Raw genomic sequence first — 60,948 nt, 5'->3', positions numbered from 1 at the left:
TATATAAATGACAATGCTCATGGGATTATGCCAACAAAATTAAGCTTCATCCTCTTTTATGTCCTAAATCCTAAGTCCTCCCTCAGTACCTAAAGATAATCAATATTATCTAAAGATTAAACACTGCCATTATTTGCGTTTAGTTTTTACATTAATTATTATCATACATATATCATGTCTTCTCTGAAATCAGTTGTCTCTTGACTCAAAGTATAACTTTGATGAGCTCCAATGGGTCATCCAAATCCGTAGAACCCTTGAAGAAGAGCTTGACGAAGATGGTGAATTCCCCGTATCCATCTTCAGCGTCCCAAAGCTCCTTAGGGCTTGTGATCCCGCTTCTTATATTCCTCAACAAGTTGCACTTGGCCCTTAATTACCATTATTGGCGTCCAGAACTGTATGAGATGCAGAGGTACAAGCTTGCAGCAGCAAAAAGATTCCAGAAACAGTTGCAAAGCCTCAAGTTAGACAATCTCGTTGACCAATTGACCAAGTTGGAGCAAAGGGTTCGAGCATGCTACCACAAGTTCTTGGATTTCAACGGGGAAACGTTGGTGTGGATGATGGCAATTGATGCCTCATTCTTGCTTGAGTTTCTCGAAGTTTGTACCATTCAAGATGTAACAAAAGTACCTGAAGGGAAATCTTATCAAAATGCAATTTTGAGGGATATTGTAATGCTTGAGAATCAAATACCAATGTTTGTGTTGAGAAAGATGATGGAGTTCAATTTCTCATCATTAGAAGCTTCAGATTAGATGCTGAATTTGAAGTTTATAGGGCTGTTCAAAGAGATTTCTCCTTTCAAGATGATGGAGGAATATCCAACCATTCAAGTCTCAAAGAGTGCACATCTGCTAGATTTCCTATATCACATGATTGTCCCCAATATATTAGAAGGCCAAGATACAATTGAAGTTGAGTTTAAACAAGGAGAAGAAGAAGAGGAAGGAAATGAAGAATCAAATGCTGACTTCAGCCAAGTTAAGCAACTCTATAGTGAACTATGGAAGAGGCTTTCAAAACTAAACAAAGGGCCAGTGAAGTTAATAATTGTATCTAGACGTATGAAAGTCTTAATTTGCTAAGCTACCTTGGAAAACCGTGTCCAACCTTCCAGGATTTAAGGTTCTGAAGCAACCTCTTGAGTACCTTTTCTCTCAAAATGGAGGAGAAAGTGAGAATTCAAGCTCAAATAGTAGTCTCAAGAACAAGCCACCCTCGGTGGAGGAAATCACTGTTCCTTCTGTTACAGAACTCTTGAATTCGGGGGTTCGTTTTTTACCTACTAACGGAAGCATATTAAACATTACTTTTGATGCGAAAACATGCACGTTTTACCTCCCCACAATAGGTTTGGATGCTAATACTGAAGTTTTCCTGAAAAATTTGGTTGCATATGAAGCATCAGTTGCATCAGGTCCCTTGGTTGTAACCCGTTACACGGAGTTGATGAACGGGATTATAGACTCGGATGAAGATGCAAAGATTCTCAGAGAAAAAGGGATTATTCTGAACCACTTGAAGAGTGATAAAGAGGTGGCTAACCTGTGGAGTGGGATGAGCAAGTTGTTGAGATTGTCAAGGGAACCATTGCTGGATAAGGTTATTGAAGATGTTAACAAGTATTATAACGGTAGAATGAAGGTTTAAGTTGTGAAGTTCATCAAGGCTTATGTGCTTGGTTCATGGCAGATTTTAACGTTCCTTACTACCATCATGCTCTTGCTCTTGATGACCTTGCAAGCCTGCTGCTCTGTCTATACTAGTAATTATACTTTTAGTGATACATCCGAATGATTACGTCGATTTGTACATTATTTCATTTTATTTGACTTTTTCTTCTTCTTTATATCACGTATCACGTCAGTTATTTCTCTGCACTTGTTATATGTCTCTCTGTTGTCAAGTATATATCCATGGAGTGTGTTATATATAATCCAAACTCAGATTCTGGTTTCGATCGGATCGGCCGATTGCTTGAATGTGTTTTTATAGGATTTGTCGTGCTTATAGTTTAAAAGGTGACAAGTCATACTATTTAAAAAATATTTTTTAATAATATTTTTCATAGATGATTTTTTTCTGTTTTATTATACCATTTATCTTATATATATATATATATATATATATATATATATATATATATATATATATATATATATATTTCTTTTTCTATTTACGATTGTTTGTTGTAAAACAAATTTAAAGAAAAAAGTTTCAAATATTTTTTTATTTTTACAATTTAGTCACATTTCATCTTTCGATGTCCCATTTTCTTTTCATAACATCTTTTCTTATTTAATATGTCTTATAATTTGTTCGATTATATTTATAATTATATATTTTAGATTATAAAATTTAACCTTAAAAATTTAACATATTGATCTATGGTAAATGATCTATTGGAAGGATAGAGAACCTTCAAAGAAAAAAAATTTCCTTCTCAAATATTTATAAGATTATGGTTGCTGAAACAAGTGCATAATTCACTGTCAACAATTAGTAAAGGACAAAAATGTGATGTGATGAGAAAGAAAAATAAAATGAAAAAAAATTTTAAGAAATAAAATTGCATAAAAAATTTATATATTTGTATTATTCTTTTATATATGATCTTATATATAAATATTTGTGTGTGTGTGTAAATTTTTGAGTGGCGTTAATTGAATGAAAGTTGTGATATATCTTTTTACTTATTGAGATTTGTTAAAACCATATTCTCTTCTTAATGTAATAAAACAATATCATTTTTAATAAAATTATGTGTCTATTTATATGCAAAAAATGTTTATATTTTCAAATACTTGTAAATTAAGAAAGATGCATTAAATGATAGTTAATGCATTAATTGTCCCCTAATTTATTATTTTGGTTTGATATAATCTTTTATTTTTTTGTTCAATTTAATCTTCTAATTTTTAAAAATGATTCAATTTAGTCCTTATCATTCATTTTTGTCAACATTGTTAATGGTGGAATTTACATGGCAGATGGTGTCCCTCCCTTAAGTGGACATATGGGCACAAACTTGATGATGCTAGATGGAATAGGTGACGATAAGGATTAAATTGAATCCTTTTTAAAAATTAGAGGACCCTATTGAGTTCAAAAAAATTTGATAACCAAATCAAACCAAAATAATAAATTAAGAGATAAAAAACCAATTTAACCATTTTCTAAATTCTATTGGTTGTTGAAGATGGGATCGTTTAACCCATTTTTTTTATTGGAATTAAGTAGAACTAGATTTATTAGTCTTGAGTCTTTAGATGAAAGAAACATGATTTATACAACTCCTCACTTATATATTATTTAATTTATTCATTTCTTCTCAATTTGAGAGTTTAGTTTCACATGCTCCCACTACTAGAAATCGGATTTTCAACATCGGTCAAAAATGGGATTCAACAACAGTGGCTAACCGTTATTGTATGTAACGTTGTTGGAACTATAAATTTTCAACAACGGTCCAAAATTGACCATTGTAGAATTACATTCATTTCTATAGGTGTCTACGCTAGTACCGATGTAATAACCTGCACTTTCAACATCGTTTCTTGTTAGTACCGATGTAGTAACCTGTGCTTTCAACATCGTTTCTCTCCAATACCGATGTAATAGCCTGTGCTTTCAACATCGTTTCTAGCCAGCACAGATGTAGTAACATGTGCTTTCAACATCGTTTCTCTCCAGTACCGATGTAATAGCATGTGCTTTCAACATCGTTTCTAGCCAGCACCGATGTAGTAACCTGTGCTTTCAACATCGTTTCTAGCCCGCACTAATGTAGTAACCGGTGCTTTCAACATTGGTTCTCTTCAGCATCAATCTAGCCAGCACCATTTTATTTGATTTTTTTTTTCTTTTTATCACACATCACGTCATTTCTCTTCACTTGTTATGCATCTCTCTCAGGAGTCAAGTATCCATGGAGTGTATCATATATAATCCAAACTCAAATTCTGGTTTCGGCCAATTTGTTTGAATGCGTTTCTATAGGATTTTCCGTGCTAATTGTAGTTTAAAAGTCGACAAGTCACACTATTTATAAAATATTTTTTTTAATAATCCTTTTCATATATGATTTTTTTTATTATACCATTATCTTATTATATATGTATTTTCTTTTTTTTTTATTTTTTAGTTTGTTGTAAAATATTTTTCTTTTTGTTAGAGGAAATTTTTTGGTGAGTAAGATTCCAAAGGCTCACTGAAATCAGAATATGCTTATTGTAAAATAATTTATACATTCTTATTGGACAAAAATATTTTTTCTAATTCGTTTACCTACGGGATTTGGCTGATTTCAATTTTGTCGTGTCTATGTAGGATCAGTTTTAAATACAAATGATTATATAGGAATCAATATCTAAAAGTAAAATAAAAATCATTGCTAAAACATAAATGAGTAAAATTATGGAAAGATTGAATCTTATCTAAAATTTTCATTTTTAAGTTTTAACATTTTAAACCTGGTCGAATGCACAGGAATAGTTAATTTTATATTCAAATTTTATCTAGAAAAGCTGAAAACGTATTACGGGTTGCGGAATTGGAATCCTCTAAAGTTAGTTAATGTTGCACTTTCAACGAATAAAATATATACAAAATTGATAGCCATGCAATAACACAAAAAACGTAGTCATGACCGGTTAATTTATAAGAAGTGTATGAAATTAGAAAGCATTTCTTAGGTTGATACTGAAAAAAAAAACAAATATTGAATAACCTCAGATATAGTTATAAATGGTCAAGATTAATTAGAAAATAACACACAGAGTAATGTGACTTTTTCTAAATGATAAGAAGTTTTAAATTTTTGTGATTCATATACATATAGTTCTAAGTCTAGATGTACTTATATTGTGTGATAAAAATTTAAAACAGAAACAAAAAAAGGGTCAATAAAATATTTATACTATAACAAATATTGGCATATCATTATTATAAAAAAGAGACAAATAAAAATAATGTGCAAATCGACATAATCACTCTGAAGTAGCACTAAAAGTATGATTACAGGTATAAACAGAGCAGAAGGCTTGCAAGGTCGTCAAGAGTAAGAGCATGATGGTAGCTAGGAATGTGAAAATCTGCCATGAACTAAACACGTAAGCCTTCATGAACTTGACAACTTTAACCTTCATTCTACCGTTATAATATTTGTTAACATCTTCAATGACTTTATCCAACAATGGTTCCCTTGACAATCTCAACGACTTGCTCATCCCATTCCACAGATTAGCCACTTCTTTATCACTCTTCAAGTGGTTCAGAATGATCCCTTTTTCTCTCAGAGCCTTTGCATCCTCCTCTGAGTCTATAATCCCGTTCATCAACTCAGTGTAACGGGTTATAACCAAGGGCCCTAATGCAACTGATGCTTCATATGCAACCAAATTTTTCAAGAAAACTTTAGTATTAACATCCAAACCTATTGCGGGAAGGTAAAACGTGCATGTTTTCGCATTAAAACTAATGTTTGATATGCTTCCAATAGTGGGTAAGAAACGAACCCCAGCATTCAAGAGTTCTGTAACGGAAGGAATAGTGATTTCCTCCACCGAGGGTGGCTTGTTGATCATGAGAGTATTCGACCATCTAATTGAACTCTCATTTTCTCCTTCATTTTGAGAGCAAAAGAAGTACTCAAGAGGTTGTTTCAGAATTTTAATACCTGGAAGGTTGATTATGATTTTCCATGGCAGCTTAACAAAGACTTTCATAGGTCTAGATACAAGTAACTTTTTTATTATATTCACTGGTCCTTTGTTTAATTTAGAAAGCAACTTCCATAGTTCACTAAAGAGTTGCTTAACTTGGCTGGAGTCAGCGTTTGATTCTTCATTTCCTTCCTTTTCTTCATCTCCTTGTTGAGTCTCAACTTCAATTGTATCTTGGCGTTCTAATATATTGGGGACAATTATGTGATATAGGAAATCTAGCAGATGTGCACTCTTTGAAACTTGAATGGTTGGATATTCCTCCATCATCTTGAAAGGAGAAATCTCTTTGAACAGCCCTATAAACTTCAATTTCAGCATCTGATCTGAAGCTTCTAGTGATGAGAATTTGAACTCCATCATCTTTCTCAACACAAACATTGGTATTTGATTCTCAAGCATTACAATATCCCTCAAAATTGCATTATGATATGATTTCCCTTTAGGTACTTTTGTTCCATCTTGAATGGCACAATCAAAGACTTGGAGGAACTCAAGCAAGAATGAGGCATCAACTGCCATCATCCACACCAACGTTTCCCCGTTGAAATCCAAGAACTTGTGGTGGCATGCTCGAATCCTTTGCTCCAACTTGGTCAATTGGTCAATGATATTATCAAACTTGAGGCTTTGCAATTGTTTCTGGAATCTTTTTGCTGCTGCAAGCTTGTACCTCTGCATCTCATACAGTTCTGGACGCCAATAATGGTAAGGGCCAAGTGCAACTTGTTGAGGAATATAAGAAGCTGGATCACAAGCCCTAAGGAGCTTTGGGACGCTGAAGATGGATACGGGGAATTCATCATCTTCACCAAGCTCTTCTTCAAGGGTTCTACGGATTTGGATGACCCATTGGAGCTCATCAAAGTTATACTTAGAGTCAAGAGACACAACTGATTTCAGAGAAGACATGTACGTATGATAACAATGTAAAACCTAAATGCAAATAATGGCAGTGTTTAATCTTTAGATAATATTAATTATCTTTAGGTACTGAAGGAGGACTTAGGACATAAGAAGATGAAGCTTTAATATTTTGTTGGCATAATAACATGAAATTGTTATTTATATACAAGAACCATGCGAATTATATTTGATCACTTGATTCACTTATTCCCCTCAAACAATTGTTTTTCTCGTGCTTAATCTTGAAAGTCATTGCCCTTCACCGGCAAGTTGCACTAGCATTGATCTTTGAAATTTTAAGTCGCTTTAACTTAGAAATGTGGATCTCTTAAGTGTTACGTAGGTTTAATTTACCTTACTTTTTGTACAATATATAATATATAGTATGGCCAATGAATGAGAAAAACGAGCAAAGTACAATCACTTCATCAGGAATGAAACAGTATGTGGAATGAAGGGAAAAAGTGAAGTTTGGTTTGCACGTTGAGCTTTACTTTCGTTTTAATAGTTTTATTAATTGAAAGATTCCTTTGATGACATGAAGAAAAGGTGAAATATGTAACCTCCCACTTGCCTTTTTATTTTTTTGGTAAAATATGTAACCAGCCACTTGCTTTTAGATAAAGTTTAAGTATTGGCTTGTTGTCGATATATATAATTCTCGTAATTAATGGGTCCATTTCATGACATAACCCATAATGAGCATTCCAACTTTCATGTTATTTCTTTCTTTTAAAAAAGTATTGAACATTTCAACTATATCTGCTTTTCCCTTGGTCTGGGTTACGTTTTGTATAAGGGCAAGATATATATTTAGTTTTAAATAATGGTAATTAAAATGTCAACGATCACAACCATTTGGCTAGGAGCAAAATTGTATAATTGGCTGAGCAAATTAATAAGGATGTTTTATTGGAAGACATGTTGTGATTGATATATCATGCCGTTTGCTACTTGAGCGATGATATCAACACTAATATCTCTCATTCTTTGATCATATCGAACGGGATAAGGTATGTTTTTTAAGTGATACAAAAGATTATATTAATATGAGTGATTGATCATAGTATTATTTAAAGCTAAAATGTTAAAGTTTAAATAAAATGGCATGGGGAATATAGATAGATAGAGTAGAGTAGAGTAGAAAGAGGGAATTAATAGTTCTTATTATTTGTGTCAATGTACAATATTTTTTTGTGTGCAATAGCAACAACAGAATTAACATTTTTTGTTAGATTAAGTCAATACCTATAAAGACAAAACTTAATGTTTGATTTTTTATTAGTATATATGGATTTTTTTTAAGAAAATGAAAAAAATAGTACTAGGTTTGGTTGATGTGTGTCATGACTTTTTTTTTCAACAAATGTGCATCTTAGTTTCTCACCATCAAAAAACTTTTTGTTTTAGGTCAAGGAAAGTTTGGTTGAGTTAAATATTTGGAACTTTTTAAGATTAGAACAAGTTTTAAGATTCAAAAGAATATTTAAAGAAATATTTATCAATTATTTATTAATAAATTTCTCACATAAATAACAAACAGTCTTATAAAATACGAGTTTTATTCTAACTAGATTAATTTTTATTATCTTAAAAAAGTAATTAAATAGTGCGGTGAATGAATTATGTGGTGAGAAACTTAGAGTGAAGTATTCACTATTTAATTAGTTAATCATCTAAGCATCAAGATATAGCTTTTTCATTAAATAGTCACAACTTCACCTTTATTCCATTTTTCTTTTGAAAAGCGCGGCTTACATGATTAATTGATGTGCACATCTACAGGTATTCAATCATCACTAATTATTAAACTTATTTTGCAATCTTATCAAACAAATCGATAAAGAGATTTTATTTTCTTAGTTTTTCTTTCATACAATTTTGAGTAAACGATATATTGTGGGGTCAAATAATTAACTTTATGGCTGTCATGAATATATATACTAGAGGAGAGACAGATATGTTCGCATTTAATTTTTTATTCTTTAGAATTGGGTTTGTTACATATATTTTTGAAGTGCGATATTTCGTTCACGAAGAAATGGCAAAAAGCCTTACACTATCTGTAGCTCTATTTAGTTTTTACACTCAAAAGCAAAATGAGACAAAAAATGTGCAGCTCTATTAGCTAATCTATGAGCAAAGGCTAGAGAGTTGGTGGAGCTGAGATTCACAATTCTTGAGCAGACCTAGATAACACCATCAAAGTAACTGTTACCAGCATTATCTTTCTTCTTCCAAGCGTTGACCGACCTTTGACAATCGCGGTTCATAACCATTGGAAAGCAAAACTGATCCAGCAGCCAGAACTTCTCCACAATGTTACATATATAGTTGGTGGAGTTTCTTTATTAATGTAACTGTACGTTACGAGAGGTTGATATAAAATAGCAGTGGTTTGTAATACTAGCAATTAAATTAAGGATAAAAATGTCTAAATAAAGTAGAGACCAAATAAGGATCATATCTTTTTATTATTGCTATAAATTATAGATTATAGGTATACAACACAAAAAGTGTTGTTTCAAAAAAAAAAAAAAAGAAACTGAGTGCGATCAGTTCAGCTCTAGCTCTAGCTATTGATGCCTGTGTGAAATTTAATCGATAACTATTTACAAGTACTATTTTAATTCAATTGACCATTTAATTCATGTTCAGGTATTTGTAGACTAAAGTGACTACAAATAACTGTTATAAACTATTCTTCAGTATTAGGTTATAAATTTATTAGTTCAGTATTAGGTTATAAATTTACAAATTGTATGATTCGAAAATTAAACTAATTAATTGCACCTCAAATCTCTACAATTTGATAAGAAAAGTCGCTAACACAACGTCATAATAGTTTGTGGCCTGTAATAACTTTTTTTACTCAACCAAAACAAGGTTTATTATCATGAGGAAGGAAAAATGGATTATCTTTTTTTTTTTTTAATTAAACCATCTTAATCATGGTATAACTTTCTGATAAAATTCTGAAATATTCACGTAAAACTTTAATTTAAATTGACTATAAGATTAATTTATTATTCAGAATTTATTTACACTTAAATTAGATTATCTTAACTTGATAGAGAGAAGCATACAAAATAGTTTCTATTTTAGTCTGTGCACATAAAATGATTGTAGTAAAATATTTCTCAAATCCGACAAATAGGCAGCCACATATTGATCACAAGCACTTAACCAGTGGGAATAATCTATATTAATTACTCATTATGCTTCCCCACATTAATGCATGTGGGTAAAAAACCATTAACTTATGTCATTATCGTTGCTCGCTTACGCATCAGTACTGTTTGATGTAGAAATTTAATTTAGAAAAATGATAAACTTATCAATCTAACATTAATTTTAATTTGGGTTCGGGATTTTTAGGTAATAAAAGGAATATTCCTTCATTGCAAACGCCATAAGTAAATAACTGAAGTCTAACTTGGGTAGTGGTTGGCCAAGTTTATTAAACAGATCAAGTTGTCAATTACAACAAGAACATACATATAAAAAATTCTGCAGATCAGAAAGATATACAAAATACAGAATTTAAAAAACAAGATAACATAATCATAAACTTGAGATAACTTTAAATATTGAAACAAGACGAATCAGCTTCATCATCACAAAAGATACGTTTCAGTAGCAACCAACACCGCATCGTGAATTTGGGTTATCACATACAAAATAGACTCCATTTATGAATACTTGACATCATGCATATCAATCACTGGGAATCTAGTGCAGATCGGAAAAAGCGACTACAAGTGTAGACAGAGCAGAAAGCTTGCAAAGCCATCAAGAGCAAGAGGCATATGGCAGCTAGGAATGTCAAAAACTGCCAAGAACTGAACACATAAACCTTCATGAATTTCCAAATTTTGACCTTCGTTCTACCATTGTAATACTTGTTAACATCTTCAATGACCTTATCCAATAATGGCACCCTTGATAATCTCAAGGACTTGCTCATCCCATTCCACAGGTTAGCCACTTCTTTATCACTCTTCAAGTGGTTCAGAATGATCCCTTTTTCTCTGAGAACCTTTGCATCTTCCTCCGAGTCTATAATCCCGTTCATCAACTCAGTGTAACGGGTTATAACCAATGGCCCCGATGCAACTGATGCTTCATATGCAACCAAATTTCTCAGGAAAACTTCAGTGTTAACATCCAAACCAATTGTGGGAAGGTAAACCGTGCTTGTTTTCACGTCAAAACTGATGTTTGATATGCTTCCCTTAGTAGGTACCAAACGAATACCACAATTCAAGAGTTCTGTGACAGAAGGAATAGTGATTTCCTCCACTGAGGGTGGTTTTTTCATGAGAGTATTAGAGCTTGAATTCACACTTTCTCCCTTTTCATCTGCTTTTTCTTGAGAGAATAAGAAATGTTCAAGAGGTTGCTTCAGAACCTTAAGTCCTGGAAGGTTGGACACGATTTTCCAAGGCAACTGAACAAAGACTTTGAGAGGTTTAGACACAATTACCTTTTTGACCATCTTCACTGGTCCTTTGTTTAGTTTTGAAAGCAGCTTCCATACTTCACATAAGAATTGCTTAACATGGCTGGAGTCTGAGGTTGCTTCTTCATTATTTCCTTCCTTTTGTTCTTCTTGTTGAAGCTCAACTTCAATTGTGTCTGGCTGTTGTTCTAATTTGGGTACTATCAGATCATACAAGAAATCTAGCAAATGCACACTCTCCGAGACATCAATGTTTGGATACTCCTCCATCATCTTGAAAGGAGAAATCTCTTTGAACAGCCCTATGAACATCAAGCTGAGCATGTCATCTGCAGCTTCAAGTGATGAGAATTTGAGGTCCAGCATCTTTCTCAGCACAAACAATGGGATTTGATTCTCAAGCATTACAATGTCCCTCAAAATTGCATTATGAGCTGATTTCTTCCCAGCATAGTCCACCAAATGAGACATGCTGGAGGAAACCCTTTGTACCTTTGCTCCTTCTTGCATGGCAAAAACTTGAAGGAACTCAAGCAAGAATGCGGCATCAACTGTCATCATCCACACCAACGTTTCCCCGTTGAAGTCCAAGAACTTGTGGTAGCATGCTCGAACCCTTTGCTCCAACTTGTTCAACTGGTCAACTAGATTCTCTAACTTGCAGCTTTGTTGGTGTTTCTGGAATCTTTTTGCTGCAGCAATCTTGTACCTTTGCATCTCATATAGCTCTGGACGCCAATAATGGTAGGGACCAATTGCAACCTGTTGAGGGACATAAGAGTCTGGATCACTTGCCATAAGGAGCTTTGGCACGCTGAAGATGGACACAGCAAATTCACCATCCTCCTCAACCTCTTCTTCAAGAGTTTTGCGGATGTTAATCACCCATCTGAGCTCATCAAAGGTTAATTTAGAATGATCATTTGACATGGTGGATCTTAGAAAAGACATATGTATGATGTTTTTGGAAATGCTTAGTGCAAAATATATGATTTTGCAGTTTTAAATGTTTGATGTTATGTTTATACTGAAAGGCGAGTTAATTAGGTGGATGAAGCTTTCATTAGAAGTAAAACCACCGTGATCACTTTTCATTAAACAATTAGGAATGCATTGCTCATGCATAATATAATTTATTAAGTACTTAATTACTAACCCTTGGCAACCAATGGTTGAAAGTGACATTCTTTGAATTTCGAGTCATCTTAATTAACTGAGAAGTGGGAACATAGGTTAAACGTGCGTGCTTTACCTACCGTATTCTAATTATTAAGATTGAGAATTATTAATCCTCTCGTACGTGTTAAATGTTGACCACGTAATAAATCATATATATGTTGTGTTAAATTCTAGGTGAAACGTTAAATTTAATAGGTTGCAAAAAAAGTGTCTTTTGTTACACATTGATATATATTAGTTTTAATTTATTAATTTAATTTTTGTTCAGTATGTGTTTATCTGTCTACGATTTTATTTTCATTTTTGTGAGATATTAAAGTTGATGTACAATGTAACAGTGTCTCTTTTATACATTGATGTTAGTTTTAGTTTATGAATTTATTTTTTGCTCAATATGTGTGAGTTTACATATATATTTTTATTTTGGTATAATTAATTAAGATGAGAAAAATATGAGCAATTAATTTATAACATAATACTACTTCAATGAGAAAACTCATCAATTTGGAGAGTGTTCTTTGATTAATTTAATTTTTCATGTTTTCTGTCTTCCATGCACTTTTGATTGATTTATCTATCTATCAAAGGTTTAATTTTATTATTAGTGCATAATATTTATGTTAATCTTACATTTTTTCAGGTTTTCAATAATCTGCAGTTTAGCATCCTGCAATTCAAGTCATAATATCCTCTTTAGACTAGAGTGCCTGGTTAAGTCTAGAATCGATCCTTTTGATTAAATTGAGAGCATTTTGTTTTGTTTTTTTTTTTTTAAATTATATGATGTTATTGACCCAAAATATCTAATGATTTTATTGTTGGTTAAATTTCGCTAAAAAACTTAGCTTACTATTTTTAATAGGATCTCTATTTCTAATATTTTTTTATATTTATAAGTCTCAAATTTAAAATCTCACTTAAAAAATTTAAGCTCATCTTTAGTTAGACCAACGAGACTGTTAAAATTTATTAAAAATTATATAATTTTAAGTATCATTTTATTTAACGAATCATATTTAAAATATTATAATTATTGATAAATTTTAACTAACATGTTAAAAGAAGTATATATTAAGTAGTATATTGGTATTACCCTAGACAATTATTGATATCAACTTGTGAAATAAAATATAGAATATAATTTGTGGAATAAGTTTTTAATTTTTTTTATCTCTTCCTTACCTCATCACATATAATTTTTGAAAAATTAATTTATAAATAACATTAATTTTAACCAAAAAGTTTAACTCAATTGGTAGGTTGAATAAATGCCTACTAGTTTCTGAATTTGACTGTGCTAATAAAAAAAATAACATTAATTATATATTAATTTGGAATATAAGATTTGAAACAGGAGTTAAGTGCGCTGTTTATTCCAAATGCTAAAGGACGACGAACAGGAGTTAAGTGCGCAAGTTTTGTTTAGTGGGGTGTAAACGTATCAGTTTAGTTAAATCCATCATCTTAATCTAATTAAATTTGAATGGATTAATTTTGTAAGAAGAAAAATGAACTCAATTAAATAGTTTGGATTAGATTGGTCAACGATTAAAATATTTAATTTTGTCTTTTTTTTAAATATAATATTTTTTATAAGCTAAATTTTTTATTAAATGAATCAAATATAACTGTTTTTTATATATTTTTTTATATGTTATTTCATCTTACTCCATTTTATTAATTTCTATTTATTTATCTATTTATATAGGATGAAAAATTAAGTATATCATATTTGAGAGAAGAATTTCAATAAACATAATGAGAATGAATTTTAAATATTTTTTTTCTATCAAAACTAATGGACATTACCAAGCCTACTCTTTATAAATAGTTTCAAAATATTTTTAAAAATCTATCTAAAGTTGTTTTAATCAATAAAATTATTGTCGCGTTAATCCTGAAGATTAAAGATGCATTGATGTTTATTCAACTCAGGTTGATAAGTTTATATAATCAATAGTCAATAATATTTAATTTTTAAAAAAAACATATATTATATAATACATATATTAATACAAATTAATGGGTTAGCGGATTTAGATATTAAAATCCATGATCCAACTCAAAATTCAACAAATTTAATTTGTTCAGTTTGGATCTAATCCCAAAATAAGATTATCCAACCTAAATTATTTAGATTAATTTGGGTCAATTCAAATTCTTGAGGGACTCCCAATCAACTACGCCCCACTAATTTTGTTTTTCTCCTTTGTAGACACATAATTAAATTCCCTCTCTACTTATAACTATTTATTTTTATAATGAGTACGTTAGCAAAAATTACACCGACATATATTTTAAAATTAATTATAATTTTAATTTACTAACCTATTTTTTTTAAAAAAAATAAGTAAATGTATATTAACAAACCACATACACCCATAGAGCACTACTTAATACACTAATCCAAGCTAAAAGAACATAATTTTATATATATATATATATATAGATTGAGTACATCACATAAATCTCTTAAAGTTTGCCCTTATAACATTTAATATTTTTCTATTTTTGAATCCTATAAAAAAAAATTCTTAATTTTTTGGCTTGAACTCTTCTCATGTAGGAGTAAATCATTACATTGATCTCTCCTCTGCCATAAAAGATGTTGTTCCGATCTTCCCTTTGAAGGCTCAAAATAATGTAAAAAAATAGAAGAATATCAAATGCAATAACAACAAATTAACTTCAGAAAAAATACTATATGGGCTTAGCCTTCCATTCCTCCACTTTCTTAGGTTATTTCTTTGTCTAAAAAATGATTGGCAGCTGGCCACTTGCAATTTTTTTCTTCTAACTCTGGCGAACATTGAAAATATGGGATAAACAGAGAATTTAAAAGCATGGTAGAAAGTAAACAGATGCCACCTTCGGTTAGAAAATAGGAGAAAACTAGCTGACCAAATAAATTAAGATGATTTATTGGGAGACAGTGGCCGGTAGTTCACACTTCATTGTAATAATTATATCACTATCCTATCCTCTAAAGTCATTTTTAGTATACAAAATTGAATAAAACTGAACCAATACATCTATTATACATCTATTCTATTATATTATATATAAGTGCAATCTCATACATCTTTCGAAGGAATATTCTGTTTTGTGGGAGATGACTGATATATATAACAGGAAGGAGGTGAAGTTAGTCTACAATCAAATAACAGGGAGGGCTACTGTAAATAAAACTGGTAAATGGTATATAAAGGGACGGTTTAAAGTGTAGATTATGGAAGGACCAGGGAAACGATCTTCAGGGTGGGTAGCTTTTTGGAACTATGTACATAGAAAAAGGTCCTAATAATTAATTTTATGGATGTATAAAATCTGCTCTATTTTCTACTCATGTCTGCAAGACTGGAACTGCTTGCACTTCTTGTGACTCAGTTTCAGACATAATTTATAATACATATTATTTGTTTCCATGGAAAAAAAAATACAATCTCGTACATATATTTTTAACCAATATAATTAAGATTTAATTTATGAGAAAAAACAAACAATTTATTTTATCTTCTTATCTTATTCTCTTATTAAATGAGTGTTAACAACATATTTTTTAACTCATTGAATATGAAGTGAAATTCACAAATTTGTGATTTTTTCAATAAATTTTAATTAATGCTAATTAATATAAATAATCTCTTAAAAATATTATTAATATTTCTCATAAGTATTTATAAATTTTTTTAAAACCCAAGACATTTTTTAGAGAAAACTAAAGACTAATTTTTTAAAATATTAAGATTCATATATATAAGACGATCACATCTCTTCCGTACGTACATTTGTAAATCATTATTTTAGAGAGAAAGATTGGGGGAATAAGAAGTATGAGAGAGAATGAAGTTTTATATTATTTGAAAAAGGAGAAAAGTGAGAGAAGAGAGAAATGCGTGGTGAAACCTACACACAATAAAAAATCTTCACTAGAGTGACGAGATTTTTTAGAGAAAAGAGCAAAAACTTTGTAAGACCCATCAAGAAAATTAAAATGATATCTTTATCTTTTTGTTTTGAATCATGTAAAAATATTAATAGGGATAAATATGTCTATATAATACACATTTAGTGTTCGTTCTATTTTTTTTTCTCAATTCAAACAATTTTAAAATATACGCATCCTCTTTTTTCAAAATCTTTCATCGTCTAGATAAAATATTAATCTTGTAATAGAAATATTTTTCCACACACAAGAAATATATATACCTAGGCCTTGTTTGATAGTAGGGAAATAGGAGGGAAAGAGTGTAAACAATATCGGTTTTAGTTGAATGAAAATAAAGAAGAAATAGATTGTAATTCACTAGTACTTTTTTATTCCATTTTACACTTATTTTTATTTATTTTTCTCCTTATTTTTTTTTTCAATTCAACTAATTTCTCACTTATTTTTATGTATGCCTTTCTCTTTTTCATGCTTAATAGCTTGCACAAGTATTGATGGATAAGTCATAACTACTCTTGGTACGACTCTTTCTAGAGTCGCACGAAAAATAAGTAATATAAATAAATAAAATGAAAGAAGATAAAGTAAATGTTCATAAAAGCATTATGTGGCTCAGATTTCAAACATAAGTGCCTTTAATTCGTGTAAGTGGTACAGTACTACAATTTGCAAAGTGAGGGAAGAGAACTTTCCAAGTTTTAATATAATTTTTATTAGTTAAAATTTAGGTCAAAGTTAATCAGTGATACTTAATTATTTGATAATTTTTAATTAAGTTTTTGAGTTATTTTTTAAAATAGACCTCTGAATTAGTGAACTTATATGTATTTTTCAATTAGGTTTTCATGATTAAAGGAGTTAACAATAAAGACCAATTAAAAGTAAATACAAATCAGATAGAGACTTAATTGAAATAATTGTTTAGGAACCTAATTAAAAATTTCAAGTAGTTCAATGACTTGCAAAATAATTTTCAAATTCTACCCAGATTTTTATAGTATTGTTCTCAAGTCTCTGTGGAATACTTCTACATCTAGCTAGTATGTTCAACTTGATAGGTCTTCAATGAGTGTTATTAGTTCTCCAAGTCAGTATTCTCACTTCTCTCGGCTAATATTCTCACAATTACGAGTTCTGCTCAATATTATCAACCTCTACAGGTTGTCCAAAAGCATTAATTTTCCAGTTTTTCCTTACATGCTCTACTTCGACAGACCTAATGCACTTGTTTTTAATATATTCTTTAATTAAGTGATATTTTCTTATGATTTTTAATTTACTTTTAAATTATTCAGCAACTTCCTGAACTATTTGAAAACTTTTAATTAGGTTCTTGAATTTTTTTTTCAATTAGGTCATTGAAACTTATATTTTTTTTTTTAATTTGGTCTCTGTCATTAAAACAAATTAAAAGCTTAGGGATCCAATTAAAAAAATTAGTTCAATAACCTAATTAAATTTTGTGAAATAGTTTAGGAACCCGCAGATTAATATAACCTAAATTTATTAATATATAAAACAATATATTTGAGGTTTATTAAATAAAGAGTGAGATTTATATAATATTATAATTTTTAATAAATTTTGGTTAACAAAAAAGAATGTAATAGTATGTTACTGACATTTATTTTAATTCTTTTCTTAAAAATGGTTAAACCGAATATATTTTACTTTTAAATATAAATAACTTATTTTTAGTAATATAGGAGAGAAAAATAATTTAATAAAACAACTAAAATACTTTTTAAAAATAAGTTGCATGCAATATCGTTCATCTCTATCTCATTGTGAACTAATTAATGTATTGAAATAAAAAAAATTAGTTTAAAAGAAGTTTTAGGATAAAATTATTTAATAACTTATATTTTATTTTTAATGATTCTATTTTGAGTTTTATTTTTTTTTAAAAAAATTATAAATTAAAAAAACCCATATGTATTTTTTAGAAGAAAAAAAAAATCAAAACACATTGTTAATTAATAAATTAATAATTGATATTATAATGAAAATATAGTAATAAGCTGTAAAATTACTTTTTATATGAATAGTTATAATTATAATTGAAAATTAAGGAGACGAAAACTATAAAATAAGTATATGATAGTTAGAGACTAGAAATATATCTAAGCATTTATTTTTATTTAGTAATATAACATATTTAGCATTAACAACAACTAATAAAGACATCTTTTGTTATTTTTTTAATATTTTTTAGTTTGATTTATATTTAAAATACTTATTCAATGCATAAAAATGTATTTATACATTAAAACTTATTTTATTTTACCCCTATAGCTCTTATTTAATTTATGAATTTTTGCGCTGATGGATTGTAGCCCGAGCTGTCAGACAATGCATGAGCCTTTAGCCTTCTTTCATTTCTTTGCAACTATCATAAGCAAGCATCTATAATTGGACGATTAGTTATTATGCCAACGACTTTTCTTTATAACTAATTAATCGGTTGTCCAATGTTTGTCGTAAAAAATACAAGTCTCGCGATAAAGTGAAAATTACGAAAGAGCTTAGCCAGCCTATTTTATCTTTATTTCAAATCTTATCCTTATTCTAGTGCATAAAATAATATTGTTTTTCTGTAAATTTTTCGTCAGACATCATCTTGATTTTTATCATTTGTTATATTAGTAAGTATTAAAGATTTACACAATTCTACTCAATCAATTCAACTAAAACTCCTCAGTTTTATATATCATTTTTAAGTATCAGTTTCTTTTATAGGGTAGGTCATAATTAATATATCTCTCCATATTTAATTGGATTATAATTAGCACTTTTTTCAATGGTAACAACGTGGTTTGCCAATAATTTTAAAAAATTAACTCAAACTTCTCAGCAGTCTTGCTGGATGGAGGATTACATTATTTTTAACACCTTTACTTAGATACAAATTTTTAATGATATATTTCTTTGACGCATGTATTTATCAATGTTACATTTAAATTAAATTTTTAAATTGAAAATGTAAATGATTATAGTTATTGTTTTCTTAGCGCAACAATTTTCAAGACTGGTTGATTTTAGAAACTATTTATTTATTAAAATGTGTCTGTTAGTTTTAAAATATATTATCAAAGTGATATCATCTTATTTTATATAAATAAAGAAAAATCAATTAATAAATAACTTTTTTACTAATTAACTTTATATTATTATATGTTAATTTATTAATAAATTTTATTATTAATTATTAATATTATAAAAGATATAAGTAAAAAATAATTAATATTACATTAAAAATTAAAATAATAATTATTTTTAATTTTTTTTCTTTTATATGATAATTATAATAGAGCAGACAAGTATTACTTATTATACTAATCTAACTAACAAAATTTAATGATGGTAACTGATATGCATGTTCCCCACTTAAAATAGAAGAAACATTATACATGGAGATACACATGTTTATGCTTTTATATGTCTTAACAATTCGACAAATAACAACTGATCGAGCACATACAGAACAACTGACTTTGACACTTATTTTAGCTTAATCAAATGTTTTGAGTTTAAATTTTAGGTATAAAGTTATATTAAATAATTGAAAGAAATCTTATCATCAATAATAATTCTATCCAATTAAAATAAAATTGTTTTCAATTGAAAGTATTTGTGATCTATAAAAAAAATCAAATATTGAGTCGAACTATTTACACATGTTTATACTTATATATACATTAACAAAGACGTCGAGACTTGAGAGACTTCTTTATATAAATTGTTTGGCTAAACATGCATGCTAGCAGTAGCGTCGTGTTCAAGTCTGGCACTACGACTATATGAAAACATCATTAACAATACTCACTCTATAATTATATATAAAAAATAACTAATTTTATACTAAATAAAAAAGTTAGTTTGTATTATTTAATTTTATTAATCTCAAGTAAAAAAAATATTTCTAAAATGTTTTTTATTACAACTTGTTATCGTAAATAAAAAATGCCATTAAAAATAAAATTAGAATTAAATAAATAATATTTTTACAAATGATAATATTAAATAAAATAAAATTAGTTATATTTATTTATATTTAAATTCAACCTACAATATCACTTTTTTATTTACATACAAGTTAGAGAGTACTATTTTGACTTGATAATTAATATTTTGTATATGCTTATATATTTAATTATCTTAAAGTCTATATTATAAAATATATTTTAATTTTATATTTATTTAATTTTACAATATTACAAATAATATATATATATATTGAGTCAATAAATCGATTTAGTCGGGTTTTATTTTATACATTATCATGTTCATCAGATGTTCCACGAATGCCATGCGAATAGGCTCCACAATGCTATGCTATACTGTTTCACTGAATGTATTTTGCCAAATGTGCATTCAAACCGAATACAAAGTTTGTTGCTGAATGTTGATGTTGGTTTAAAAAATTGACGCTACAACGTTATTCTCCAAACAAGACTTTTGTACTTACTTAATAGAGTAATTTGTCAGGTTTACTTGGCAAGGACCCAGGCATATATGTGACATATGGCCAACTGTCATTCTAGTTTGTGTTTGTTGTATCATTTTGGTCTGGCCAGTGCTTTTGATCAGTAGCCCTGCTTGTTGGTGTTCATCGATCTGTCTGATAGATCTACATGCAGCATCATTAGTTTGTTGAGTACTCTCCCTACTTCCCATTTTGATGAGAATAAATTATTTTTAGACACTTTTTTTAATGTTTATATTTTTTTATGAGTTAACCTTGGTTGTTAATTTTTGTTAAAGTTATTTAAATTTATGACCTTTTTTCTTTTTCATTCAATTCTTAAATTTTCTTTTCCACCACTAAATCAACCTTATAATTTCTAAATATTTATGTCTTAATATTTCATTTGAGAAATAATGATGAAACAAGATCATTAATGTGAAACAATATCTTTTTTTTTTATAGAAAAGTGTTTCTTAATCATCGTAAACGTAAGAAAATAGAAAGAATAATTAACAAAATAAAATTTTATTTTTTCCTTTTTTCAAGAAATCAAAATGTATCATAGAGATTCTTTCTATTGAAAAAGATACATAATATTTATCAGAATAATATATTTTAAGATTTTATTGATTTTTTTATAATTATTAATGTCCGCGACCTTAAAATTTTACATCGATTTGATGTTTGTAAATTATAAATTGATGACCCGATTGATAAATGGCAACAAACCTTCAAAGCTTTTTCATTTTCATGCATAATACTCTGGCCACGGTATATACATATAGATGGATACTCGTACATATATGACCGGTAGGTGATGATGTCAAAGTGGCGAAACTAGCCCTAAGTGTCTTTTTCTTTAATAATAAAAATAGAAGTATTGTCCTAACATGGAACACGCGAACCACGCTCTCAGTCTCAGCACGTGGCTGGATGGTCGACACGTGTAAAATGGAAAGATTGAACCGTGAAGATGCATATAGCATGTTTGGCGAGTATTAGATAGATAAATATAACACCTTATCATGGTCATGGATCACTCTTATGTTATTCTTTGCCATTTTTTTTATATATTATGTTTAGGTTCGATTCATTCACCGCACTGCTTCACTCCTGAGCACTGGATCGATCGAGTTTCAATTTCCTCTATTATCTTTGTTGCTTTCCATGTAACCCCACCTCTTATCCATATATATCCATTCTTCTTCCTCACACTTGTTTAATTTGCACAAATATATTATACTCCAAATAAACCGTCTCATAATGGAGGAGTCAGGGGAAAATTGGCCTTCCGATAATTCTTATCTGGTAATTGAATCCAACACTACATTATATTATATGATCATAGTATATATAGCATATATATATATATATCTAATTAACTCTCTCTTGTTCTTGTACATAGGATGAGGTCAACGATGAATTTGGTAGTGAAGATGAAGAGGGAGGTTCATTTTCTGGAATGGGCGAGACCGACAGAAAGAAGAGAAAGCGAGAACTCGCAGAGAGGTTCCTTGCACTTTCAGCCACCATACCTGGCTTCACCAAGGTCGGTACCAAATTTTTTTAACCAATTACGTTTATTATATCTTCCTAGCTAATACTTTATAAATCTTTTGAATATTTTGGGATGAAAATATTTAATTAAAATAAATATAGTTAATGTCATAAAAACAGAAAAATAATTTTGTTTATTTTATAATAACTATATTAAACATATTTTTTAATTAACTAATATTACAAGACTTCTATATTCACATAATTATTCACCTTAAAAAAGTTTAATACTTGTTCTGTAAAAAAGTAAAAAAATATTCATACTTAATTATCTATTAATACAACATTATATGGAGATTAATAATTATAGTTAAAATACGTTTTTATTTTTTTAGTCTTTAAAGTATGTCTCTTAGATTAAGTAAGTCTTTTCTACATTAACTTAATACATGTGATAAATGGTAAAAAAATGTCAAGTCAATAGCTGTTTGTTACACAACCAAAATTAATACTATTTTTGTATTAAAAATTATAAAAACGAATATAATCAAAGAGATATACTTTAAAAGGTGGTTTGGTTGAATACTGTAAGAGGTGGTTTGGTTGAAGAAAAAAAATATTATTTAATAATATTTTTTTAAAAAATAACATTAATTTCACATTTCTTTCTCTTTATTTTAATCCAAATATTTTTTTTTTATTATTTTCTCTTCTAAAAAAACACACACTAAATGATAGATTTCTTTGCATGCCCTAAAAAGTAATTCAGCTAGACCTATGCAAGCATGCATCCGTTTCTCAAGCCCACATTGCAGAGTTGTACATGTACTCCTCTTTTATTTTTTATTTTTTTTTTCTAAAATGTCGTTGTATTAATTCTTGTAAGGAATTAATAAAGTAATGACGAGAATTTTGTTTTTTTAAAGAATTACTTTGATAAAAGAATAATTTTTTTTTATAAAACTAGCCTAATGAGTAATTTGTCCAGATAGAGAAAAGACAAACTAGGAAAGGAAAAAAAATGAAAATCTATAATTAATTTTGAATAAAACCAATTTGATTAAATTAAAATTAATTTTGAAGTAAATAATTAATGTTAAGTTTTTTTGTACTTTTAAAGTATATTTAATGTGAAAATTTTAACCAACATAAAAAATCATTTTTATTACTTATAATCAACTTGAGACTTGAAAACAAAATCAATTCTACCTGACTATAATTAAACATATATACTTTTACCAGAATCAGGTTTGGCATCAGCATCAATTTTTACAGTAAAATTAAACACACACTAACACTTTGTTTGTTTGAAAAGAATCGAAAAGGCACTATACCATTTTATTTTACTTTGAAAAGGAATGAAATTAGTGGATTGGTCACTGAGTCATTGGTGACAAAAATGTCTCACTTTCGCCATTTTGGAAATGGTTGAAAGACAAAAATGGCAAAGGAGAGTGGGCCTCACTATTGAGAGGATAATCATGGTGCTGCATTTGATATTTCCGCTCACGATTAACACATTGCTGTAGTACAGTTCTTGCATTTATTTGGCACAAGTGGATTATATTCAACAACCTTCTTCCTTTTTTCTAAAATCAAGCATTTTTTTTTAATATGAACTTTGCTTCTTTTAATTATCGGTGCCGCCCTTGAATCTTGCATTCAGTGGGTTTTTTTTTTCTTAATGGTGATTGTCAATGTCCTAAACTCATGTTAATCTTATTTAAGTAGAAAATAATAATTTGAAAGCTCGAATTCAATATATCTTTTGAGTTTGAAGAGTTTAGAAAGCTTACCGTGAAGACTTTATTTGTGTAATCTCCCTTCTATGCAATTGAGGTAACGGCGTTATTTTTCGATTTCTTTTTTTAATTTTTCGTCATATTTAAACGAGTGAGATGAAATATTTTCATTTCTTCCTCTCTTTAATTCCATCAATCAAAACAAGACATAATTTCACTCCTTATTTTTAACTCTTATCCAAATTAAGATAATCTATATAACGTTACTCATTCAATTATACGTTCGAAGACTTCAAACTGAAGCTATTAATTGCCACTAGGAATAAATTATTTGCTGTGAAACATATTTATATTCAAGAGTGTAATTCAAGCAAAGGGCATTGATACGTGCACCAAGCCAGTAATTCTATAATTGTGACTTTGAGGCTATTAGGACACTCTAACCAACTCAATTAATAGTCTAATTATATTATAAAAAAATAATATTATTATAAATAACATTAAAAAATTTTAATATATATTTAATATGCATATAAATTTAAATAATTAATTTTATCATAATTAATTTTAATATAATTCATACGAATTATTTAATTTATATATATTTTTATAAATAAAAAAATATTTATTATTAAAAAAAATTAAATTTAACTAATTCATATGAAACTTAAGAATTAAGTGATCCATATCCTTTTTACTAAAAGACAAAATGAGAAAACCACGAAATTACGGGGTTGGGTGCACGTAGCAATCCCAAAGAGATCTGATGAAATGATCGAAGTCAATATCATCCCGTCGTTGTTTTAATATTTTTCTAAAGGCAGACCTGGCTTTATTTACTCAATGATTTTTCCTCGAGATTCCGTACATTTTTTTATAAAGAAAATTCCTGTTCGAGAGCGAAATATGTAGCCACTGTGGTTTATACGTCATGCTTTTTCTAGACAAAATATAGAAAATAATTTAAATTCATTATTTGAGTGTTCAATTAACTCACTTTTTCTATTTCTGTGCATCCTCAGTATATAACACGTGACATGTCCACATGAGAGCAAACTTAAATTTTTGAGATTATATATATTTTTATATTATTATTTCAATTCAAACATAGGCACTAAAATAGTTTTTGAAATTTTTGCTCGATTTTTTTAAAAATATATAAGAATAAGAAAGTAAAAAAATATTAACAAAGCTACTAAAATGAAATAATAAATTTAAAAGTATAAAACAAAAAAAAAAATCATGTGATAATTGTAGTGTGTGTGTTGATGTTGTAGCGGTTGAAGTATTTTCCTAATATGTATAGATATAGATTCATGTTGACTTGCAGATAATTTAGATCTTATGTGTGCATTAACATTTTTAGATTTGATAATAACATGTTAATATAACAATCATAATATATATTAAACATCTTTTCATTAAAATTATTCTATAAATCAGTAAGCAGCTAGTTATGTGAAACAACTTCAGCAAAAGGTAAAAGGTTAATTGTGGTTGTAGACGGACAAGACTTCAATCCTGGCCAATGCTAGTAGCTATGTGAAACAACTTCAGCAACGTGTGAGGGAGCTAGAGCAAGAAGTTCAATCCAACGTTTCTAGCAATGAAGGTGCCACCAGCTCTTGCGAAGTGAACTCATCCAATGATTATTACTCTGGTGGTGGACCAAATGAAATTCTTCCCGAGGTCAAAGTAAGAGTGTTACAGAAGGACGTTCTCATCATAATCCACTGTGAGAAACAGAAGGGCATCATGCTCAAAATACTTTCCCAGCTTGAAAATGTTAATCTCTCTGTAGTCAACAGTAGCGTCTTGCGATTTGGGAAAATCACTCTCGACATCACCATTATTGCTAAGGTTTATATTTTTTTATCGACAAATGTTAATTATTTTTTGTTAATGGAAAGATTCCAACACACACCATACCTCATCTTCTCCCGTCTCCCTTCACAACTAAACTAACCTTATACATATCTTCTTATTATTGCTCAGTTACATAATAACTCATATAATATCAATTTATCAAGGAATTAATTAATATACTAAAGAGACCAATACTTCTAAGTCAATTCCAAGATCATTATTAATTTGTTTAAATATAGATTATATTGTCCTCTCTTAAGATTTGAACCTTAATATATTATTACTTTGATGACCTTCTTGTTCCAAGTCTTGTATTTTTTCCCCAACTTTTGTTTACAAGTTTACATACAACATTACATTCAAAATGAATAATTATTTGTCTTGTCTTAAGATTTAAAACTTAATATAGTAATACCTTGGTGATGACCTTCTTGTTCTTAGTCTTTGCATGTTTTTTTTTCCCCCAAAATGGTGTACTTTTGTTGACAAGTTTACATACAACCTTATTATTCAAAATTTAAAACTATTAAAAACATTATTATGCATTATGTACTGCAGATGGGTGAGGGTTACAAGATGACGGTGGATGAACTAGTGAAGACCCTGAGAGTAGCGATATCTTGATGACTCATTAGCTAGCCTGTCCTAATGTACCTACCAAGCAAGTGCAGTATTAATTGTAATTTGAGAAAAAGCTAGTAATAAACTCTTGTTTACTCTTTTCAACACATTCTTTTATTGAGTAAAATTCATGAATCGTGTACTAAACATGTGAGTCCGATGTTCCATTTGAATTTTATTATCATATTATTAAAACCTACTTGAATTTTAAGCAATAAAAAAATATGTCGAAAAGAGTGTTGAGAACTATGTTTATTTTGAAGAGCTCTTTCTAGTTGTGGGATCTCACGAGGAGAACCATTAATTGTACTAAGCAATGATTAGTTTTCTTGCTGTATTATTTGTTCATAATTAAGGCGCCTCCGTGAAATGGGGGTGAACGTTCCTATGCTAGATTAAATTCAGCATAAATGCGAACTCCAATCCATTTATTTTTTGTTACTAAGGAGGGGAACAAAAAAAAAAGGAGTGAAAGCTAAAATTAAATAATTAGATGAGTGTAATCTAAAATTAATTAAAGGGATGTGTAAGTAGATGATTAATTGGGTTGGGTTTTTTTTTTCTCTTTGGGCTATCAAAACCACACGACCCAAATTCTATTCTAAGTGTATATTGATTTCGGATCCTGCTATTTACACCCACGTTTTTCTAATTACACCCTATACCTCCCCCCCTTTGCCTCTCAATTACTCATTATGCCTTTTTTTAAAAAAGAAATACACCTATTTTGCTTTCCAAAAATGTATTTGGGAAATTACATATACCTATTCCAAAAAAGTATTTCCTGAATTATGATTCATAGTTCCAGAGATATACTTTTGAAATATCACTTAAGAATTAAGATGACTGACAAAAAATAAAAAAAATGATAAATGTTTATCTTATAATCATGTTTATTAGTTTTATTTTCATCCTATCATTAGTGTTTTTTAAATCCTGTTTAAAATCTTATTTTCATCGTATATTTATTATTCTTTAAACTCTAATTTTAAATTATCTTCATCATATATTCATTATAATAGTGTGCTTTTATCATTATTATGCACTATTTTATGTTTTCCTTCATGTGTCACTTTGTTTTAAGATATGTTCATCACTAAATTCAAATATTATACACCTTAATTACAAAGCAAAATTTTTTACGATGGTTTCTTTCCTTTAAGTGTGTTCATTCATTTTCTAATCCAAGTCTACGAATTTAAAGAATATATAGAATTTAAAAAATACTAATGATAGAACGAAAATAAGACTAACAAACCTGGATATAAGATAAACTTTTTTTTTTTCATTTCTCATCAATCATCTTAATTCTTAAGTGATATTTTATTGAAAAATATATACTTCTTCCTAAAGTATATCTCTAGAACTATGAATCATAGTTCTAGATATACATTTATGGAATAGGTATATGTAATTCCAGAAATACATTTTTGAAAAGTAAAAGAGGTGTACTTCAAGAAAAAGGATATAATGGGTAATTGAGAGTTAGAAGAGGGGGTGGGGTGGTATGGGGTGTACTTAGAACAAAAGAGGTGTAATAGCAAGTACCTTTCTTTCCCATCACGTTGGGCTGGCTCCCCCAAATAGTGTGCTCCAACTTTGACACCAACCCAAACGGTCTTAGAAGTTTCCTATATCTATAGGGAAATTTCATGCTGTGTATTATGAAGTTTCTTGGATGCAATATTTTTTATTGAAATTTTTTGGGTGTGGTTTAGAAATTTGTGCGCCGTAAACATGTGGAATTCTTCCTTTTCCTGCACTCAATATTCTGAACCGAGAAAGAGAGATTGAAGAGTGTTCTGGAAAACAAAAATAGCTTGATCTCTGTCCTTGTGAGTTTGGGTGAGTTGCTGTAAGCATGAGTACGGACCACGTTTAGGACCCTGGCCTTGGAGCATACACGAACTAAAAAATGGTTTAAAAGAATAAAAATGTGAATAGTAATTTATATATTGTAATATATTTATTTATTATATATTTTAATATAATATAATTTACATATTCAAAATGTTTTTTATTATAAATTTAAATTTTATAAAAATAAACATTTAATTTGTTTTATAGAATGCATAGATTAAAAATTAGTTTCATTAGAATTTGGAACCTAAAAATATCTTAAGCAGTAGGATGATTGCACGCAGCATCTTATAGGTATTCTTACATGCTTTAGAAATTCGAAGTCCATCACTTCATCCTAGGGCAAAGTGTTTTTCTATATTACCAAAACAAAATAATAAGAATGGAAAACCTGAACCAGTGAAACGCAACTCTAGCTATACATAAGTTGAGTAAAATAATCCAAGGCTATACTACATCTTACACTTACGAAAATTTGACAAAAAAACTTCCCCCACGACAAGTATACAAAGATTTCCAAAAAAAAATAAAAAAAAATACAAGCCATTAATTAGATCATTGTGAAGCGTGTTTCCCATATATATAATATCACACTTAAAAAGTAGATATGTTCCATGAACGACAGGGATCATTTCAGAGTCCCTCATGAAACGTAGCAGTTACATATTGGACCAAAATGTGCTTGCGAATGATAAACAATTATGCAGCACTATTATCAATCGAGACAGAGACAGGGCCTATACGTACATAAGATGAAAGGAAGAGTTGCCATGAATAAGATGTGATGTGAACATAGCACGTTTAGTTCAGTTTGCAGGTTACCAATATGCCCTAATCCATATCAACTGCTATTAAGCTATTTAGTAGCTAGTTCTGACTTCTGATTATGATTTTTTTTTTCTACTTTCGTTTTTAGTTTAAATACGCATTATTTCTTATAAATATAATCTTGTTTTGCTTTAATCTTTTCAAAAAAATATTATTTTTACTACTTATAAATTTTAAATCTTTTCAGATAATTTTTGTCACTATTTAATGTGTTTTAAGTTTTTTTTTTAAGAGGATGTGTTTTAAGTTATGCCATATTAAAAATTATTCCAAAAGGACACGTGATATGACGTGATTAGGTGCATATTAAATTATTCTAAAACGACATGCGAAATTATTCTAAAAGAAGCTTCAAAAGAAGGGAGAAACCCTCTGGAGAAGGAAAAAAATAAAGGTCTCACACCACACCAGCATCAATACTCAAGGATACACAAACTCTAGGTCTTAAAAATTAAAGGTCTCACACCACACATACTCCACCAGAGGTACAAGCTTTATCTTTATGACCTTAATTGTGACGGGCTTGTTCCCATATCTTGGAGCCAGTGTGACCACAATACTTTGATCGTCTTGTGCTCGCAAGTCTTTCAACAGATCCATTATTGCCATTCTGAAGGAATTTGTTGTCCTCTTGCTTTGGTGGCCATGTGAATGAGCCAATATCATAAAGCTTCCCGCAAACTCCGAATCCTCGGGTCCTATCTCATCGTCACCTTGGTCGTTGATAAACACATCAAACTTCACATCCTCAGTCATATCATACTCAACCTCCACCACTAACACCTCCTCCTTTTCCTTTTCTACCTCCTTCTTTGGCCTGTACGTTGAATGGAGTTCAAAGTGAGAGGGAACCACAAAGGTTGTGGAAGTGGAACAGGAACCGAATATTTGGGTTTAGGATGAACACTCATCCATTGCGTCTCAACATATTCGTAATCATACCCCAGCTTTCTGGAGTCAAGACATATCTTTGACCTTCACACGCACTAGGTTATTGTTCTCATCGTAGAAGAGAAAGCTAGACTCTAACCAATCCTCGTCGGTGAAATCTCCTCTTATTCCTTCCGGCACTGTTTTCCATATGTTCCATATCCTATCCACGTTTTAATGGTGAGCAAAGAAAATGGGATCTCTTGCAGCCGTAGCCAAATACCCCATGTCCTGGCGGTGAGGTTCTCTAGGGCAACAATTGGCATCTTCTTCGCCCGGCACTTGTGGTGGAACACAGTTAGTTGGGTCTGGAGGGGACACCGGAGCACCAAAGGCTGAACCTCTGCTGTTACCACTAAGACTAGTAGCACCATAAAGTCCTCCAAGCCCAATCAAAATGTCCCTCCTATTTCTAGGGTTAGGGTTAGGGTTACCATTGCATGCAACTTTTGAAGCATGACGACCACGCTTTGGTTTGCTAGGTTGGTATGGTTTTTGAGACGGTGGAAACATGGAAGAAATGGGAAAGGATCATATGCAGAGAAACTGAGGTGGGACGAAAAGGATGGATGTGATGATATAGAAGCCATGGCTAATTATCTTCTGCCTCTCATCAGAATGATCTATAGCACTGCCCTTTTATAGTGAAGTTTGAGTCTCAAAATGAAAAAGATAATACTATTACATTTGAGTAGTAAGAAAAACGTGAGGGTATATTTAAGAGATACCCGTGGAAACAGTCAAACAGTACGCATAAAATGGACATATAGAGTGAGTTACCATAGGTGAGCGAATTTGAAATCTAAAACTCTTTCCCACATAACTCAGAATACTTCACATCCAAATAAAGCCATAAGAAGGAACCAAATACAAAGCCTAGCTACCGTTAGATTAATTTAGCAAAGCAAGTGTGTTCTAATTTATTGTTAGAGACTAAGAACAAGTGTGGATATTTGATTACAAATGTTTTTCTAATATCTTCATTTTCTTGAAGATTAATTTAACAAAGCAAGTGTGTTCTAATTTATTGTTAGAGACTAAGAACAAGTGGATATTTGATTACAAATGTTTTTCTAATATCTTCATTTTCTTGAAGATGTTAGTACGCTACCGTAAAAAATAATTGATGTTTTTATTTTTTTTGTTTTTCAATGAAGCTACAAGTATTTTAGTTTGCTCCAATAAGGATGTTGCCATACTCTTTTTTTTTTTCTGATACTATATATATATATATACTCATTTTATATTATAATACATACTAAAATTTAAATTTTTTCAAGATTAATATAATATTTTTTTAATATTCATTTTCCTTCAAAGTTTAAATTTTTAAATATCAAATAAGAAAATAAAATGTGATTTCATAATCTGAAAAAAAATATTCAAACCGACTTTCAATAAAAAGTAAATTCATATTAGCATATAAATATGTGGTTTTATAGCTAACACTTTTTATCAAAACATCTTCTTTTTTTTATCGATCATACATTTATTCGTATGTGAAATAAAGTCTAAAACAGATGCAAAATTATTCTTCTTAACTTTGATAAATGAGTAATAAATAATAAGATTACAATAAAATTATTTACATATCTTAAAACAACGTAATTTTAGTAATGAAAATTATATTAGTAAGCATAAAGGTTTAAAAGTTTGTTCAATAATATTAGTGAACATTTACAAACTTTCCTCCCTGCACTCAATATTCTGAACCGAGAAAGAGAGATAGAAGAGTGTTCTGAAAAAGAAAAAGAAAAAATGGCTTCTGTCCCTGTGAGTTCGGGTGAGTTGCTGTAAGCATTTGTATAGCTTCTGGCCTTGGAACATACACGAACTATAAAAAAAAATGGTTTGAAAGAATAAAACTGTGAAATGGTAATTTATATATTCAAATACATTTATTTACTATAAATTTTAATAATAATATAATTTACATATTCAAAATGTTTTTATTATAAATATAAATTTCATAAAAATAAGCATTAATTTGTTTTATAGAATGCATAGATTAAAATATTAGTTTCTTAAGAATTTATAACCTAAAAATGTCTTAAGCTGTAGGATGATTGTACGTCGCATCTTAAGAGACAGTCTTACATGTTTTTTCTGTATTACCAAAACAAAACAATAAGAACGGAAAACCTGAACCAGTAAACAATTATCGAGCACTATTGTTGCTGTTGCCGATCGAGACAGGGCTATACATAAGATGAAAGAAGAGTTGGCACGAATAAGATGTTACCAATACCGTAATCCATATGAACTGCTATTTGTAGTTCTGACTTCAGACCAAGATTTTTTTTTCCTACTTTCATTTTTAGCTTAAAATTTAAATACGTTTCATTTCTTATAAATATAATCTTGTTTTTCTTAAATCTTTTAAAAAGGCATTATTTTTACTAATTTTAAATTTTAAAATTTTTCAGATAATTTTTGTCACTGTTTAATGACGACATAATGTGTTTCAAATTATGTCATATTGAAAATTATTCTAAAAGAACATGTGATATGATGTGTTTAAGTGCATATTACATTATTAATGGTAATAGAATTTTTTTTTATGTAAATAAATTTACTAGAATCAAAATTAATAAAAAAGATTAAAGAAAAGAAAATCATATGAATTGAAGTGATATTCTTCTTATTAAAAACATATTTTAACATTAACTTTTCTTTTCCTCTCTCATCTCCTTCTTCCTTCCTCACAAGTCACAACTTTCTCTTTTATGGGCATTTTCTTTATTGGTAGTTTTTTCTTCGGTGAATTTCACCTTTTGTTTTCACAGGACACAAATATTTCCAAAATTGTCTACTTGAAGACTCGTTAGTAGGAGGTCTTTCCAATTATACATTCTAAAAACTAGTTTTTGAGAGATACTGTTTTCAGAAGAAGAAGAAACGCGAAGAGAATGTACGATGAGAAAAAAGGAAAGTATAAATAGAGTCCCTTAATATTGAGTTTCTCGGTTCCCAAAATAGTTGGGCAGCGTCCATACTGCACAGTTATTATTTGGGCCAGAGTAGTGATTTCGGACTATATGGGCCAACTAAGTTGGGTTATTCGAGGACTTGGATATACGTATGGACCAAAAAAGTAAAGATACAACGCTATGAACTGAAAAATCAGAAAATATACAACTTACAAAATATGAACAATAGAAGTAAGAATATGAGACATATTTTAACAGTGGCTAAAAGGATTTTAGTTAGTTCCATCTTCAATCCAGCACCTCGTCTTTTTAATTTTTACATATTTTAAATGGTTCCCATCATTACACGTTATATATCTTTATTTTTTTTTAATGATTTAAATAACTCTTCTTTCTAACTCAGCAACTTTAAAATTTTAATTAAATATAAATCTTACAAATAAACCATATTCCTATTATATCTCCTCCTTTTCAACAGCTATTTTTTTATCATATAAATGTTTTTTATTTTCATTTTATTAATTTTTGTTTGGCCCCACAAATAATGTTGAGTATAGGTACTTCAATTAGCACCTCGTGCTTAACAAAAAATGCTGGACAAGGATATATATAATTTCTCCCCCAATGGAGATGCTCTAACAACCACGTTCCTACTTCTAAATAACTATTTGTTGACAAGGTTGCATCACTGTATTCAGCCATAAGAATTGCTCATAATTGCCTTCGGATCTCTCTGCATGAGTGAAATCCAATCCATTTTACCACTTCACATATTATATATTTTGATTTTGTCTTCTTCTAAACATCGTGAAATGGAGAATTATGAGAAGCACCAAAATATAGCATAAGGGCATATCAGCATCTATTTGGAATAAGACAATTTGATGAATTCCATCGATCGCTAGGTACTTAAGAATTGAGATAAACAAGAGGGCTCAACTTGACTTTTAATTTACTCAATTTGATGTCACTTGTAAATGAGGGATTTGTGGAATATTGGGTATATTTTTTAAATATATATCAAAATAATCATATACAAATTAGTATTGTTCTTTACCCCTTTTAGTAGCTAGAGATGCAGAAACTGCTAGATTACATGTTTCCATTGGGCGGTACAAGAATCTTGAACATGGGGCTGGCTGGGTGTCCAAAAGTCGCATATTATTAGCCATTAAAATAACATGTTGATGGCCTCCACGGTTGGATCTCAGAATTTTCTTTTTCTATCTTTGAAAATGGAAAGTGTAGGGGCCGCTTTTACTGGTTGGTACGTACATGAAGTGGGCGATATAGTTTGCTTTCTTTGGATGAGATAACGAGGAAAGATGTATGATAAAAAAAAAAAGTATGTATATTTGGCTAATATAAATTATTTAACTAAAAGGATACTTCTGACAATAATCTAATAATGTTTTGGCTAATCTAAAATTACTTAACTAAAAGGATACTTCTGTGAAAAACAGTTATAGATATTTGGGAGAATTCTATTAAAACTAAATATAGAAATCTTTGAATTTTAAAACATTTGTACATATTTCCAAGATTATTTGTGGGTAACATGTCAATCCAAATGATACTAGTGGCAATCTCAGGTGTTAGAATGAATGAGTGAGAGTGTTACGCTTCTTCCAGGAAGAGAACAATGAATCTGTAAAATCTGGTTATATGATCGCGTCATTAATTCAAATTTATTCTTCATTTGCGAGACACTGTCATTGCCCGTGTCCACTTGTGGTAATTGGAACCATTAAGAATGGGAGAAGGGCGAACAAGAGATGGGTCCACATTTGGATGGACCTAATTATAACTAGAAGAATCTTGGGTAGCATCATCAGCTATTGGAGAAGTTTCAAGGCAGAAGAAGGAAAGCAAAGAAAAAATGCCTATTGATACCATATTATCAATGAAGGGAGAGGAATAGAAATAAAATAATTGGTGGAACCGTGATCTTATTATGAAAAATACTATAAGACATCTTATATCTTGATGATCGTATCCATTCAACGAGCATGATATATAGTAGAGGCAATTGTGTCTTGATAAATTTGTTGTCACACTTATTATGGTCATTTATTTTAATAAATTAATTTGATAATTATTGATCTTGATTGTACATTATTTACTGGGACCCTTAAAATATAATTGAAGCATAGTTCTGATTAATTAACATGAATAAAGCAAATATAACGCAAGCATTGTCCCTATATTGTTGAACAATCATTATCATCTAATATATTGTCCTTTATATATATATAATATGTTGTGCGCTCCTCATGTAGTTGAACAATCATTTTCCCTATATAATCGTTTTCTAGAGTTAGAAGAGTTGTGATTGTGATTTTAAATGGCGGAATGTGTTGGAAAATTAGAGGAAGTGCGATGAGGTAGCAATAGCACCCCACCTAGCAGAAGCAGAAGACTAGCTACACAGGAACAACCCACACTCGTCTCAATCATACAGCTGTTGCAGCTGCGTGATACTTTCTTTTCTTTTCCAGTCTGCAAAGGTGGCATCATTAGGCACTGGTCACCGTCTTGGGGGGTCCATCTCTCCAAAACCTTCATCTCAATCACAACTTCACCTAAGATTAAGAACAACCTACTACGTACCTTACCTAGCTTGTGAAGGTGCTTTCATGGCGTACCTTCCTAGCTAGCTTGTTTCTTCGTAATACGTACATGCTTGTTTGGAATAGTAATGTTACATTACACATTTACGCCTACGCAAGATCTATTTGAACTTATATAACTATTCAAAGTAGGTATGACAATCCAAGATAATCAGACTTTCAATAAATTAAAATTTAAACACTTTTACAATTATTAAACCAATTAATGTACAACACACACATTATATTAGTCAAGGTGCAATAAGTTTGGATTTTTTAAGTAAAGAATAAAATTCAGGTTTTACATATGGATGGAAAACCCTATTTAGAAGGAAACATCTAATAAAGGTAACTAGCGATCAATTCTATATATGTACTAAAACATTAACCTTTTTTACTTAACATGTTACATAATATGGAGAGTACGGTCCGATTTCGCTGTCCTGTTCCCTAGACCATCTTTCCTGTTGTAATTATATTAACTGATGGCATATATGTGTATAACGCCTAGTTTGCGAGTTGTAGCCTACAATTTTGAATTGGAGTTAACTTCGGATTGCGATCATTTGTCTCGACTCGATCAAAGTAGCATATGCATGTGTTGCCAAGGGGCACCATGTATATATTGATTATTGACATTCTCGTCACTTTCCTTTAATTTATCATCACCGATTTCTTAATTCAAGGTTTTTAAATTCAACATTTCGCGTCAAAAGATGTTACACGTACTGCTTGATATTTACTCAGCACTTTATGTTTGGAGTTGAATTTATAACAAAAGGTTGTACTAAGGCAGTGATTTATAACCTTACATATGTATATAAAAAAAATTACATATAAAATTTAACTTCAGATATATATCTATATATATATATATAGGTTCGTCCATGGTGATATCAATGATTAGTGTACGGCAGCAACTACGAGTGCTGGACCTGAAACATACGCATTCAAAGAAGCAATTATTACCTCCATCTGAAGAGTGTACATGCATACATGATAAACGTTGCTCCCGATCGCCACTTTAATTGGTGGTCCATATTAACAAATATACAAATTAAAGTCACATGAGATATCAACTAGGGTTGAGTTTAGTGGAAGGGACTAATTTTTCATAAGATGATGAACTAAGATTTGAATCACACAAGGGCGAAGTTTGGTTCTGCAAAGCAAACGAAATTAAGGACACGCCGATAAAGACTGAGGCATTTATGCCAACTCTATGTCTAGTACGTGTGACTGCATGCGAAATGTCGTATATCTGAAATAGCAAGGACTTTGAAGGATTATTTCACCGTTCACTGGGTCACCGAGCTAGTTAACTACTCCCATTTATTTTATTACATTATTCCCTGTATATATACTACTACTACTGAATCAGACCATTTTGGAACTGCAGGTTTTATTCACCCCACAGACCTGCCATGAATGCAATTCTCTGTCTTATGCCACGGACACATGCATTCCACTCTTATTAGGCCTTTTGCCTTTAATTTTACTATACATCTGCCATCCTCACGTGATCATTCTTTTTAATTGGAGTATGCTTCCACGTAGACCAATGTTTGAGATTATTTGATGCATGGTGGTGAAACTCTTTTCCACGGTCAACACTGTGTGAGTAAAGGGTGGATATATGCCGTAAAAGTAACTCCTACTTTATAAGAATAATAGGATATATTAAATATTTTACCTATACAATATATGGCATTGGTCATATTTTCTGTTAATACCAAGTGTATATATAGATAAACTTATGCGTTGTTATTTTAGTCTAATGAGTACAAAAAAGAAATTTTCACTGCGAATTATAATCCTATCCCAATAGAACTGGTCTCTAAGATTGCACTTAAATTGTTTGGGTGGGAAGAGGAGATACTCCAAAAGAGAAAGAGAAAACTGAGACACCACGTCCACGTGGATCTTTTTTTAATAAAAATAAAATTTCAAAAGCAACAGGCATTCCTCCACTATGTCCCAAGTCCCAACCACAGCAATGCAGCTTTTTGCTCTGTCGCGAATTGTGAGTCCTTTACTCTATTATTAGATGCTCTCCCATCCCACGGTTCAGATCAAACCGCACGCTGGCTAATACTCTCATAAGTCTCATTACATATTTTCTTCTTGTCTCTACTAAAAACCAACTTGGTAGGTTCAAGAATTATTAATTCTTGAAGCACCCAGAAAAGACAGAACGCCATGCTCTCATCACTTCCTGATATGATGGAGGACTCATGGGAAAACTGGCTCTCTCATCTGGTAATTATTTTTCATTTCATAATTAATACTATTTTCTTAGCTCGTACGTGCCCATTATATATTAATTAGTATTATATATATATTTAGACTTTATAGTATGATCGATTATCTAGATCGATCTGTGTAACCGGCACATATCCAAAACTTTGGCGTTCATAATTTGTGTTTAAAGGGAATGAAAGACAATTTATATTTGGGTATCATAATTTTTTTATCATAAAATATTAGTTGATCGATCAATGTGTAACCCGTATCCGTAACTTTGGCTTTCATAATTTGCGTTTAAAGGGAATGAATGATGATTTTAGCTGCACCAACGCTGTATCCTCTGAAGAGATGGTTAGGTTGAACAATGATAGCTCAAATGTTGTAGCAGCGATTGGACCAAAAGTGGAATACACTGACTCCTATTTGAAGAGCAGTGAAGAGAAATTAGGAAGTTGTTATTGGCGTAAAAGGGGTGTGGAAAACCATGAGTTGGAGGCAAAGGCAAGGGATAATGAGAGAGGAACAAAAAGGGCAAGAACCTCTTCTGAGACACAATATCATGTGATGTCAGAGAGAAAAAGGAGACAGGATATAGCAGAGAAATTCATAGCACTCTCAGCTACTATACCTGGCTTGAAGAAGGTATGTTAATTATTAACTTGTTCATCGCTCATCATTACCGAGCACACAAACTTTGCTTTTTTCGGTCCATATGATGAGCTGAAATCAAGTTGACATTTCAAAACCCAAACACATGTTCAATAGTAATTCCTACAGTTTAATGTGTTTCTGAGAATGAAGTTTGAATATAAGATTTCATAGAAATTTTATCTAAAGTATTTCCTTAAAAAATGACCTAAAGTATCAATCATCATTAAGTCGATTTATCTTGGGTCTTTATTAACGTGTTTTCTCTTATAGTCTTGTTACATTTTATGAGAGAATTTTTCAACGCGTAAACGTAATAGTAAGATTACTGCAATATTAATGTATGATCGTAGGCAAACTCTATACTGCATTAACTTTTTATAATGTATTTTATGTACTTTATAAAAAAAATGGCGAAATTTGAATTGCATATAATGTTCACCTGTACATTAAGGCCCATTTCTTTACTTTTAAAAGAAAAAACATCTTTGAATTTGATGAAATGAAAAGATATATTTACAATTTGTAACAATTAAATGCAAAAATCTTTAAAAATGTTACTTCTTTTTCACAAATTACAAATCATAATGATGTAAAAAAAAACTAAAATTTATATCACAAATTATTTGTTTTAAGTTTAAACGGATGAAAACTTAGTTGGTCAATAAAACAAGTTTTCATCTTTTGAAACATTCAATTTTGTGTAGTCTGAACAATATATTAATGTTTGACTAATTATACAAAAGCACGGATTAAAAGAAGAAAATAGTTAAAATTATTTGTAAAACTATAAAACAAAAAATAGAAAACTTAAACTATGTTTTGCTACCGGCCCAGGCCCAATCTTATAGTTTTTTTAACAGTGCTTGGGTATACAGTGTGTACAGATGAACAGGCTTGCCGTGAGAACAAATGAACTTCTTTATAGGAAAAAAAATGGAAGACGAAAACTAAAAAGTATAGCACAAGTTGTGCCACAGTTCTGCATCGAATGTAAAAGGTCTTCAAAACCATAATACTGCTAGTCATAATTAAGACTAACAGAACAGCATGAAATAATAGAACTCTAATTAAAAAGCAGAAAAACTTATAGACAACAAATAAACTTATTAAATCCTATAATTCTGGTTAGCATTAAGAAGATTATGTAAGTAAATACTAAAATTGTGTGACATTCTCATATAAAAAGATGGAATAAATCGTCTTTTCTTATGTCTGATTTTTTATTGAAAAAACTTATACTATTAAAATGTATAAATGATAGTATTTTTCTTTCAACTATTGTTTTTTTTTATTAAGATGTTATTTTTTAGTTAGAATTAGAAAGAAATAAATATACAAAAATACCAATCAAAATATTTAATTTCCTTCCTCCGACCTTGACAAATATATACATTTAGAAAAAAAAAAACTTAAAATGTAACTTCTTTTTTGCAAATATTGTTAGACATAGAATTTTCATTTTTATTTTTATCTAAGATGGAATTACATTTTTGCTTTTTGACTTGGGATAAATATTAGTAATTGTTAAAATTAATATAGGTAGACAAGGCTACGGTGCTTCGGGAAGCCCTTAACTACATGCGACAACTTCAACAGCGTATAGCAGTGCTGGAAAAAGGGAGCAATAATAAAAGTATAAAGTCATTGATCATCACGAAATCACGTCTTTGTTCTGCTTCATGTGAAACAAACTCTAATGAAGTGCTCCCTCAAGTTGAAGCAAGAGGTTTAGAGAAGGAAGTACTCATTAGAATCTATTGTGAGAAACGAAAGGACATCATGCTCAAGCTTTTGGCCCTGCTAAAAGATGTTCATCTATCAATAGCCAGTAGCAGCATATTGCAATTTGGAAACTCTATTCTCAACATTATCATAATTGCTCAGGTAATTAAGCCATATTGCAAACAGTACTAGCTATCTCCTTCCTTCAATATAAGATTATTTTTTTCAATTTTGTTGGTCTTTTTTTATAAGAGTCTTTTTATGTTATATTTTGCATTAATTATTTTTTATCTAAAGTACCCTTAATTATTTTATAATATATGTTATGAATTAAAAAAATACATTCTCTCTTTTTAAGAATTAAAAAATAAGACTAAAACGCATTAATTAATTAAATGGAAAGTAATTAATTGGAAAGAGATAGATATTAAGTTCCAATAAAAATAATTTTGTAAAAATAATACAAATTTCTAATAAATTTAAAGTTATTAATTAAATTATCCAACTTTTTTAAAGAATGTAAATTAATTAAAAGAGTCTTATATTTAAGAATGCATTTAAGATAATATATAGTATATGATATTTCATTTTCGCAAGCAATATAAATTTCTAATTCAAATCTAATATTCTATAACCATACCACAAACATGTTTATCATCCAATTCAAAACTAGTTTTATGTTTGTATGATATATAATTATTTAAAATTATAAATATTGCCATAACTATATTGCAGATGAGTGAGAAATACAACTTGACGGTGAACGATTTGGTTAAGACCTTAAAGCAGATCTTTTGAAGTTGTAATATAATGTATGAGATGTAACTTCATGTGTAATCGACTTCTCAAATATTTGTTTATTGAGTTGGGAGTTCTTAATTATTGAGGAGGTAGCTGCGTGCGTTTTGATTTTTTTCTTCTTCTTTGAAATACTACAATATGGCATGTAACAACACTGATGTCGGGAGAAAGGAACGAAAGGAAAGGAAAGCAGCCAAGGCCAAACTAAACTCAAAGCTAGGTTTGCTGGAACATATATATAGAAGTCCAATCCTTCTATTTGCATGATAGAGGATTATTCGCGTTTACTTTATTTTCGTTAATATATGATTGATTTGGTTTGAGTTTGTTGATTCAAATGAAAATTCTACCCAAGTTTACGTTATACATTTAAATACGTATGCAGTCTGTCCAAATAAGACTACTTGGGTTATCCAATATGTTCGATTACATTTTCCACCAGGCTCCAGTGTTGTCAATAGTAGAAAATCGCAGAAAGCTATATAAAAATCCACCATAAAAGTCATAATATATCACGTCTTGCATCATCTGCATCAATATATTACAAATCTACGAGTCTGGATAATCAAGTACCAGCTGAAAATAATAGAAAGAGGCTCACTAGTTCATTACAAAATACAATTGAAATCAGAAATACTACCAATTAGGGCATGCATTAAACAACTCATAACAATAAGCTCATATGGCCGTCAACAGTTATATTATACCAATGCAAGCCCAATCCAATGCTCATGCATAGACAAACACCACTTTATGGAGCTAAAATCTTTTAGTGTGTGTTTTCCATGGGTATTTGCAAAATTAATTTTAAAGTTATATGATTTATATTTGAATGTTTTATTATAAAATCAAGTTAAGAGTAAAATTTAATACAAAACTTTAAATATAATATAAAAACCACTCAAAGTTGTTTTAATTTAAAATTAATTCTAAACTCCTAATCAATTCAGAATTTTTTTCCAACGTTTTTGTCTAACGTAAAATTAAACGTATGAAAATATTCAAAATTAATTATGAACTCAAAATTAATTTCCAAACTTCAAATCAAATATGAAGTTATTAAGAGAAATCAATTACCTATGTCCCTTGACATGGTAAGATATATCAACAACCATTAGGTTGACCATAAGACACGTGCCAAAACCATGTAAAGCCACACCTAACATATCAGTAGTGTAACAGTGCTTTTGTGCAAGGATGGCCAGGTTACCATTACATGCGCGAGGTGTACATCAACCACAACACCTTTACGTGTTTGGATAAAAAATTTCAAAATTTTAAAAAATTTAAAATATCTCGAATTTAATTTAATTTTTTTCATTTTTCAAATGTTTTATTTGGATAAAGTAATTTAAATTTCTTTCATTTTAAATTTTTTATTTAGATAGGACAATTCAATTTTTTTCATATGTAAAATTTTAATTTTATATTTTAAATAAGCGAAATTTTAATATTAAACTTTATAGAAAATAAACACAATCTAATTTTGAAATATTAATTTAAAAATATTTTCAATTTTTAATAATTTATAAATATAAAATATTGATAATTTTAACTAGGGTTGTTTTGCCTGACCACAACCGGTGATGTTTTTAAACCGACATCAACCAAGGCTATTTTCGGTCGAAAGCAAATAGGGTTTTTTTTTGTCAAAATGTGTCGAGAATATTTGTCAGATAATGTCAGTCAGGACTATTTTTTTACTAACGTTGGTTGGATCTATTTTTAAGCTGATGTTGGCTAGATTTTTTTACCAACGTCGGCTAGGGTTTGTTTGGCCGACACCAACTAGGGTCTTTTCGAACGACATTGACCAAGACTATTTTTCGCCAACGTCGGTCTAAAAAATCCTAGCAGACGTTGACAAAAAAATCTACTCAATATCAGCTAAAAAATAGCTTGGTCGATGCTGACCAATAGAACCTACCCAATGTTGGCTGAAAAATAACCCTGACCAATGTCGGACAAAAAACCTATCCAACATCGGCTATAAAATAGCCTTGGCTGATGTTGGCTAAAAAATAGCTCTGACCGATGTCGACCAAAAAAACTCTAGTGGATGTCGACTAAAAATAGTCATGTCCGATGTCGGTCAAAAATACCTAACTAGTGTTAGCAGAAAAAACCCTAGCCAACATCAACCAAAAAACCTAGTTAATGTAGTTAAGAAATAGCTCTGGTTGATGTGAGCCACAAAGCCCTAGTTGATGTTAGAAAAAAAATCTTAACTAACATCAGCTAAGAAAATCTAGTTGACATAAGCCAAAACACCCTAACTAACATCAACTAAAAAATAACCCTAGCCGATATTGACTAAAAAATAGCTTTGGTTGATGTTAGCTGAAAAAACCTAACTGACGTCGACTGAAAAACCTTAACAGGTATCTACTCAAAAGTTAGTTATGACTAACGTCAATAGAAAAAATATAGCCAACATCGGCCAAAAAAATCATTGGTCAACATTAACTGAAAAAACCTGGATGATAACGACAAAAAAAATCCTTCGTTGACGTTAGCAAAAATTTCCCATGACTGACGTCTGTGGGAAAATAACCCTAACCAACATCATCTAAAAAAATCTTAGTCGATATTGACAAAAAATAGCTTTGATTGACATCATACAAAAAAATTCTGACCGAAAAAACCTTGGCCAACATGAGTGAAAAATAACTTATGTCGATATCGACCGTAAAAACTTTGATCAACCCATAGTTGTGAGTGTTGAGCGAGAAAAAGTCGTGAGCAAGAACATGAGTTAGAGTGAGCATCTTTGAAAAAAGAATTTTAAATTCTATATTTTTTAAGAGAATTTGAAATCTCTCTGATTTAATCAATCAAAATGATTCATAAAAATATCACAAATTAAATCTCCTTTCAAATACTCTATCCAAATAAGTTATTTTATCATGAATCATTTTAAATTCTTAGAAAAAATAAATTTTCCTATTAAATTACTCCATCCAAACACACTATTAGGGATTTTGCCCACAAACGTCCCCCTCTTAACTAGGAAAAGAATTCATGTGAGACTCACAAACCCATTGTTCTATATCTCTCTTACTGAAAAATTCTAAGTAACCGAATAGAAACTCAACCCCTCTGAACTATGTTCACTTGCATATATTTGCATTTCCTTCTCAAAGGAATGCATCTCTCATCCAACAACTTGACACATGGATATGAATGTATGACAAGAACATTTTAATCCATTTAATTTCATTAAAATCCAATTTTTATGTCTTTGCTCTTCTCTATCCAAAGCAAAGCTTTAAAATTGTTCTTAATTTTTATGGCAAGTGGTGACCTGAAAGCTTTCCGTTCAAACAATGCAACAACAGAGCATAACCATTTGTACATATATAATATATAGAGTGAATCACCAATTTATGCCCTAAAATTGTAATGATTAGTCATATTGATCATTAAAATTAATAAAATGACAAAATTATCCTTAAATTGTAAGGTTGATTTGATTATTAAAAATGGAGTGTTAAGAGTTAAAAGAAGGACGGAGAAATCGTAATTTTGAATTCTTTCCACTAACATTTTAATGATATCTAACAATTAATATTAATTTTTATAAAAAAAAAATGTAAATTATCAATTGATTTAATCTTTAAAATTATAATGATCATTCATATTTGTCCCTAAAATTAAAAAAAAAATAGCTCCTGAAATTGGAAGGCATCAATCAATCTATAGTTTCTCTATTATTAGTTGGTATTATATCTAAATGTCATTAAAGGATGAATTGTTAAGTACTTGATTAGCAATCAACTATACACGCCTATGTAGTTATCACATCATAAGTGTAAAAGTTATCAAAATGTTAATTGGATAATGATTGACGTTTCCTTTCTTGTATCTTTGTTCTTATTAGTTTTCTAATCTAGAAAATGTCACCACAGTAATCCAAAAAATCAAGTTGTGTGAATAAGCACATTAAACAGAAGGACTCAACCTTTTGATGAACTCGTTAGAAAGGCATCAAGGAACAAATTTTACGGAGGAATTTTCCTAATGAATAAAAATTGACAATAGCATACCAATTAAGCCTTTTACATCAGGAGCATATCTTTTCACCAAGCACATTCAAACATAGACACAAACAAGAGAGTTCATAATTAAGGATCTATATTAACTTGTGCTTTTGAGCTTTCCTTACCAAAGATCCAAACAAAAATTATGTCTTTCAAAAATTAGGTAAGCCATCAAATCAAGCCTAAATTACTTAACTTATTAAATTGTTAAAAAATTAAGCTGTAAATGAGTTCATCATCATGTTATATTTATGCCTTGTTTAGATATAAACAAGGACATAGAATATTAATTAATTACAATTTGTATTACATGTAAGATGAAGAATTCTAAAATTTAAGGGAGGCATTGCACAGACTTTTTTACCCAAAAAATACAGGAAAAAATTACCCAAATAATATAAGTGCAAAATTGTTTACTCAAATGATAGAAAATACTATAATGAGAAATCAGTTTGTCTCAAATCGATTTCACAAAACTGTTTCTTTTTTTAACGTTGTGAAAATGGTTTCTCATGAACCTATTTCTCAACATGTTTTTTTCCATTTTGATAATCTTTTTTTTGTTTTTAATTTTTTGTTTAAGTTTTTTTAATGATATATTTATTTAGTTTGTTTTAAAATATTTAATCTTTATTTTTTGGCATTTTGATTTGTTTTTTATAATTATAATCTTATTTAATTCAATGCTTCACGCCAATTTTTAAAATATAACTTATTAAAAAAATAATATTTTAATTACAGAATAATATCAAAGGATATATTATCCTGCATATAATTTGTATCTTTTTTTCCCTTTCTAAACAATTTAAATCTTTATTTATCTTTTTTATAATAATATGAAAAATTAATTAATCCTTAAATTTATGAGTAAAATGACAATTTAATTCTTCAAATAAAAATATATTACTTTAAATTCTTAAAAATTATTATTATAAATAAAATTTGCATTAACTACTTATATATATATATATATATATATATATATATATATATATATATATATATATATATATAGAATATTAAATTTTGCATTTTTAATTTAGCCAGAATGATTAACATTTATGCTAGTAAGTTTTTATTAAAATAATTGTTAGTAAATAATTTAAATATTTTAAAATATATAATATTTGATATAAATGTTACATGTTTTTTATTAAATATGAAATAGTTTTTTTTTTTTTAAATAAACATAAAGGAAGGCGAAAGAAGACTAAGAAATACGACGAGCTAGACTACAATCTTCAAAAAGCAACAACAGTGTTTTTTTGTTTTTGTTTTTGAAAGGAGTGTTTTTTTTTTTTGTTTTCTTAATCGTTATCTTAGCATTTTATTATAAGTTGTTTATGGGAATCTATAACATTATTAATTGTTTATATATATATATATATATATATAAACACATTGATTGCTTGATTAGATCGGATCCGTGTCAACAAAAGGTGCACTGCCCGACATTTGTTTGGGGAACAATTTTTTATTTTTAAAATAAGATAAGATTTTTGAAAATGATAATATTTTTTATTTTTGACATAATCTTTATTTTTCTTACATTGAAATACAATATGATGATTGAGAAATATAGTTAGTATTTAATATTTTTATTTTTATTAAAATTTATCATTTATTTGCATCCATGCATTTAATAAGTGTATATTCTATTTTTGAATTTTAGCCTTGTCAATCCGTGTTTTAAGAATATTAGTTAAGTATTCATTAAATTATTATTTTTATTAAAAATCACAGTAGGAATGATTAATAACAATAAATATTATAATTTTCATTAAAAAATAATGAATTTAAAATCTAGGCACTATTTATGTAATTTTTTTAACTTTACCAATCAGTTAAAAAATAAATTTGGTATAAATTTTAAGGAAGTAACTGTAAACCGTAAATCATTCTTAAGAAATATTCATAAATTTTATACCTTATTTTATATACATGATCGAATACCACTTTTTTTTTCATGTATAAGAAATAATTATAAAATATTTTATATCCACATCAATATTTGCAGGGAATATTATAAATAGGTAAAAAAGAATTAATCTGACTCTTCTGAAATAAGAAAATATTCTATTCGCTTCACTTTATATGATGTTTTAGAAAAAAAAAATATTTTAAACTAATTGTCATTTTACAAAATTAACATAATATTAATTTTTTTTCTTCGTGAAATACCTTAGTGAAATTAATTGTTACTAGATAATTAATTAGAAATATAAAAGATATATTAGAAACTTACATGAGTATTTTTTTTTTATGAAATTCAAGATATTAATTATATTTTTTAATTCAGCCAAAACCTTAAAGTTAATATGGAACAGTAAAATACACTTACAATCATTTAATAAGTAAACCAACCATATATTTAAATTTGTAATCAGAATAAATATAAAAATAATTATAATTATAATCATTAATTTTTTAATCAACAAATATTATTCTTTATCCTCTAATATTCATATCTCTCACTCTGAAGGAATCAAATAGCATGATATGGTTCCAAATAAAAAAAATAAAAGAAAAACTGAAGGACATGAACTTGATCGCCTAAATCCTAATTAATGGTCCCTTCATTTGCAAAAGGACAAAACGGATTATCTCCGAGTTCTGAGTTCTGTTCACGCATGAGGTGTGGGCTTCTTTCGATGGATGAAAACGCAAAGCAATAATTGATTTTTTTTCCAGAACCTACAAGGAAAAAAAAATTGTCAAAATATACAACTCCTCAAATATTTACACAAATAATATACATAAACACGATTTACAGTATGAACTCAGGTTGAAATGACCCAAATTTACACTGTGATTTACAAAAAAATAAAAATAAAAATCCAGTTGAAAATTTGGATTCCCTTTACCTGAATTTTCAGCATGATTTTTTGTATTTTTTAAAAATATTTCTTAGAAATATAAATGAAGGAAATCAACAATTGCTTGATTATACCCTTAGTTTGTCCATGCTATATCCCAGAGGAATATCAAATTTTATTGTGTTTGTCCTAGTGAAAGAATAACCCAAAAACTCACATTGACTTGATATGTTCCATTTCTCATTGTAATACAACATTGCATCATGAGTAGGAGTAATAGTAGATTGAAATAGGTTGAGTATACCATCCAGTGTTCTATTGATGGTGCATAATAATTCTATGAGATCAACACACGAGTATTGCTCATTGCACATCAATTGTAGAGATTGAAAAAAAGATTGTTGACGTGCATCTATGAATGGTTGTGAGTAGTATATTTCATCTACTAATTGATCATGGGTTAACTTAAGGGTGTTGTACAATAATCAATTAGTTATTTTTTTTTACAATTTTTGAACTATGGTAAAACTAAATAAACTTTAATGAATAGTATATCATTTCCTTTTAATTATTTAACATTTTAATTAATTTTTATTTAATTCATAAAAAATTACACTATCACTAAATTAAAAATCACTTTATACATATATACATATATATATATATATATATATATATATATATATAATATTATAAAGTCAATAATTTTACTATATACATTAATTTATAATTGGATGATAGGACAGAAAATATTTACAATATTAGCATGTTCTAATCAAATTATTTATTTAATATCTCTAATAATTATTTATGAAAAAAATTAAATTATTGTTTCTTAATCTTCTGAACATTTTGCTTACTTCTCGATAAATTGAATAAAAAATTCATTACATTTAAGAAAAACTCTAACAACATTTCTAACACATTCTTTTTTTATTGAATAAAATAAGAAATGAGACACCATAATCTTATATTTTTCAATAAATTTCAACAACTCCAGTAGAGTGTTATAAAAAGTGTGCTACAAAGTATCTTGTTAACATTTCTCAATACCCTTTAATAATTTTATTATTTAATCATGATATCTACAGATATAATAAGTATTTGGATTTAATTTTTTTTAGAATATTAAAAAACTTAGTTTAATTTATAAATCGATAATCTTAAATAATTAATAGAAAAATAAAAGTTAATATTTATTAAATATTTGAGTATTAATTTAAATAATTAAAAATAATTTTACATTTCTGACATGCACAATCAATATATTCGGGACTGTAATTAAAAATTTTATTTCAATTTGATATAAAAGCTGATATGATCTATGTATGCATGCATGGAATATCTCTGCAAAAAAAAACGTGAACAGAAATAAATTGATTTCATTTTATAACTTTTTTCACAAAATTGTTGATTTAACATAAATATATAGCCTATGTAAAAAAAAAATAATATTGCCAGTAGTATGATTTTTCTTATTTCAGGGAAATTACTATTTATAGTTATTTATATTTTATAAGTAACAGTTCCTAGCTAGTTGAATTTGTCTTCCATAAATTAGAGAGGGAGAAATTTAGAAAGAAAAAGAAAAAAAGTGAAGATAGAGAGAAAAAAGATGAAGAGAAATAAACAAATAGGGAGGAAGGCATCCAATGATCCAACCCAGCGTCGAGTCCATATTGCATAGATGAATGGAAGAATCCTCTCTCCCCCTTTATTTTTTTTAATGCTCCCTCCCTTCTATATGAAAAACTTGACGATGCGTTTGGTACATGTTAATAAGCGAAGATAGAAAACTTGTGAAGAGAAAATGCAGTTTCAAAAACAATATCTCTCGCTTGAAATGGTGGTAAAATAGAAGGGGGTAAAAGTTTTCTTAAATAATAGAGAAAACAAGTGATGATGAGTAGTGAGAAAATTGAACAGATAACGAACACATCTTTATCCTAATTATATTTATACTTGTGCACACCATTTCTCCCTCTTGATAACTCTAAGAATTAGGATATAGTAAATGTGATTTGCTTACTACTTATTCGGTCGACATTAGAATATGAAGTTGGCCCAAAATGTAAAAGTGAATTTGACCCCATTGGACAGAAAGTAGGTTGGTCTAGAAATCTGGCACAATCCGCTTTATTTTTTTTAAAAATAAATTAAAGCAACAAATAATTTAACCCAAGACCAGTGCTGAAACATAACCGACAAAACTTGATCTAACTTAACTTATACCAATCCAATCCTGATGGCAGAGTTAACTCAAAGGATCAAACAGGATTCTCCATCGTGCATATTTCATTTGTAGTTGAAATTATTGAATATGTATCCCAGTACCGCTAGCGCAATAGTAAAATGTAAACACAAATAAAGGTGATAATTCTCTTATAAAAATATTTTTGTCTCAAGAATAATTTTTTAATCTAAATTCCATACTTGTTTTGAATTCTTTACATAAGTCTGTTTAAAGATGAAAATAAAAAAAGATAAAAAGAAATAAAAAAAATTGAATTAAAATAAAATATTAAATATAAAACATATAAAATCCACAAAAAAAAAATATAAAATTTCTCTTCAATATTATTTCTTCTTTTCCTTTCCTACCCAACACACTAAAAAAGAGAGGTAAAAAAAAGAAAGAAAGGCAAGTACGTGATTTAGTGAATAGTACAGGTTGTGGAACTCGGGCTTATTTGCTACCTCCCTCATCGGGGGGCAATCATAGTGACCCATCAGCAATGGTCCCACACAGCACCGTTCCCTCTGAAACATTACCAGTCATCCAACGGCTGACATTTAAGTTGCATGAAAAACGAGTAATATCTTGTCCCCATCCTTTACCTATACTTGTGGCGCTCCCTCGACTAATTATTATTAATATTCTATTCTATTCCTCTTCTGCTAACATCACACATCACAACACAACTTCCACATTCCGATGGAGGAGTCATGGGAAAATTGGCATCTTCATATGGTAAAACATTACTACTACTACTACTACTTCTTCTGTATCGATCCAGCATACTCAAATTAACTCTTAATTTATTTATTTTTTCGATTGATGATTAATTGTTGTAGGAAACCGGTTGCGAGAACGATTTCTTAGGCAAGTGTCACGGCACTGACGATGACGAGTTCTTCAGAGACATCCTTCAGCAACCACCACCTGCGGCTTTCTCTTCCGAAAGCGAAAGCGATCACTCCTTCCTCGCTGTCCAAAACACTTCTAGCATCCCCAACGACGGTGCCGTTTTGTCTCCTAGGAATTACCTCGTCAAAAGCAGCAGCTCCAACTCCTTGGTCTCTCAAAACGCTTCCAAACGACCTCGTCGTTTGTCCTCTCCCAGGACTTACATTCTGTCCTTCGACAACTCAACCATGGTTCCGGCCACACCCGAAACCCGCCCCCGCTCCTCCAATAATTCCCCTCTGCCTGCCAAACGGGCCCTGGAAAGCCCAGGCCCAGTAGCCCGAAGGCCCAACCAAGGAGCTAAGAAGATAAGAACCTCTTCTCAGACCATCGATCACATAATGGCCGAGAGACGACGGAGGCAGGAACTCACGGAGAGGTTCATAGCACTCTCAGCCACGATTCCCGGCTTGAACAAGGTAAATTAATTCATTCATTTAGTCAAATTCTATTTTATATTGTCAAAATGCACATGCCAATGCCTCACATCACTTTAATTACTTTTTTTCTTTCTTTCTTTCTGTACACCACTCTAATTATTATTATTAAGAAAAGATAGTATTGTAAGTATTATAATAATTTATGGTAAAGATGAAATCTGACTTCATATTATTATATTAAATATTGAATAATTGTCCTAGCTATTCATTATTTGATTCTTTTGTAAATCGTAATCTTCACCGTCGATCCTAGCTGTTGAAGCATACTTTATATAATATTTTAGACCAATTCTTAGTTTTTGCAGATAATTAAATGCTTATCATGTTGAAGCTTGAATTCAACTTAATTATAATCTAAATCGACAGCGTACTTCAACTGTTCATTAATTATTAGCCTCCGTGTCTCAGCATGAGTCAGTCATGGAATCCTATAGTGGATTTCTATCGTTTAAGTTTTTCTTTTCAATTCTTATCGATTACTAACCCCTACTGAATACAATTATTTTTTTTATTAAAATATAAATTAATTAAAGTGCATAATTTTGGCAATGATGAAAACAAAAGTGGTCTTGATATGTCACCAGATCATTCTTTTGGGGTCATTGACTATGCGTCACCGACCATTTGCAATATTCTATAATATACTCATTAATTTCTCATTATATTATTTCGCATTGGACTTGATAAAAAAAAAAATCTGAATCCTGTAGCAAAATTTTTAACAACCATTTTTCTTACGTCCAATTTGTGAGTACTATTCTTTTCATCCCGTTTACGTTACGGTAAGGAAAATTAATTGTAGACATCCAACTCATTTTTTTTTGTCGGATTAGGTAAAGTAATAAAGAGAGAGACAAGAAGAAGAAAAAAAAGAGGGAAAGTGATAGATATAGTAACTACTAACTAGTGTGATAATAAGAATAAATTAGAAACCAAATGAAAAGTGGGTATATTTATAGTTAATTACTTACCTTAAAAAGAAGAATAGGAAAAGGCTGCGAATTTTTGTGTGTCTGTCTTGTTATCTATGTCCTACAAAATAACATTCTAAGTCACCACGGAATGAAAAACACGTGGTAATGCTAAAACCACAAGATTACAAAATAAAACATGGAGGCACTAGAGAAGAAAGAATGATAAGTGATTTGTAATTGTAAAATTTCCATGTATAGACGGACAAGGCTTCTGTACTTCGAGCAGCAATTGATTACGTGAAACAACTTCAAGAAAGGGTACAGGAACTGGAGAAACAAGACAAAAAAAGGAGTACAGAGTCAGTAATATTCATCAAGAAACCCGACCCAAATGGAAACGATGAAGACACCACCTCCACTGAAACGAACTGTAGCATCCTTCCTGAGATGGAAGCAAGGGTGATGGGGAAGGAGGTGCTCATTGAGATCCACTGTGAGAAAGAAAATGGTGTTGAGCTAAAAATATTGGACCACCTTGAAAATCTTCATCTCAGTGTTACCGGAAGCAGTGTCTTGCCATTTGGAAATTCTGCTCTCTGCATTACCATCACAACTCAGGTATGCTACATTGCTATGCATCAATCAAGTTTCATGTTCTAAAAGTTCTAGCTTGCATAATTTTTAATTAGTATTATATATATTATGATTATGATAGCCCTGTGAGATTATTGCTTTCTATACATATGTATTGGTTTGGCAACTTGAAAATTGAATTGGTGTGTATTAGCATGTGTGTTTTGTTTCACATTGAATTATGTACAGTTGCATTGAAATGTCAGCTGATCTAATTTTAAGGAAATTTTTACATGTTTGATTTCATAATAAAAAATAACTACAGGTTCAAAATTTTATCTTGTGTTTACCATCAACTTTCTTTTATAAAAAAATCATTCAAATATTCATCACATAATTTTAAAATCAATTTTAGAAAATCAAGTTCAAAATTCATTTTGTAACACTCATCCAATTTATATGTATTGCAGATGGGTGACGGGTACCAAATGACTGTGAATGATCTAGTGAAAAACCTTAGACAATTGTTCTCAAAATCACATGTGCTAAGCGACAGCGATCCGTACTAGTGTATCAAACAATGAGTTGTAGTGTATGGAAATCGAAAGTTTTGGATTTATTACTCTCTTTGATTTTGGCTTGTTTTCATGTTGATCGTAACGTTAATAAACAAATACTAAATGTCTGACATGAATTTATGCCCGGCATCTACCCTGATATCCCATTAATGTGAAAACGAAATTTCTTTTTACGTTGGCAAATACATAACCATCAGAATTCAGAAAAGAGGCATTTTATATTATTGCCAATTAATAATAGAGCAGATAATCGAGCAGGCATTAAAGGAAGGAATTGTGAACGTGAAGAATGGAGTATGAAAATGGCCGTGAAATTATGTGCAACCATATATGATCCCAGCCCCACGTTTTTGCTTATTAAATTTATATATCAATTGATAGTATGTGAATGTACGTCATAAACGTTGCCATCGAAAAATCTTAAATGCTCTAGTTCGGATAACTTTGATGTTTTCATAAGTATATAACTGCAACGATTTTTTTAAGTACCTCATTTTTTTTGCCACTTTCAAAGAAAACAAATATTTTTATTTATATCTCATTTAAAAATTCTCAATGACATTAATTATTATTTTCTCAATAATATTTTTATCATGAAATACAAAAACAATATATATATATATATATATATAATTTTAGATAATTTAGAAATTCATTAATATGCTATCTATAATAAATAATTAATTATATTTTAAATGCATCATATGTTGAAATAAAACATTGCGATAAATTACTAATTAGTTATGAAATTTTATAAATTTAATCTACAATGTACAAATTTTCAACGACTGAAATGGTTAAATTGTATTCTTAAAAAAAAAAATATTAAATAGTAAAAGTGTAAAAGTTGATCCTGGCCCATACGAGTATGGAATGTTCGCTTAACCTTTGTATTCATCTCTCGTTCCTAATTTACCTAGGTGCCTATTTCAATGCTTGTGATCGATGTACCAATAATTAAGTCTTCAGTCAACTGGTGTAATACATTATATCAACTTTGGGAGCAATAGCCGATATGTTACATCAATACATGTTCCTTTGTGCATTCTAATCTTATCTAACTTTGCTAACTTCTCACTCTCAACATGTATCTTGTGTTAGTTTTGGAAGCACGTCTTCCTATTTAATCTTTTCTTGAATATCCTCATTTAAGAAATGAAATATAAGCTCAAAAAGGAACTGCAAAACCTAATTTACCTCTCAACTTACACTAACCAAAACCATATGGTTAACATAAATACATACTTATGTATAATTTTTTTATTGTATCATTTATTTTATCTAACATGATTCTCTTTTTTTTTTCTTATCTTTCTTTTAAATTATAAAATTTATTATACAAAATTTGTGAATGAGCAACATTATACATCCTTTATATGCAATATGTTTATTTTATTTTTTTATCTTTGACATTTATGTAAAGAATTCATCAGTTTATGATTAATTTTTAAAGAAGAATTTATCTGATTACTTTTAATTAAATTTCTTCTTCCCATCACATTTTTTTCATATACAAAATTTCAACTTGACCTTATTTAATTAGGAGATTAATTAGTTGATTACCACTCTGACTTATACCTTGTTTGTTATAGATTGTTTATATATTTCATCTATAAGGAAAAACTGTCTATTTATTTAAGTCATAGATGTAGAGAAATTAGTTGCTCAACAAATTAGCATATATACATCACACCCAGCAATCAACTCTGTTTCAGCAGAAAGATTAGGGGCCAGAATAACCACAAATAGTTGCGGCTCACATGAGAACAACCAACTGAGGCATTAAAATATGCATCTATGATTTTAATGGGTTCCATGGCTAGGTACTTAAATAAAGAAGAAATTGAATGGTCAAGGTTCTTCTACAATAATATTTCAACTCAATTTGAATATAATGCCGCAGAATGATAGGGAGGTCGGCATAGGATTGAAATAACTAGTCATTCAAATTTTTCTTTTCTTTTAAATGTGAATATTTTTCTCTAGTTTTTTTCATGATGGAATTTTGATCGGAAGGACAAACAACGTAATCCTTTTTCAAGTTAAATGTCGATAGCTCGGGAATTCTAAATGGTAAAACATTTTGTACCGATTGGCTGGCAAAGACAGGTGTAGGGAGGATGTTGATTTTAAACCTTGGATTCTTATAGTATGTTTGGATAAGCATGTCAGAAGCTATAATATGTAATTTCCAAGTCTTTTTCTACATATATATCTAGCCAACGCAAAAATACGAACATATATAGGTGGGTTGAAAATGCTAATATAAACACAATATAAGCCTGTGGAGACTAGCGGCAGTCTCTTGCCTGATGCTATGGGAATCGTTTACATTTGCTTGTTTTCTTCCCCTTTTTTGATGCATAATAAAAAAGGACAAATAAAAAGAAAGTGATTTGAATAATAAAAGGTTAAGAAAATACAAATTTCCTGCGTATCCAAGAATATTATTGAATTAAAAAGGAGGAAACCTTCAAAGGGCGAAACATGTGAAGAAATATTGCCCTGAAGAGTTAATTATATGTTAACTCAATTAAACGTATGTTTGGTTCTCCATATCATAAGCACAAAGCTTGCATCACAAACTTGAAAATTATTAGTAGGAGTTGTATAGGCTAACTTCTTATTCAGAAGTCAGAACATGGTCACCAGGTTCGCAATTCGCTCCTGTATGTACGATACGGAACCAGAAGTGCATGTTGTCTAACGACATAACATAGAACCAAACAGGTTACTACCATAAGATTTTTTATCTTTTTCTTTCAGGTTCTTACTTCTTTTTTTGGGTCTAGTTCAAGTTCTTACTTTTGAATAGAGACTTTGTTTTTTTGAATTATTTTTATTCAATTAGAAAAAAAAAACATTAATAATTATTATTGTAAAAAAATTTAAAGAAAATTTACAGTAATTATTAAAGTATTCATAATCTATAGCGAGTTTTTGATAAATTTATAAATGATTGATTTCGTACTTTATTTTGTAAAATTTAACTATATCAATCTTCAACTTCGCCCTTTAATATTTTTACTATAAACTATGAAAGTTTATATAATTTTTATTCTATTTTTCTTATTTGTGATTTTAATAAATCATAATTATATTTTGACAATTTTTTGTTTTAATATTTTAATATTTATTTAAATCATAAATAGTTTAATTTAAATAGACTCATACCATAAAATATTTTTATACAAATATCTTATACACGTTTACATTATCGCTAGTATTAATGAATTGTATATGATGACAGGGGAAATGGTAAAATTCTATCGAATGTTTGTATAAAAAATATTATTGTTTATACTTATCAAATCAATTTTACTTATATAATACAGATATAAATAATAAATAAATATACAGGTAAATATTGGTGAGTTTGAATAATTTTAAAAAAATATTGTGATGATATTTTTAATATTACTTAAAAACTTATTTAGCCATCATAAAAAAATAAACATTTAAATAAAAACATTTTTTTCTGAGAAAAAAGCTTAAACCCACGCCTGTATGTACATACTGTGATTTTTCACAATGTCTTTTCAATTTTGTCCCCACTGAATTTCTGGATCCCACAAAATTAGCTGGCTCGTTAGAAAAAATCAATTTTGTCTACACTAACTTTTCAATTTTCCAACGTGTGTTTGATGGGGGAGAAAAGGAAAGGATCTTGGTGAGTGTCACCTTCATGGTGTCATGGCATGGACTCGTGGCAGCCCTGTGATAAGGCATGTCTTGGATCAGGCATTTGAGGTCTCCATTCTTATTGCTCATTTCGAGATTAGGGAATCTGATATCTTCATCAGGATGCAAATTTGTGGCCGTTGAAATAATTTAAGATATAAATAAAAAAATTTAAATGTTTTTTATACTTATAAATTGTTTATTTTGATTTTCTTATTTAAATTATTTTTTTATTTTACTATTTGATATTTTTTATATTCAATTTTAACATATGTTATTAGTGAATTTGTTATATAATAACATGATACTTGCTTAATTTATCACATCAATCAATTATATTAATTTATCAGGTCATATATTTTGTTTAACCTTTTAAGTTATAGTTCACATGTTTTTAAAATAAGAATCGTTGTCGTTATACTCTCATGATATCATGCATATTTTAATGTTTTTCTATAAAACTTTTGTATTTTTTTTCTTTAATAAAGTAAATTAGGATAACTCTATAGCATTATTGGTTTCTATAAAGAAATTTTAACAATTACTGTAATTAATTAATTTTGTTTTTTTATAATCATCCTTCCACGGGAGACATTAATTGCATATGAGCATGATTCACAACTCAAGTGTCATTCTACAAGCCTAAAAAGTTAACTGGGCTAATGTGGCCGAATGAAGCTTATCCCCTCAAACTAAAAGAAAGTTGTCAAGGTCCACTTGGTTGTAGGCTAGTTGGGCTGCCATGGAAGCTGCATACTAAACATCACTGGGGACAAAAATGAAGGGGAAAAAAAGTCAAAAAGGAACATCGCTATAGAGGTTCTGCTTAAAAAATTACAAAAAACAGAAAAGGGACAAAAGGGAACACGCACTATAGGTTGTGCTATGTCCTTTGGTTAAAGGCATTTGAGATCGGTTTGTCTGATGCAGAGCGAGTAGTGAAAGTGGTTCCTCCTCTATTGCTTATTTCAAGTTCAGAACTGGGAAGAATTTTACTCTAAAACAATCTACTTAAAATCCACAAGAACTTACTCAGTTGTGGATTATTAGTTTGTTGACTGCCTTTTGCTTGAAAGACTTGCTCTCTTTTGGTTGGGATTTCGTAACATATAGACAGAATGATTCCTTAGGCTTTTTTGGGAGTAGTTAAATTTGTATATATGTTCATTGCTAGTATAACTTTTGATCACATTTTTCATTACATAATAGTCCACTTTTCATCACATCGTAAATACAATTGAATTTTTGGCTCCTATGCCATCATCTTCATTTTATGAGGTGGATATAATTAATAAGAAATTTGTCGTGTCACACTAGCTACACAACTTAATTGATTGTTTGGGAGTGAAAAACAAGGAAAGAATATCTCAATATTAATTTTGTGTTTGGATTAGAAATTTTAAAATTTCAAGGAATTTGAAATGTGTAGAATTTGAATTACTTTAATTTTAATTTTTTACATTTTTCAAATACTTTGTTTGGATAAATCAATTCAAATTTTTTTCATTTTAAATCCTTTGTTTGGATAGGACAATTCAATTTTCTCCATATGCAAAATTTTAATTTTATATTTTAAATAGATGAAATTTTAATATTAAACTTTATAGAAAATAGACACAATCTAATTTTAAAATATTAATTAAAAAATATTTTCAATTTTTAATAATTTATAAATACAAAATATTGATAATTTTGACTAGGATTGTTTTGCCTGATCATAACTAGTGATGTTTTTAAACCGACATCAACCAAAACTATTTTTTTATTGACATCAAATAAGATTTTTTTTTATCAAAGTATGTCTGGAATATTTGTTAGCTGATGTCAGCCAGGAATATGTTTTGACTAACGTTGGTTGAGTCTATTTTTCAGTCGATGTTGACTAAATTTTTTTACCAACGTTAGTTAGGGTTTGTTTGGCCGACATCGGCTAGGGTCTTTTTGAATGACATTGACCAAGGCTATTTTTAGCTAACGTCGGCCTAAAAAATCCTAGCAAACATTGACAAAAAAATCTACCAAATATCGGCTAAAAAATAGCTTGGTCGATGTCGACCAAAAAAACTTACCCGATGTCGATCGAAAAACATCATTGGTCAATGTTGGCCAAAAAATCCCTAGTCGAAGTTGGCTAAAAAATAGCCCTGACCAATGTCAGACAAAAAATCCTACCCAACATAGGCTATAAAATAGCCTTGACTAATGTTGGCTAAAAAATAGTTTTGACAGATGTCGACTGAAAAAACTCTAGTGGATGTCGACTCTAAGAATCTAGTCGATGTTGACTAAAAATAGGCATACCCGATGTCGGGCAAAATTACCTAGTTGGTGTTAGCAAAAAAAATCCTAGTCAACATCAACCAAAAAACCTAGTTAATGTGGTTAAGAAATAGCTCTAATTGATGTCAACCAAAAAACCCTAGCCGATGTCTGCAAAAAAATCCTAACTAACGTCGGCTAAGAAAATCTAGCTGACATAAGCTAAAACACCCTAGCTAACATGAGCTAAAAAATAACCCTAACGATATTGACTCAAAAATAGCTTTGGCTGATGTTGGTTGGAAAAACCTAGCTGACATTGGCTGAAAAATCCTAACAGGTGTCTACTCAAAAGTTAGTCATGATCGATGTCAGTAGAAAAAATCTAACCAACGTCGACAAAAAAAATCATTAGTCAACATCAACTGAAAAAACCTGGAGGACAATAACAAAAAAAATCCTTGGCCGACGTTAGGAAAAATTTCCCATGACTGACGTTAGTGAGAAAATAACCCTAACCAACATCATCTAAAAGAAATCTTAGCCAATATTGGCAAAAAATAGCTTTGGTTGACATCATACAAAAAAATTCTGACCGAAAAAATCTCGATCAACGTCAGTGAAAAATAACTTATGTCAATATCTTCAATATCGATTGTAAAAACTTTGATCACCCATAGTTGTGAGTGTTGAACGAGAAAAAATCGTGAGCAAGAACATAAGTTAGAATGAGTATCTCCAAAAAAGGAATTTCAAATTCTATATTTTTTTTAGAGAATTTACAATCTCACTATTTTAGTCAATCAAAATAATTCATAGACATATCAAAAATTAAATCTTCTTTCAAATACTCTATCCAAATAAGCTATTTTATCATAAATTATTTCAAATTTCTTAAAAAAATGAATTCTTCTCATGAATTACTCCATCCAAACACACTATAAGACTTGAGAAGATAGGAGAGTCCAACTTCCATGTTGTGGTATTGCGTGGCCACCCGTATTAATTGATTTGTCACTTCCATTTGTTTAAATATAACTGACACGATGTCACTGCCTTCACTGAGATGAAACCGAGCTGAATAAGGAGAAGGGAGAAAAAAAATCATTCAAAATGTTTCATAAAAGTAATGGCCAACTTGGCAACACTTGTTAATTGCATGTTAGAGAAATTAAGAAACTATTACTAATAAATGTTTGACAGGAGGGAAAACTAACTATTCCTATATATTATTTAGCTTAATGATTAATCATTAATAATTCCTTATTTCCTTTTTATTGTTATATTTACTGTTGTTATCAGGACTCTCTTTAGCTAGTATTGTTAATACATATTAATATTTGCAATGGTTTAATTTTCAACTGATAAATATTAACATTTACCGCATTTGTATTGAAATAAAAGGATCTCGAACTTAATGATTTGGATAGAAGTATGGTACTTGATAGAACATTATGGCGAAA

At 29.5% G+C, this 60,948-nt stretch overlaps 7 protein-coding genes across 8 annotated transcripts; 4 read left to right on the top strand and 3 right to left on the bottom strand.

The window, feature by feature from the left end:
• The first annotated feature begins 761 nt into the window (after positions 1–761).
• On the top strand, positions 762–1,656 carry LOC100781052 (putative UPF0481 protein At3g02645). The gene is made up of 2 exons (XM_041017145.1): positions 762–986; positions 1,093–1,656. The coding sequence occupies exons 1-2, from the start codon at positions 762–764 to the stop codon at positions 1,654–1,656; spliced, it is 789 nt and encodes a 262-aa protein (XP_040873079.1).
• A 3,338-nt stretch (positions 1,657–4,994) lies between these two features.
• On the bottom strand, positions 4,995–6,641 carry LOC100780509 (putative UPF0481 protein At3g02645). The gene has a single exon (XM_006584099.2). It carries the CDS (start codon positions 6,639–6,641, stop codon positions 4,995–4,997), a length of 1,647 nt encoding a protein of 548 aa, XP_006584162.2.
• Positions 6,642–10,356: 3,715 nt separating this feature from the next.
• LOC100779984 (putative UPF0481 protein At3g02645) lies at positions 10,357–12,027 on the bottom strand. The gene has a single exon (XM_006584098.1). It carries the CDS (start codon positions 12,025–12,027, stop codon positions 10,357–10,359), a length of 1,671 nt encoding a protein of 556 aa, XP_006584161.1.
• Positions 12,028–21,658: 9,631 nt separating this feature from the next.
• Positions 21,659–26,830, top strand: LOC100804953 (transcription factor bHLH25-like). Of its 2 annotated transcripts, NM_001253182.2 has the most exons (4): positions 21,659–22,001; positions 22,099–22,242; positions 25,436–25,792; positions 26,357–26,830. In NM_001253182.2, exons 1-4 carry the CDS (start codon positions 21,957–21,959, stop codon positions 26,420–26,422), a joined length of 612 nt encoding a protein of 203 aa, NP_001240111.1. In that variant the 5' UTR covers positions 21,659–21,956; the 3' UTR covers positions 26,423–26,830. The 2 variants fall into 2 exon arrangements, with proteins under 2 accessions (NP_001240111.1, NP_001402067.1); NM_001415138.1 differs by lacking the exon at positions 25,436–25,792.
• Positions 26,831–29,551: 2,721 nt separating this feature from the next.
• Positions 29,552–30,550, bottom strand: LOC100779443 (polyphenol oxidase A1, chloroplastic-like). The gene is made up of 2 exons (XM_003529744.1): positions 30,261–30,550; positions 29,552–29,924 (listed from the first exon to the last, which is right to left on the bottom strand). The coding sequence occupies exons 1-2, from the start codon at positions 30,548–30,550 to the stop codon at positions 29,552–29,554; spliced, it is 663 nt and encodes a 220-aa protein (XP_003529792.1).
• A 6,996-nt stretch (positions 30,551–37,546) lies between these two features.
• On the top strand, positions 37,547–41,109 carry LOC100778916 (transcription factor bHLH25). The gene is made up of 4 exons (XM_003529743.5): positions 37,547–37,835; positions 38,124–38,465; positions 40,014–40,358; positions 40,932–41,109. The coding sequence occupies exons 1-4, from the start codon at positions 37,776–37,778 to the stop codon at positions 40,992–40,994; spliced, it is 810 nt and encodes a 269-aa protein (XP_003529791.2). The 5' UTR covers positions 37,547–37,775; the 3' UTR covers positions 40,995–41,109.
• A 9,431-nt stretch (positions 41,110–50,540) lies between these two features.
• On the top strand, positions 50,541–53,674 carry LOC100778376 (transcription factor bHLH18). Its single transcript, XM_003529742.5, has 4 exons — positions 50,541–50,824; positions 50,929–51,459; positions 52,653–53,012; positions 53,438–53,674. Exons 1-4 carry the CDS (start codon positions 50,789–50,791, stop codon positions 53,534–53,536), a joined length of 1,026 nt encoding a protein of 341 aa, XP_003529790.1. The 5' UTR covers positions 50,541–50,788; the 3' UTR covers positions 53,537–53,674.
• The last annotated feature ends 7,274 nt before the right edge of the window (positions 53,675–60,948 follow it).

This window comes from Glycine max, chromosome 7, assembly GCF_000004515.6.
Source record: "Glycine max cultivar Williams 82 chromosome 7, Glycine_max_v4.0, whole genome shotgun sequence".
Taxonomy (NCBI): Eukaryota; Viridiplantae; Streptophyta; class Magnoliopsida; order Fabales; family Fabaceae; genus Glycine; species Glycine max.
Note: the sequence above shows the minus strand (reverse complement) of the source record. Positions and strands in the feature narration are given on the sequence as shown.

Excerpts from the sequence above, each read along its gene's own strand:
- LOC100781052 (XM_041017145.1), top strand. The coding sequence starts at position 762 with ATGCTGAATTTGAAGTTTATAGGGCTGTTCAAAGAGATTTCTCCTTTC. Across the intron at positions 987-1,092 it reads CAAATGCTGACTTCAGCCAA|CTACCTTGGAAAACCGTGTC; the intron begins GTTAAGCAACTC and ends TAATTTGCTAAG.
- LOC100780509 (XM_006584099.2), bottom strand. The coding sequence starts at position 6,641 with ATGTCTTCTCTGAAATCAGTTGTGTCTCTTGACTCTAAGTATAACTTT.
- LOC100779984 (XM_006584098.1), bottom strand. The coding sequence starts at position 12,027 with ATGTCAAATGATCATTCTAAATTAACCTTTGATGAGCTCAGATGGGTG.
- LOC100804953 (NM_001253182.2), top strand. The coding sequence starts at position 21,957 with ATGGAGGAGTCAGGGGAAAATTGGCCTTCCGATAATTCTTATCTG. Across the intron at positions 22,002-22,098 it reads CTTCCGATAATTCTTATCTG|GATGAGGTCAACGATGAATT; the intron begins GTAATTGAATCC and ends TCTTGTACATAG. Across the intron at positions 22,243-25,435 it reads CCATACCTGGCTTCACCAAG|ACGGACAAGACTTCAATCCT; the intron begins GTCGGTACCAAA and ends TTGTGGTTGTAG.
- LOC100779443 (XM_003529744.1), bottom strand. The coding sequence starts at position 30,550 with ATGTTTCCACCGTCTCAAAAACCATACCAACCTAGCAAACCAAAGCGT. Across the intron at positions 29,925-30,260 it reads CCTCACCGCCAGGACATGGG|GCCAAAGAAGGAGGTAGAAA; the intron begins GTATTTGGCTAC and ends TTCAACGTACAG.
- LOC100778916 (XM_003529743.5), top strand. The coding sequence starts at position 37,776 with ATGCTCTCATCACTTCCTGATATGATGGAGGACTCATGGGAAAACTGG. Across the intron at positions 38,466-40,013 it reads CTATACCTGGCTTGAAGAAG|GTAGACAAGGCTACGGTGCT; the intron begins GTATGTTAATTA and ends AAATTAATATAG. Across the intron at positions 40,359-40,931 it reads ACATTATCATAATTGCTCAG|ATGAGTGAGAAATACAACTT; the intron begins GTAATTAAGCCA and ends ACTATATTGCAG.
- LOC100778376 (XM_003529742.5), top strand. The coding sequence starts at position 50,789 with ATGGAGGAGTCATGGGAAAATTGGCATCTTCATATG. Across the intron at positions 51,460-52,652 it reads CGATTCCCGGCTTGAACAAG|ACGGACAAGGCTTCTGTACT; the intron begins GTAAATTAATTC and ends TTCCATGTATAG. Across the intron at positions 53,013-53,437 it reads GCATTACCATCACAACTCAG|ATGGGTGACGGGTACCAAAT; the intron begins GTATGCTACATT and ends TATGTATTGCAG.